The sequence below is a fragment of the Schistocerca nitens genome, chromosome 8 (genome assembly GCF_023898315.1).
Source record: "Schistocerca nitens isolate TAMUIC-IGC-003100 chromosome 8, iqSchNite1.1, whole genome shotgun sequence".
Classification (NCBI taxonomy): domain Eukaryota; kingdom Metazoa; phylum Arthropoda; class Insecta; order Orthoptera; family Acrididae; genus Schistocerca; species Schistocerca nitens.
In genome coordinates this window covers 110543234-110615322 of record NC_064621.1, presented here as the reverse complement: position 1 = coordinate 110615322, position 72089 = coordinate 110543234, and the positions used below count along the sequence as shown (strand labels likewise).

Sequence of the window (72089 nt, the reverse complement as noted above, 5' to 3'; positions counted from 1 at the left end):
GGCGCGCCACCCGCGCACTGTTCCGTGAGTCCGGCCCTCTGCTGTACTGCCGACGCCACTGCTGTGGTCATCAAGGCTGCCCGACGATGGAAGTCAGCCGCGCTCTCCTGGTCACAGCCCACTGAGACGTAGCGGCGGGGGCCACTCTACTGCGCGATTCCAGAGACTGGTACAGTCCCTGGTCTCCGTCGCCCTCCGCCCCATTTGCCCTTCTCTGTCCGACCATGGGACGAAAGTGGTTGTACTGGTCACACGTGGCCATTGGCCACTGCTGCTCCCAGGACAGGACCCGGCTCGAACACACACCTTCCTGGACGCCATGTCACAACTTGCCGCTAGTGGTGCTTGCCAGATGGCAACACCCGCCACCATCCCTGACGCTGCTGCAGCGCTGCCATGCCTCCCGCAGTGTACGCCATGCTTGGACCCCGGTACACTAGGTGGAAAGTGACGTGGCCCATCGTGAACCCGCTGCAGACCACTGTCGCTGCCCTCCTTCAGGCAGACCGTGCAATCTTCAAGTACCCGGCTGCCGTTCCGTCCCGCCTTGGTGTTGTGTCCCCGGAGGTGGAATGCAGCCCGAACAGGTACATAGAGACAAGTACAGGTTCACACAGAATATCTACAACATCGCTGCTAGACTGGCCCCTATAAGTACAGACCAGCACAGGTCCGACCCAACTGTCAACTGACCTGGCACACCCCCTCAAGCTAAAAGTGCCTGTTTATACTGCCTTTTCTTCTCGCGTCTGACGTAGAGTTAGAGATAGAAACTGTGGCAGGGGTAAATTCCTATACGTCAGCCACTTACACATCGCCACACCCGGCTCTGGTCTACTGCCTCGCCTCGTACATCGCAACAGCTTAAAGCAATGCTGCAGTTCCCTGCATCACTGTTGCCTCACTCCAAACAAATCGTACGTGCAATGCGCCGCTGCAGCTCAGCGCCATGTTTACCATGCCTCGCCTACTGGCTGCCGACTATTACCACACACTGCCAGCACCTCAGACTTCATCGTCCAATCGCGCCATTACTAAATTTTTCACAAAATTCCCCTTTCCTACAACTAAGACTAATACTAACGCAGCAGCTATCTCTTCTGCAGCTCACTCTCGTCATCGCTTCCTCAATCACCATTTTTCCTGCCCTTGTCTACAGAGATTTCTCTTGAAATTTTCTTTGTTCCTAGCAGCCATTGTCAGTTTCATTTCAGTTATCTATTCTTTTAACATCTCTTCTGCTTCTAATTCCAGGCTTCAGAAGAGATAAACTAGTCGATATCTTTCTTAATGCCCCCATTATATTATTATTTTTATTGTTACCATTATTATTATTATTATTATTATTATTACTGCCAATTATTATTTTTATTAACAGTGCTATTATTATTATTGAGTTTCTTGTGCAATAACTAATGACAAATCTTCTTAATTTCTCCATTAGTTTGCACCATTTTTAGTGTTACTACTACCACTATTATTTCTTTATTTAAATTGCTTATACCCATAGAGGATTACACAAAGCGAACTACAATCTACTACTAGTAATATTATTTTTATTATTATTCTGATTGTCATGTAATATTTCTTGAACATATCAGAATATGAGAGGTGGCTTTAAGGCACTAATGTTGTCAAGCTGAATAAGCAATAAATAAATAATAAATAAGTACTAATATTGATATAACCATTGTGTGTTTCCTTATAAATTATTGGTAAACAGTATTTGTTTTTGTACCACCTGTAACACACTTTCATGTAGGCCTCGTGTGTATTTCACATTGAAATATTATAATTCAATATTTTTCAATATTTTTGATGAATAACGCAAATCATTTTTAATATTGCTCCATCTTGGTTTATAGTGTTAGATGGCTTTCAAAGCATAGCTAGGATGCTTTTAATACCTCATGTTTTCTAAAAATAATTTCCCGTCATTTTGAACGTGGTATAACGGGGGTACTTTCATCACCATGAGTTTTTTTAACTTTCAGGCCATCGCTATCATTGATTTTTAAATTTCCTGCCACTCCTATCTTGTCTTTTTTTTTTTTGTTTCACGCCATCTCCATCTTGTATTTTTATATGTTTCCCACCACCGCCATCCTGTATTTCCTTCATGATCTCGTCAGCGAAATCTTTTATTTCTGGACTGCAGTGCGGACTAGAGACAGCTGCTTGAACTGTGCTCTGGAGGACCCATAGCCATAAACTCTCCTCCGCTAGACTCATAACTCTAATGGGGAGTTGTACACTTACTGGAGAAGGTGGATTTGCCCTGTTTTACTTAGGTGTTGATGATATGGAAGAGACTCACCCATTGTTTAAGGTAAAAAACTCAGCCTCTCACAGCGTAATTTCACACCTGTAAATTCGTTTTCAGGGTACTCGAGGCATTCGATACTGATTTTATCTGGGAGTGCCACGGATACAAATGACTGACAGCATCCCACCTCAATGGCGGAAGAGTCTGACTTACTGTCGTGAGTCTAATAGGTGGTAACGGCCAGCAGGACACCAACGTATGCCTTCGCTTTTGTCAGTTATGGCAATGGAGTGCCATTCTGTTAACATGTCAGTACGGACAACCAACTCATCCGAAATGTTTGTTTGACAGATGGAAGATACAGGCACGATATTTTCGAATTCTTTGGTAATGACATTCTTTTAGCTGAAGGCATGACTCGCTCTCCTTGAGCAGAGATGGAGACTATTCTTAAAAAGATGTACAATAACGAATATCAATCGCTCAGCAATGGTTCCACTATTCTTCATTCCACCCAAGACGAGTCGGTGGTGAACTGTGACTATACAGTTCACTGAGGGACGTAACTATGATTGCTTCGTTTGTTTCTGAGTTATTCCAGTGGGGAAAAAGGTGACCATTCGTACACTATAATATTCCCAGTATACGAGCGAATGTCGAAAATAGGTTTCACATTATTATGGCTGGCCAAAAGACTTTCATCGAACGTCGCGCTACACTGCATAGTGACATAGAAACACAACACTATCTTTCAACGCAGTCACCAAGTCTCTGTAAATTATGGTTGGAAAGTTCAATCGCTCAAATCCTCGAGGACAGAAAACCGCCCCTTGGTCACGGAGATATTCGAGAAACGCTGTTTGAAGATTCTCATCACTGCTAAGTATCTGCCCACCCTTCCGCCGCCCACCACCTACTAATGTTCTGTCAGCTATTTTCAGTTTATTTTGACGGTTTGCACACAAGAATCCTACTGTCCCGCGTCCTCAACATAGGTTCAAATGGCTCTGAGCACTATGGGACTTAACATCTGTGATCATCAGTCCCCTAGAACTTAGAACTAATTAAACCTAACTAACCTAAGGACATCACACACACCCATGCCCGAGGCAGGATTCGAACCTGCGACCGTTGCGGTCACACGGTTCCAGACTGAAGCGCCTAGAACCGCACGGCCACACCGGCCGGCCCTCAACATTGGAGCATGTTTGAAGAGTCTGCGCCATTTCAGTCGCACACTGTGCTGGTCCGGGTATCCGTCCTGCAGCGTAACTGTATCTGTGGAAAACCTCTAACATATGAGTAGCCTAGTTACAAAACAAGGCCAACTCCATTTTCTTTTAAATCTGGGTTATGGTTGACTCTTATAGCTGAGAATACGTGGAATCTTACAACGGTGTTAGTTTGTTTCAAAATCGGCCCGAACAGTGTTAATTCAGCAGTAGAAAATCAATCTACGTTACAAAAACGTCCAACTCCTTACTACATTGATAACAAAATCGAACATCTCCGCACCCACCAATCATAAGATTCGATTTGGTCACGTGACGGGTGCGGGGTTCACGGGAACTGGGAGTTAATAGTGGCTGTTGTCATCGCTCTGTAACATGGAGAAAAGTATAGAAGAAACGCCACCTGGTGAAAGCAGGAAGAAAGTCATCAGGCGAGAGGAATGGAAACGCGAAAAAGAGAAGAAAGTGAGGTTAGTAAATAAAAACTTATTTCCTTCAGAAGCAACTGTTATAACGGCCTCGTTACAATATGAGCTTTTATTAGTGTCTAATGTCATTGTTGTGCTATAGGTATGGACCAAAGAAATTACCAGTATCTCCAAGCTCTGGTCATAGAGGAAAGAACTGCAGTCTCCCGAAAATGGTGGACATCAAGCAATTTCACGGAGCATTTTATCCTGTATCAACAAAACAGTCAGTACGCTTTCATAATGAAATGTTGGTCATCAAATTCTCCACTTAGACATCGACAAAGTGGTGGAGATCGGGCTGAGAAGGGCTACACAATTGAATATTCCATTGAGAACGTGGCAGGAAATGGAATACACGTTTGCAGAAATACATTTTTAGGAGTGCTTGGCATTACAAAACATAGAGTTGAAGGCGTTTTCAAACGTTTCAAGAAAGAAGGATGCCTTATACTCGCCAACGCCAAGCGATAAGAGTGTTTACATAACAAAACTGTTCCATCCTTGAGCCTCCGGTTCTAGATGTACCCTTGTCCGGTTAGTGGCTGACGCAACAGATCTTTATTTATGGAAATATAGAGTACAATCAGCTACAAATTTTACATATTCACATACACCTTTACCTTTAACCCCTATAAATACAGACTCATTTTGATTAGTTTTTCTTTTGCTACGAGTATGCAAGACAAGAGGAGATGTTGAGTCATAAGCCGATTTACCAAAATCTTTATTACCAATTTCAAACACATGATAAGTACGATAGGCAATTACATCTCTATCATTAAAACTTTCAAGACCAGGTACACTAGACACTCCGCTACCACCTCTTACTGTGGCAACGGTAAACCATCCATTTCCATGGAGGTTATAGAAAGACTGCTGTTCACAGCACCAGAATTACTTCTGTAAATCCTTTTATTAAACAGTTTAAAGGAAATGAATCACATTACTGTAGGCCAAGAAGTGCTCTTTTTATTTGGACACTAATCTAAGTATAGCTAAAATGTGGGAAATGTAGCAGAAATCGGTTTCTGATTATCTAAACGTTACACAATCGCTGTTCCGGAAAGTTTTTGTCCCCAATTTTAATATCAGTTTCATGTTTATTCTGCTTGCCTGCAACTAACTGAGAAAATAAAGCATGAGAATGATGAGCAAGTATTAAAGAAACTACGGACAGATTTGACGTTGCACAAACCACAAGCTAAAGGATTTAACAAAGTTCTAAAAGAGGAAACACCTGAAACGTACATTGTATCGTTCGATATGCAGAAGAATCTACCCATACCAAAGCTGCCTGATCAAATTGCATACAATGCCAAAAAGTTGTATTGCTACATTTCGACTGTTGTTGCTGGAAATTCTACTGGGAAATTAGCGTTAAGTAAAGAGAATGTTGCGAAATACTCCTGGGAAGAACACAAAATGGAGAAGTCGCCTAATGAAGTGGCTTCTGCGGCGTTTCATGAACTACATAGGAAAGCAGTTTCGGGTACTTTCAGTGGTGAACTGAAGTGGCTAATGAAGTGGCTTCTGCGGCGTTTCATGAACTACATACGAAAGCAGTTTCGGGTACTTTCAGTGGTGTACACACTGTACGTCTTGTCGCGGATGGCTGCCCGGGACTACAATTCTGACAATGTGCCTTTCCTGGTTATCATGCACTCTACTGAACATTCAGAAGATGGAAGTTGTTTTCCTGGTCACTGGTCATTTATTCATGCCGAGTGGTAGAGTGTTTGGAACAATTTAAAGAAAAAGGAGAAAGTTCATCAACTGGAAGAGTACCATGAATTTTTTAGGAAACGTGGAACCGTAAAGCTTTTTACTACTCACTGGAATGATGTTGATTGGAAAGCTGAAGCTAAAACATGTGTGAAAGATCCAGGAGCACATCAGTTTAAAATTTCACAAATTAAAAGACTTGTGCTGACTATGAAGTCAAACTCGGTCGCTGTTAGTGAAGAACTCAACTATAATTTCGAGATTGCGCAGCCTTTGTCACTTATGAAGAGAGGTAAACGGCCGAAAGACAAAAATCCTACACATCTATTTCCTGGCATCAGAGTAAATCCCTTGAAGGTACAAGATGTGAGTCAGATGCTTCTGAAACATTACGGGGACCAATGCAACGGACGTGAGGAAATGAAATGGTTTCAGAAGATCATTGATGAAAATGACAACCGGCGGGTGTGCCCGAGCGGTTCTAGGCGCTTCAGTCTGGAACCCCGCGACCGCTACGGTCGCAGGTCCGAATCCTGCCTCGAGCATGGATGTGTGCGATGTCCTTAGGTTAGTTAGATTAAAGTAGTTCTAAGTTCTATGGGACTGATGATCTCAGAAGTTAAGTCCCATAGTGCTCAGATTCATTTGAACCATTTTTTTAAGTAAAACAGTTTTTTGTCTCTCCTGAATATTGTAAGAAATGGAGTTGGCCACGTTTGTAACTAGGCTACTCATACATTCTCTTCTGAAAACGTGCCACTCGTGTTACGCAATACTCTTAGCGTGGGAATGCCTGCGTGACTTACAATTCTGAATTCCCTACTGCAACGTCTTATCTGCGTGCGATATAAAATGAATTCTAATCTTGTCTTCTGGTCTGACTTCTAATTGCCCTCCACGGTGTCGATAAAAAACCCAGTATTAATCAGAAGTAATATAGCTTGAAAGTGGACTGTTAAACGGCACTTTCAGTTTTTCAATAAATCTGCGTTGAAAAATTCGGTTACCGGTCATTGGAAATAATTTTCAAAGACATTATGCAACCAGTGTCGGTATATTCAGTGTAGATTCTATAAGTTCTTTCTCCCTGAGGTGCTGTGGCGAAACAATGATCACATTCGTTCACTTCCACTTACTTTGAGCCATTTACTAACGTGGCAGTCAGGAAGGGATGCAGCCAATAACTGCAAATGCTCACCCAGGAAGCTTGCCATGTTTGATCGGAAGTCCGACTACGTGCGGTCTGTTTGTAGTTATTGGTGAGAATATTTCATTAATCCGAAGTGGTTGTTGATAGCCAAAGTATTGCATTCAGTTCACTTGTTCGGTGTTCGTCTTCTGCAGCTCATTTTCATAAATTTTGCTTCATAAGAATGCGATAAATTTTGAAGGAGACCTGAGATTCAGACGTGGTACTTATTGCCTTCGATGACTTGTAGCTGATAACAGGATAGTGCTCTAGTGATTCAATCCGAAACATTATGCAGTCAATTTTGTCATCGGCCACCACACTTATGACATTCCACTTTTACCTTAGTGTCGTGCACGAATATTTAAATCATTGTGATTGGTGGAACCGTCAACTTATTTTGCATGTATATCCTGAGTGTCTAGAGCCTTGTGTCCTCTCTTTGCTTGATCTGACGTGAATATGTCGCTTAATTCCACCTGCTGTTTCTCATTCCCAATTTCCCAAGACATTTATTGAATATTATGAGTATTTCTTTTCTGTGCATTTCCTTTTTCCTTATTCATTTACTGAATATACTGAATAGTATCGATATTTGTGGTATATGTTTTGTCTCACTCGTTTTCGTACTTAAGCACTTCAATGTGGCCCCTATTTATCTACTTAATAGTTGCACTTGCTAAAGGTGCGAAGTAATTGAGTTCTCAGAAAGTTTTCTCTTATTTGTAGCAACAAATACCCCGTTCGTTGTACGCAGATATTCAGCTGTGAAGAAACGTTTGTTGTAAATTGCTGACGAAGAACTGTTGTGGCAGATTTTCTACATTGTGTATATTTATGTTCCTCGAGATAACTTACACAAAGGCTTATATTTTACGTGTTCAGCAATATGTATAACATTTCATGGATATTCAGTTTTTTCAAATCCCATCATCATACAAATAACTTGAAGAAGCATTATTAGGAGTTGATATTTGAATTTTGTGATTACATAAAGAGGCCAAGATCACCACTGCACAGTGTTCGACATTAAGTGGAGCACTATTACACTTTTTTAACATTGATGACAGTCTCGTGCTAATGAATTTCACTTTCTTTCGTATTCAGTTATCCATGCTAAGACTGCCATTCATTGGTTGTGTCATTTATTGTAAGTGGAAGTTACATGTTTAATTCCTTGTTTACATTTTCGAGTCAGATAGCTTATGAAACTGATTATTGGGCCATGAGTTTGTTTATAAGAAAGTATAGGTTCATTAAATCGGGGTTCAGTGTTACCGTTTGCATTAATAGCCCAATCACAAAAACAGTAGCCTACTTGCGTTTTGTCTACCTACCTGCCTGGATCTTCTCTTTTGAAACTTCCAGTAAACTGCTGTTGCAAGACCTTTCATTTCATAAATTATCCTGTTAGTGTAAACGAAACGTAAATTTGGCCCACTATGGCATGATCTTGAATTATGATCATTTGACTACTTTACTAGCTACTGTTACAATTTGTTTCACTTAATGCTTAATTTTGTTAGTGTTCAACTTATTTGCATAGCACTTCCATCTTTTGTGGCTTAAAATTTTTGCTAGTAACTGACAAGGCTTCCAGTGCTTTCTCTTATGAGTGTTGGGACGTCATAAACTATGAGAGAAGACCATTTCCATTTATTTGATTTTTTCAGGTGTGGGTAACTAAAGATTTTCTTTTGTGACAACTAAAGTAATGAATGGATAGAAATCTAATACATGTGTGAACATTTTAGCAACCTTTGAAGCTACAGTACAGCAATGTTACCTGATATTATAATTTCTGAAAGCACATTATTTTTTGGAACTGTGTACTAGTGGAAAATTTGATACTGGGTGTATTCATTTTACTGTTGCATTTGTATGCTGCATTTACATTCACGTTGTAGGGGAGCCGAGTGTAGACACTTCTATTTTGTCAGGATGGTGTTGTGGCATGGGTAGAGCGTCTTTTGGCGCTAATAAATCATAGTTAGCAACGTGAGATTTATTCGTTCAGAGGTATAGTTAAATGTTTTCCCGTCAACCTCAGCAGACGTTTGGTTCCAATGAAATTGTGAAATTTCGCTGACTTCTGTACGACCGCTTTCGACCCTAATGACCAATGAATTCAGAAATGGAGAACTATGGTATTTATACATATGGGCAGGACGTAACGACATGCGGATCTGTTGATTATGACCGAATGCGTCTTTACTAGCAATCAGCGGTCCTCTTTCTGTGTTTTCTTTACAATTGGTTACTGGCTCTCACCTGTACCGTGAAGTCTCTGAAAAGTGTTGTGTGCGAGGCAAAGCTTGTTGTGTCATGTAACAAGGGATAACGATTTACCTGTGTTTCTCTCTCTCTCTCTCTCTCTCTCTCTCTCTCTCTCCGTCTCTCTCGGTTGACAAGTTGCTGAATGTGTAACTTGTACTTGGTGATTTGTGCCGATGTAGCAACTTGTGTTCATGTAAGCTACCAACTTCCAGTGTTCATTGTTTCTGCACATTGAACAGCTACGTCACCGCCTCGGTCTAGTGTTGCCTGCGGCTGTGCTGGAGTTAACTTAGGAAAAATTATAGTTTCTTCCCCCTCTCTCCTCTGTGGTGTAACAAAACTTGTCCTAAATTCTACAGCTATTACAAAAGTACACATATTTCTTAAACGAGGCTATTATTTTAAGATTCTGTGGACGATACGGTTCTGCTGATATGTTTTAATGTTTGCTGAGATTGAGCTGGTGACTGATTTATTGCAGTGATTGTATCCTGATTAAAACATTTTTGTGTTGTGATTTTTAAAGTGAATGTGTTTTTCGTATTGAGTTATTCTTGATGCTTACATTCCTTAAAGAGACATTTGTTTTGCCTTTGATGATGTTGGAATTGAAAATGAGGCAAGTTGTTTTTGTATGGTAGGCCGAAAAGGATTGTCTTAGATGTTATCTGTAAGTAACAGTAAACCCCAATTCCTTAAATAATCGAAATCCCATGTCTAAAACAGCTTCTGATTACAAATTAATTAATGTGTTAAGTGTTTGCCTTTCACCATGTAAGTTTGCTGATAGTCGGTAAGTGCACCCACACCCATAAAAAAAGCTTTGCATCACCCTGATTCCCAGAACTCCTGAAGACAGACGTCGACAGTGGATATTGTATCACAGACAAAGTGCCTTTGACTATTCAGAGCTGTGGAATTTAGGACAAGTTTTGTTACACCACAGAGTAGAGAGGGGGAAGAAACTATAATTTTTCCTAAGTTAACTCCAGCACAGCCGCAGGCAACACTAGACCGAGGCGGTGACGTAGCTGTTCAATGTGCAGAAACAATCAACTACACCCGCCTAAAGATCTAAACAACCATGCATGAGCAGCGTCTATGAGACGGATGGAGTCCGACAGCCGATCAGTTCCAGTCATTCCACCAGGAAGGAGGTACACAGCTCGTGTTGTCTGTAGTCATTGCCGCGGTTCGATCGCGTCCACATTGTTACTTTGTGCCAGGAAGGACTCTCAACAGGGGAAGTGCCCAGGCGTCTCGGAATGAACCAAAGCGATGTTGTTCGGAAATGGAGGAGATACAGAGAGACAGGAACGGTCTATGACATACCTCGCTCAGGCCGCCCAAGGGCTACTATTGCAATGGATGACAGCTACCTAAGGATTATGACTAGGAGCAACGCCAACCATGTTGAATAATGCTTTTCCTGCAGCCACAGGACGTCGTGTCACGACTCAAACTGTGCGCAATAGCCTGCATGATGCGCAACTTCACTCCCGACGTCCTTGGCGAGGTCCATCTTTGGAACCACGACACCATGCAGCGCGGTACAGATGAGGCCAACAAGACGCCGAAAGGACCGCTCAGGATTGGTATCACGTTCTCTTCACCTATGGGTGTCGCATATGCCTTCAATCAGACAATCGTCGGAGACGTGTTTGGAGGCAACCCGGTCAGGCTGAACGCCTTAGACACACCGTTCAGCGATTGCAGCAAGGTGGAGGTCCCCTGCTGTTTTGGGGTGGCATTATGTGCGGCAGACGTACAAATGGTGGTCATGGAAGAGGCCGTAACCGCTGTACGATACGTGAACACCATCCTCCGACCGATAGTGCAACCATATCGGCAGCATATTGGCGAGGCATTCGTCTTCACGGACGACAATTCGCGCCCACATCGTGCACATCTTGTGAATGACTTCCTTCGGGATAAAGACATCGCTCTACTAGAGTGGCCAGCATGTTCTCTAGACCTGAACCCTATCGAACATGCCTGGGATAGTTTGAAAAGGGCTGTTTATGGATGATGTGACCCACCAACCACTCTGAGGCATCTACGCTTAAACGCCGTTGAGGAGTGGGACAATCAGGACCAACAGTGCCTGGATGAACTAGTCGATAGTGTACCACGACGAATACAGGCATGCATCAATGCAGGAGGACGTGCAACTGGGTATTAGTGGTAACGGTGTGTACAGCAATCTGGACCACAACCTCTGAAGGTCTCGCTGTATGGTGGTACAACTTGCAATGTGTGGTTTTCATGATCAATAAAAAAGGCGAAAGTGATGTTAATGTTTCCAATTCTCTGTACAGGTTCCAGAACTCTCGGAACCGAGGTGACGCAAAACTTTTTTTGATGTGTTTATTATGAAACAACGAATGAAAGAACCCAATTTTGATGGAAGTGGAGGAATGAGTATTAACTGTCGAGGCTGAATTGAACGAAGCTTCGTTATATCTTGAAACTGTTCCAAAACAATTAAAAGCGCTCCATGATGGCCAGCACGCACTGGATGATGAGAAGATGGAGAGTTGGTACAATTCTGAACCTCTGTCGAATCTCAGGGAGGCAACCCACAGGAGCAGCTGGTGAGACTTCAAACTGGCCGAACTTCAATACGCTGCTGCAAGTCTCGAAAAGATGTAGGACACTGCTGCTGTAGATATTGGATGTGCCCTTGAACAAAGAAGAATAAGTAGCATTATATGTGATAATAGTAATAGAAACTGCAGATATAGATGTAATATTACTAAGCCAGGGTGCTTACTCTTCTGCTTCTTCCTATTTTGCTGGGAGGCTCTGGAAGGTCTGAGCTGCTCCTGGAATGTCATGGTCCTTCTACTGACTAAAGCAGGGAGCAGTTCGCCTTATACCTCCAGTGTTACCAGATCACATGGTGGGATCTTGCACAGGCATTGATCGGTCTGCTGGTTTGAAGGAGGATGGTTTCCTGAAACCCGATCTGTTTGGCTGTTATTAGATCAGTACATTTATGCTACTTGTGTAATGTCCCTCACACAATGCAGCACTTAAGAATAACATTATTTACCTGCTGGATTGGTAGCAATCACATCTTACACAGTGGATGGGGAAGATTTACTAGCCATTGCAAATAAGGTCGACAATACAAGTACCAGCAACTGTCTGTATCTGTTGCAAAATATGTCTTCAAACCATCCTGCTGTGTCACCATTACGTGCCGAAAAGTAATGTTTTATGCTCCTCCATTATCATTTCTTTCCAGTCTTTATGTGAGAAGCGATGGACACAGTCCTCAGATAATATAGTTATTAAAGATTATTAAAATTCTCTCTGTCTGACACCAGCAGTTCATCAGCTGAATATATTGACACACACACACACACACACACACACACACACACACACACACAACTGCTTCCACACCAGCAGGTCAGCCCAAACTGAGCTTTTCCCACCAATTTCCAGAGGGGAGATGTGGAGAGGGTGGAGGATTTTCACCAGATGGGAGAGGGATGGCTGCCCTCTGGTGGCTGTATTGGAAACCATTTTCCCATCAATTTCTAAGTGGGGAAAATCCCATGATATCACAATTTTGAGCTCCTTTGGGTTGCAGTATTGTGAACTAGTGTCCCGTAAATTTACTTTGGGGGGGGGGGGGGGGGTACCCTGGTCAACAAGTCCAGACACATTGCAGATGAAACAGCAACCACCTGTTCTTCTTCCAGGAATATCTTTGCCAATGTTCATCAGTTCTCACTAGAAAACCTGTTGTCTGCTACATCAAGTGCTCTGCGCAATCCTCCACATGGCCCACATTTGAGGAATGTCGTTAGCAGCATTCACCTGTCCTCCCTGAAAAACCTGTTGTCAGCTACATCAAAGCTGGAGCTTAATCCTCTGAGGATGGATACTTTTCACTTAGCCCATATTCCAAGAATGCCTTACAACTTTTATGAGTTCCAGGGGAGCCTTTGGAACAACCGCTTGTGTGTAGATACAGGAAACACGCCGTTCCTTGTCAGCAACATCAGGTGTTCACCAGTCTTCCAAGGAAGGAGGAGATGTCTTTGAAGCAGCTACTGACTGAGCAAAGGTTTCGTTCTGGGAAATACACATAACGAGTTGCAGGTGGTCAGCTACCAGCAAAGAAAGCCTCCAGTGCATGTCTCTAGAGGATTACAACTGTCTGCAGACCTGATGGAAAATCTGGACCACAAGAAGCAAAAGGTAAGGTAGCTCCAATGAGCATATAGTCTCGGGCACCAAAGCTAAGCAGGACAAAAATCAAAACACCTTATCCTGCCTGCCCTGCTGGCTGCCGTGCTGCCGTCCCTTGCCTCTGGCAGCAGCACATGGAACTATGTACTTGGTCCGCTTTCCTCTGCAGTGCACAGAGTTTCAGCAGCAGCCAGCAATTGTGCCCGTGCCACGGATCACGTGTTTGCTGAGCTGTTAGTGCTCCCAGCGTTGTCTAGTTATGTGTTTCTAACTATGTGTTAGACGATGTTTTTCACGATCTTTGTGGGATGTTTTGAGCCCTATTAGCGACGTTTTTGGATGCTTATAGACACAGTTTTTGGTAGTGGGTTTGGATCTTTATAGGTGCGGTTTTCTGCGTATGTTATTCTATCATATAATGATCAGCAATTACTTAATTAGGGCGCAGGTGAGCTTTTTCGTAGAAAGCTTAGCAGTGTAATTTGAGCAGGTCATCTTCCAGAGAACAGACTGTACGTTACTCACCAATCTGAAGCAGTCTAACTACGTGCAGTGAGTAGTTTATGCTGATGTTGATGCCAATTGCATGGCGGTAATGCTCGTGTGATCAGAAAAAAGCAATCTATTTGCATAGTTAATTACTTTTTGACAGGCCAAAACTTTTTTTTGGAGTGCTTTACAACACTTCTACTTCCCAAATTTAAATAAACAGCAGAGAATGATGAGCATTTCTGGCCAAATAAAGATATCCACTGTACTGCCTCCAGCCAACTGAGGAATATGCTAATTGAATTTTATAAATGAATAATATATTATTATATTCTCTGCAATGTAATTGACATGGACTTGAATTTCGTTCATGACTCTTTCCACTTCAACAGCTCAGCACAGACGGAGTGTGTTATCCCGCCAACTTTTTTTTCTAGTAGCTGTGGTGGGGAGGGGAAGGATGGGGAGGGCTGGGGATTTTCCAAGGGGGGTATGGGTGAGGGACCTCCTATGGGCTGTGTATGGGCTGTGGGTTTCCCAGAGGGGAAGGGGAACTAAGAAAAGTAATTTGATTTTGAAGAGGTGCAGAATCGGCACGGATGTAGAATCCCCCATGGCCCACTACTATAGTAACGTCGTCTCTTATCATCACAATGTCGACTGACATGTAGGTGGTCACCTCAACACATACTTGATCAATTATTTTATTGTTGATATTTACCACCAATTCATTCTTGGGAGCCAATATTCCTGTTTCTCATCACCACTCCTGTTACTCAAGATTTGCTGTAAGCTCGGAGAAACCTCATTAATAAGCTTATCTACTGAGCTTACCACGTTGGAGAAGTGGCTTTCAGAATTTATTAAGCCCTCTGCATCCACTGCTAAGCGACTCTCGCAGTTTTCGAGAAGGTATTGCGCAAGGAGAAGAGACTCTCGGTCGTTGTAGAGCTGGTGTCTCATATTACTTGCGAAGTGCAATCTTTCGAGGTTTCCCCGTACTAGTGAAGATTTAGGCACGCTACACATCCCACAAGAACAGTAGTCAGGAAGATTTTTTTTTCGGAATAAAAACTAACGCAGGTGTTAATGCAGGGCATAGGCTATCTTGATTCGAAAGTTCATCAAAATCCATCCAGCAGGTTCAGTGTGAAGGAGAACAAACATACTATCTCGACCAAAATAGGAATTCGACGGAATAGGAAACTGAAGTAATGCGTTTCTTACTCATTAATCAGCAGATTGCTGAATCAGCTTCTTATAATGTCCAATCGCTTGAAGGAATTTTTGTAATCTTCGACAAGTTGATCCTTCATGTGTTCTCCCAACCAATTAAGTTTGTAAGTGGTCTACTAATGCAAACAGTGACACTAAATTATGACTTAGTGAAGCAATGCTATGTTATAAAAAAACTCATAGCCCAATAAATAATAAACAATGTAAAATCTTTAATTGCATGCGATAGATAGTTTTGCCAAGAGGTATATGTGAAACAGCTGGTATTACACATCAAATAGATAGTATAACATAGAACAAGACACATCTGAAACAATATCAAAAGATTAAAACTGAGACTGATATTGAGTTAATTTTATTTATTAGAAATGAAAGTCGTAAGTAGTACTCATAAACTACAAAAAGTTATCTCAGAGTAAAATTATTTAAGTTTTCATAAAACCAATAGGATCTGTAAGTTTCGTTTATTCCGTTTTTCATATTATTCATCAAATATTGTCTCCATCAATTTAACAGTTTGCTGAGCGTCACAGCACGACACAGTGTTAATTACTAGATGCTCTTGAACCCAACACAGTTTAAAATATGAGTTAACAAAATTAATACAGTATTTTGTAGGTTACTACCATATTTTACATGTAACTCTAAGTGTCTTGTTCCTGGAAACTGTCCTACAATGAAGACACTACAGATTTTGTTGTTCCGAAAACTGAGGAGTATAATAAGAAAAAAACTAAAGTAATCATTATTTCTATCTTAACACCGTCACATTCACATAGGAGGTACTCTAATTTATTTTTGGGAACTGTTACTGGAGACGGTACTCTATTAGCGGAACAGACTGAAATCTGAAGCCATCGTTGGGTTTCTGTGTCATGGTTAATATGGCAGTCTCCTTGAGAAGCCGCAAACGATGGAAGTCTGCTGCAGCATGTGAATGGACCCAAGGAAGTCATCGTCTTTGTATCTGTGTCAAAAAGCAGCTAGCAACCCACCTAGCCTGCTGGAGGGTGAGCATCATTCTGCTCAGCAACGATATCGAGATCAACGTGCCATTATGTAGAAGCTCATCACCTAATGAGACTCAGCAATGAGCTGACAAGTTAGCCCGTGTCTCGTGCATCAGTATATTAACTTCCATCACCTCCTTTGCTACACGGAAGGTACGTGAAATATGACAGAAGAAAGATTAATTCTCTGCCTAGTGAAACATGTTTTATGAGCAAAAAGAACTGATAAGATATAATATTATAGAGTAACAAATTCCTCCTTTGACAACGAATTTTAGTCATTTTACAATCTAGTACAATGGACAGCTCGACAATTTCGGAAAACTTACGAAAAAAACACACACTGTAAATTGTCATAATTATACTGTACAAATACGCAAACCTCATTCACCATTATATTAAATAAACAAAAATGTGTCCGCTGCTTCAAAACTACATTTCAACTGCTAGAAATATCATACACTGCTACATTTTACTCGTGCACTACTACGATTTACAGCTAACGATACTAAAGGCGAAATAAATTCAAGTTTGTGTGTTACGGGCCAAGTTGGTGGAAAAGCAAAGCTAAATTGTTGTATCCAATCCAAGGGGTAAATCTGTGTTCTGTCATTCTTAACTACCTTAAATTTTCTCACGGATAGAAAGTGCTTGTAATCAAAATTATCGTCTTTGAATGTCTCAACAGGTTCAGGATTGTATGAGAATCTATTAGTCTGTGTCTGTTCGGATTCGAAGTCACGTACTCTCTGTAAATTACCTAAATTATACTGGCTGTGAGAGTGTGAGAAATATTCGGAAAGTGGCGTATGCTCTATCGTGTTAGAGGCTGAGACATTTTTCATCTCTGTCACTTCTTGCTGTAAAGATGACAATTTTCTACGTAATATATTATTGGACGAACCTATCTCACTGATTGTGTGCTGTAAATTTTGGAATTCGGGTGTTTGATTGAACGAAACTGGTGACGTATCGTCTGATTTGGTGTCATTGTTATTTTCGGTAACGTCAATACGACTGGCCATTTCATCACATTTTTCAGTCAGTGCTTTTACCTGATCGTAATTTTAGTGTCACAAGCATTAATTTTTTTCTGCATTTTACGTGTGGTTTTGTTTAATTTCTTAACGTCTGCTTTAATGGCATCGGGATCCTGTATTATCCAATTGTTCAAGTCTGTTGGTCATTGTCTGAAAGTCTACTGTGTATTTATTTTCCAAAGTCGGAATATTAGTATCTGTTTTTGTTTTTAGATGGGATATTTCACCATGCAGTTCAGTGTTCAACTGTTTGATAGTATTGATTTCGTCTGATACTGTAGCAATGTTGTTGTCTACGTATGTTTCTGCTCTCGTAAATAACTTATCTTCCTGTCTCTGTACAGTAATTGTTTCCGTGACTTGTTTCTTTACTTTATTCTGTTCCTGTGTAAATTTACGGTAACGTGTTTCACTGTTCTGTAGGTGGTGATTAAAACGTTCGTCAATTTGGCTGTTCTGTTGTTCGAATTTCTTGTCTACTTTCGCATTCAGTGCGCGTGAAAGTTCTGCTGACATTAATTTAAACTCGTCGCGTAACTGTGTTGCGTTTTCTGAACATTGTTTAATAACTGCACTAATTTCATCTCTAAGTAATTTTTCGGTGGCTGCATGTGTATTACATGTTTCTTGTGCAACGGATCTAATTTCTTCACTACTTTTCCTAGCACTAGCCTTAATTTCCTCACGTAAGTGTTTTTTAGTTTCGTTACATTGCTCGGCAACGGCTGTAATCTGTTCAGTAAGCTGTTCAGTAGAGCTGTCAAGTTTTTCGTTAATCTGTTTGAGAATTTCATTAAATTGTTTGTAATTGTTGTCTTGTTTTTCATCCGACTGTTTGAGGTTTTCATTAAGTTGTTGTTTGAGATTTTCATTATTTTCATTAATTTGTTGTTTGAGATTTTCATTAAGTTGTTTGTTCGATTCACTAAGTGGTAGCAATAATGCATAACTTGATCCATGCCAACATTACCTACTCTATTCTCTGTGCTGTGTGATGGTGTATCTGCATTTGTCACGTTTTGTGTAACCATTTGGTCATTCTCTGATTCTTGAAAAGGTTTGCCAATTGGATGTGCATTGTTGGTCACTACACCGGAATCAAATAAATCTGACATATTTTGAGTACATTGTCACCTTCGTTAGACACATTTGTCTGTTCACTGTGTAAATTTTGCCAATCATGTGTGTCAAACTGGACAACGTTCATTGTAACGGAACGTTCCGCGTCATCAATTGACGTTAAATTAAGTGTGGACATGATTGAATTTGTTTGCTCAAAATTAGGATTAAAATCATTACTACTGGTCAGCACGCACTGATTATCTGTAATTAGAGGATTATCACTATGACACTGAGTGTCGCTAGTATTATCGGTCAAATTATTCGAGTCGGCCTTTTCACTCATTGCACATCGCGATGTACTGTTAGCAGTTTTTCGCGGCATTTTCACAAATCAAAGCTAAGCACAAAATCAAACAAAGACAAAGCAAAAATAGAACAAATACAATTACAACAAAGAGCAATAAATTGCCGATGATCTGTGAAAGAAAGAGTGACAAGTTAGTAAATTCGTTGCGCCAGATGCAAACTCCATTTAACATTAAGTAAATAAGAGCAGATATATAACTGACTACTTCTCAGAAATTCACAAAAATACGATCCTGGCCGGTTGTCGACAAGTGTAACCTCCCAACAGAAAAAGTTCGAAACCTCCCGACAGAAATAATTATATAATTCACATTCAGTGTAACCTCCCAACAGATAAAATATATAATAACCTCCCAACAGTAAGAAATATAGTTATAACATTGACATTTAGCGTAACCTACCAACAGATAAATTGCGTAACCTATCAATAATAAAATGTGACTGATCTCTCAATAAAAAATTGCGACTCACTTATAACGTTTCAATAATTGACTTTGATATAACAAACACCAGTTTACTTTGACATTTTGCCTTATGATATCCCAATATCTTGACTATTCTACATTTTCTTGCTACTACATTATGATACTGTGTGTACATTTTCGCACTTGAAAACTGTCTATGGTTTTGACCTAATACGTTTTCTGTCATGCTATGCTGTATGCTTAGTTATATCACTAGAAAAAAGTTTTTATTTAATGAGTATATGATTTAAATGCAAGATATTAATCCATATTCATCGTTTTCAGAAGGCAATAACGTGTAGAAGAGATAATTTAAACTAACCACAGTGGTTTACTATGAAATGGGAATTTCACCTTCGGAGTGAACGAAACAACGTGCAATAACTTCTCATGAAGGGTAAATGGATCAGAATTAACAAGCATTAACAAGAATATACTATGCACATCGTATGACAGCAGTCTTGACTAATTATTTTTCTTTCAGAATACGAGGCGATTGATGCAAGCTGTCAGACAGAACTACACATGTTAATTTTAGTGATGAAATATGCTAGAAGTAAGAAACTCTATACTATGAATAGCTGTATGAAGTAAATGTTAATACGAATAATGAATAATGAAGTGTCTATTTTTTGCAGATGATAATAAATGATGATGAATAGTTATATGAAGAATATGGTAATATGAATAATGAAGTTTTTCTTTGTAGGTGATGATAATGATGAAGTTATAGACATATGAATAAGGAAGCTTTTCTTTGCAGATGATGATAATGATGAAGTTTATGTATTTCCTATTAGTTAACTAATCCTATGTAGTTATTTAAGTATTTGTTGCAGTTCCTTTTGACAGTATGTCTTATGTCGCATAGTATAATGAGTGAATGTCTTGGGGAAGACAGCTAGAGTACATACATATTGAATATACGTTTCATTACCTGTTAATTCGAAGTTTACTATTTTCAGCATTATATACATTTTTTCTTTCAGCTCAATAATCCATTCTGTATTTTTTCCAGGAGGAGCTTTTCATGAAATTAGTATGCTATAAGCACTTAATTGTGAAACCTGTTCTAGTACTTGCATTTTTTCCCAGGTGTGTCTATCGTTTATGAATGTGATCACATATACTGTACTTGTTCCTTAACCTTGCTACAGCTGACTCATGATGAATGCCGTTATTAATCCTTATTTCCAGCAATAAGTCAAAAGCAAATATTTTCATGCCCCAGCAATTAATTATCGATCCCAACGCAATGCAATGCTAGTACAAAAAAATTTTTTTTATTACCAGTCCCAACTATTACCAACATACAACTAAATAATGCTACCAGTTTAAGATATATTTCCAGTCCTAAACATAATGCAAATTTTTCTGATGTATTGATTCCATTATGTCTATGTATTAGTGGACTACAGACCTTGAGTAATAGTTACAATGTGTTACATTTTAAATATGTCTTATGTCACTTGAATGATGACTTCTGACTAATACTGAATGATGTTTTGTAATAATGCATAAATGCTATGTCAATGATTACTGTAATGAGATGAATTATGAATGATGTTTTGTAACACTGCATAAATGCTATACCAATGATAACTGTTATAAGATGAGTTATGCATAAATACAATGTCAATTATTACTGTAATGAGATGACATGATGCCAATAATTACTGTAACGAGATGACTTATGATGCCAATGGTATCTGTAATATGATGACTTATGCATAAATGCTATGCCAATATTAAATATTGTTTTGAATGATGACTTCTGAAGATTGCATAAAAATGCTTCGTAACTGGACAATGAATGCCAATGATTACTGCAATGAAATGACTTATGCATAAATGCTATGCCAATAATTAACTCTTGTTTTCAATCATGACTTCTGAATAATGCATAAAAAATGCTTTGTAACTGGACAATGAATGCCAATGATTACTGTAATGAGATGACTTATGCATAAATGCTATGCCATGTCTAGTAAATAGCCAATGAATGCCAATAATTATTCAGATCAGTTGATACACTAGTGTAATTCTGAATGATGACTAGCATAAGACTTAATGTATCCTTCACCTTCTGACCTAATTACCAGCAATTACTGCAATATCCGTATGTCCTGTCCATCCTCATGATCATGGAGCAGTACATTTGGTTTGTGCACTAATTCTACATTGATGCAAGAGTATGGATTCTACAATAATGTGGTGTTGACATATCAAGCTGTCCACCACCTTGAACGATGGAGACGTCATTATGGTCCTACTGTTTGGTGCACCTAATGTACTACCAAAATGATAACATACAATGTTAATGCAACATTTCAGTGTCTTGGCTACACTGATGAATACTTCAGGGAAGAGAACTTCAGATTTCTCACTTGGTGTTGTGCTTCTGTAGAAAGATATGGACTTTCAGCACAGCTGCGTGCAACCAACTGTGCTACGACCATGATGCTATCCTTCTCATTCCTTTCCTAGTTCTAGTAAAAATGATAAAGACTTTTACAGTGTGTATGCACTTTATTTCAATTCTTAATGTATTCAGTTCTTGTATAAAATGATAAAAACTTTTACAGTGCGTGTGCACTTTATTTCATTTGTTAATGTATTCATTTCTTGTAAAAAAAATGCTAAAGACTTATACAGTGCATGTGCACTTCATTTCATTTGTTAATATGATCAGTTGTCCCAAATATGCTAAAGACTTATACAGTGCGTGTGCACTTTATTTCATTTCTCAATAAGTTTAAATTCTTGTAAAATGGTAAAGACTTATTCAGTGCATGTGCGCTTTATTTCATTTCTCAATATATTTAAATTTTTGTAAAATGGTAAAGACTTATTCAGTGCATGTGCACTTTATTTCATTTCTCAATTTGTTTAAATTCTTGTAAAATGGTAAAGACTTACACAGTGCATGTGCACTTTATGTCATTTGTTAATATATTTCGTACTCATTGCGTATACAATTTGTCATTTCTTAATATGTTCTGTACTCAGTGCGTGTGCACTCTATTTCATTTCTTAAAATATTCGGTACCTATTTTATTTATCAATAATGTTATGTATATGTATATACTCTGTAGACTTAGTAAACTAAATAGATTATAGTAAAATTTGTTGCTCATGGCAAGTCCGATTGACTCACCATCGCTGCCAAATTTTTGAGGTCCATGATTAAGGAATTTGTTGCTAGCGCACTCCACAAGATGTAATTTCGATGGATTGCTCACGCGCTGCCTGCAATATGTAAGCTGTAAGAGAATCCCAGACCAGAGAGCAGTGTTGCATGCAGTAGGAACTGAGTAGCAGTTGTAGTAGTAGTAGCTTTCAGTTGTGTGTGTGGAGTTGGCTGGGCCAGTCGTGGGGAGCGATGGCAGAGCCTGAGCGTTGTAGTATAAGGTAAAAGCAGCCTCGCGTATATGTAGTCTTGTTATATTAAGTCCCATGTAAATGTTTTAAAAAATCTCTTAATGATAATCTTTCTCATAAAAAGTAAGTTTTGACAATCATTCATGTTAATTTAAAGAATTTACTAATTTCTCCAATCCTTTGTCATCCCGATTACCCGGCGACCTAATTGAGGTAAGATTTTTCAATTCATTCAGAATGAATTTTCAGGGCTATGACGCAACACTGGTGACGTCCAAAATTTATCAGTTTAAATTCACAGTCAATTATTGAAAGGTTATAAGTGAGTCGCAATTTTTTATTGAGAGATTAGTCACATTTTATTATTGATAGGTTACGCAATTTATCTGTTGGTAGGTTACGCTAAATGTCAATGTTATAATTATATTTTTTACTGTTGGGAGGTTATTATATATTTTATCTGTTGGGAGGTTACACTGAATGTGAATTATATAATTATATTTTTTTCTGTTGGGAGGTTTCGGAATTTTTCTGTTGGGAGGTTACAACTTTTTCTTGTTTATTTGGAGTTCGAGGTCTCGTGGGATGGTGTTCGCGTTTTGCCAGACCATATCTCCGCTGTTACGCCTATGCCTCGCCCCTCGTCCACCAAGTAGATTTAGGCCTTCCTGGGGAAGGCAGTCAACTACCATAAATTCCTGCCACAGGCGGCCACATTGGCCCACCCCTTACATGCTTTGTTACGCAAGAATCTATCTTTTCGCTAGAGCTCGAATTGCAAACGTGTTTTTAAATATTGAAATCCAAACCACTTTCGGCCCCTTGTTTAGCTACGTTCTTTTCTGAGCCAGCACATAGTTTTGGCAACCAACGCCTCACAGCGCGCTCCTAGCAGACAGATATACCGACAGCTCTGAAGGACCTGTTTCTTTCGCCTTCTAATCTCTCTCTCCAGCCCAGCAGCATTACTCTCAGATGGAAAAATGGAAAAAGAGGCTCTTGCCATAGTCTGTATTCTCCAGAACTTTGTTTTTTTTTTTTCGTATGGGTCCACGTTTCTTCTTATTACCCACCATTAACCATTTGTTTTCTTATTAACCCTCGAACTTCCTTTTCTGATAAGGCAGCACACAGCCTACAACGCTAGCTGCTACTCTTGCTTCGCTACAATTACAAAATTCATTTTCTACTGGCATCTAAACACTGCAATGCGGACGCCTTATCCCGCCTTTATGTGGGTCCTGATCCCGACTTTGATCGTGAAGTATTGCTTTGCTTTCATCTTGATACTGAAACTCGGGCTGTGCCTGAGAGTTTCTTCCAATTATGAGCTCACGCATAGTAGCTGCCGTTGTCGCCGATACTGTTCTCTGCCAGATGTTTCGGTTTGTTCAACAGCGTTGGCCAGATAAACCGCCGGCGCATTTCAGACCCTGCAAAACTATTTTCCCTCACGGTATCGCCTCCCTGGTTTTAACGGTGTTCTGATGTTGTCCATGGCAGACCTCTCTCTCAGAGTTATGCAGCGAGATTCTACGTCTTCTCCATCAGGGCCATTTGGGAGTTTTGCGCAATAAACTGTTATGTTGACCAGGGATTGACGACGAAATTATCAGCTTTGTTGCTTTTGAGCAGTGTGTTCGACAACAGGCAGCTCCCATGGAATCTCTGTCCCCCTGGCCCACTCCAAGGCAGCCACGGGAAAACATTCATGCAGACTTTAAGCCTCAATTCTTGAACTGCTATTGTCTCTTGTCTGTGAGTGCGTTTTTCCAGTTTCCTTACTTTCTCCAGTGTGTGTCGACATCGCCTGAGATCACAATTCATACGCTTTTGAGGGTTTTTTTCTTCTATTGAGGGGTTACCTTGTACCTTAGTTTCTGATAATGGGCCACCGTTCATTTGTCACACCTCTCAGTTATTTTGTTCCCATCGTGGCATTCATCATGTTACGGCTCCGCCATTCCACACTCAATCAAATGGCGCTGCAAAATGACTAGTGCGTAGATTCAAATCCCAAATGAAAAAGTTTGTAATGCATTCTTCGCCGGACGACGCACTTCTCCGTTTCCTGAGCACCTATCGCTTCACGCCTATGAGAGAGCGGAGACCAGCTGAGTTGCTTCGTGGCTGACAGCTCCTCCCCTTCAGCGCCTGTACCGCACATGCCACAATCAGATTCGTCCGACCACTTCCCACCAGGATCACCGATGTTGGCACTAGAGTTTGGTAGCTGGTCTAAGTGGATACCGGCAACTTTTGTCCGCCGCCAGAGATGCTGTCTTTGTGACGTCCTCAACGCAGACATGTTGGTGGTGCGCCACTTAGATCAGTGCCACCCCCCTCTCCGCCAGAAGCTACCTGTTTGCGGTTGTGGCGCCCGTCGCCTCAGCCCGCCCTGCAGCCCTCCGCCTCGACCCTGTCATCACCTGCTGTGGAGGCGGCCCCGTCTATTGGCTGCCTCCTCCGTGGGAAGCGCCCTGGGGTTCCAGCTTAAAGGCACTGGACGCCGATCCGTCTCCAACCTTCGTTCGATTGTCGCAAACTGCTGTTCCAGTAGGGCCACTTCCACCGGCCTCGTCATCATCGCCTCAGCCATCGTTGCCAGTGTGTCCGGTCCCATCTGCTCCGAACTGGGACCCGCCTGCCGATGAGGACGCAGAGACGACGATGGCTTCCTTCTCCCCTGCGCTGTCGTTGGACATCACGCGGGCTCACCGCCGTCGTGCGTGGCCGCATCTCCGTGTGTTCCGGCCTTTTTATTCCATCACTCTTTTACTTTTGGTTAGCGTCAGGATTTTTTTTTAATGATTGCGCTGCGTTATCTATCTGTTCATACTTAATCTTAGGTATCGGTTTATTTCGAAAGAGATGTTATTCTCTCGTTGGCACAGCACTGTTCTGGAACTTACAAGTTAAATCTAGCAATTGCTTTGTGCTAATGGGTGGTGCCTTATTAATTTCGTGTTTTAAATTAGGGAATAACCTCATGGAATCGAATCTTTTCACACTGCTTTCCTTCTTGGTCTGGACGTTAAGTATTTTCTTTCAAAACAGGCCATTGATTTGTCCTCGATTAAATTTCACTTACTAATACTAAGAGCATATAATTTTCATTTTACTCTTTCCTCGTTTTAGTATCTCGGGGCTAATACCTCTCGAGTACACCATTTTCCTTACGTACTAACTTCTAACTAAAATTGGAAATAGCCTCTGGGTCACGTTTTCCTGCTTGCATAAAGTTTACTAATTAAATACTTGTCTATAGCCTATTCTGTATTTTATTTTCCAGACACATTGTTTTAATACATAAGGTTTCCTTTTAGCACCGGTTAACGTCTGTAGTCTGCTCAGTTCAGTTCTTGTCACTCATTGGTTAATCCTGATATCCAATACCATAGAAATTTCTTACAGCTTAAATTAATTACTGGCGTTATAAAATTTTTTAACAATCCTTTGAGTTTGTTCGTGGCAGGGTCAGATAACAAATAGCTACCTATGTGTGGTTTCCTCATTATCACAAAAGGACCTTCATAAAAGTGTTACCACTTACGATTCATCTTTAACAACAGGGATGGTTTAAAGTGAGTCCTGACTAGTACCTTTTCTCCTTCTTTGAAATCGGTAACTCTGTTTACTTTCTTATCAAATGCTTTTTGTTCAGAGGTTAGCATACGTTGTCAATGATATTGAAGCTTGCCTGATTTTTGTGTCTAGGTCCAATTCGCTGTCCTGTAACTTTGGAAGAGGGTCTATCCACTCAGTCCTTTCTTTTGATCTTGACATTAACTCATGAGGCGTGAATCCGGTCGATAGATGGGGAAGATGGTTTACGATCTGTTCGAATGGTGTTACGAAGTCTATACACTTAGATTGCTTATTCGGAATGTACGTCCTTATAAATCTGTTAAATTCTTTGAATACTCCCTATGTCGGATTCGATTGGGGCCGGAATCGGGATATCAAAATTTGTTTGATCCCATGGCGAACAAGGAATTGACGCCATTGGTGTGATGTGAAATTTGAAGGATTATCGGACAGGACTGACTCAGGAATACCGAATCGTAGGAATAATCATTTTCAATGCAACAAATTATTGGATTTGCACAGGAAGATTTCACTGCGTACAGTCTTACGTGCTTAGAAAAATTGTACAGAATTGCTACTAAGTATTTAGCGCCTCCCCTACCAGTTTGTAGAGGACCTGTCAAATCGATACTTAAAAGCTGGCTTGACCTTTCAGCAATTATTGGATTTAATGGGATTGAAGTAGAAATGTTTAAAGATTTTGCCTTTTGACAGATGACACAGTTCCTCAATAATTGATGGAATCTCTGATGTAGATTCGGAACATAACAGTAAGTCGAGATTTTTCTATCCATGTCTCTTGGTCCGTAGTGGCCCCATGTACCACAGAAAATGTTCTATGAAATTTCGAAGGATTCACACACCATCATCCAAATGACTCCAACCTTATGACTTATGAAATACTACTTGGTTATGAACTTTATAATACTTTGACAACTTGTGGGCTGGATTCTTGTGAATGATTTGTTAAACCTTCTTCCATTTTGGACCTGTATTTTGAAGAATCTTTATCTGCCTACATAACTGAAGAAAATACTTTCTGTGAACTGCACCTTTCATTAACAAAATTTTATAATTAGGCATTTGTTCCACCAGTTCACTGGTTTCTGGTAAGCCCTCAGGATTGCGAGAAAATGCGTCTGCTATAATATTATATTTACCTTTTATATATACTATGTCAAAGTCGTATTCCTGTAGGAATTAGCACCGTCGAGTAAGATGGGGATGTTGTAACTTGCATGTGAGGAGAAATGATAAGGCTTGATTGTCTGAATATACTTTAATTTTTCTTCCATAGATATAATAGTCGAATCATCTAAAAGCCCACACAACGGCGAGTGCCCCCAACTCCGTACCTCAATAAGACTTTTCACATTCAGATAATACTCGACTCGCAAAACTGACCACTTGGATTTGCTCGTGTCCATCTACTAATTGAATCTGAAAGAGAAAAGCGCTGAAACCCACAAAGGAAGCGTCAGACGTAATAAACTCCTTATCCATCTGAGGATGATGGAGAATGTTAATGTTAGAGTCTTTAATTTTCTGGGATCCGTCCTGGCATTCCGGGTCCAGTTCAAATGTGAGTTCTTTTTCAAAAGTTGTGAAGAGCGGGATTGTGCAATACTTGGAAACAAAACGTCTGACCGATAAAATGTGAGACCGATAAATCCTTTCAGTTGCCTTTTTGTAACAGGGGTTGGAAAGTTCTTTATTGTAGACAGTTTTCCGGGTCAGGTTTAATTCCTTCAGGGGTGATGATGTGTCCTAAAAATTTAATTTCACTTTTCCCGAACTTGGATTTCTTAAGATTTGCTGTAACACCCTACTCTATGAATCTTTGAAATACCTTTTGCAAAATGGCCACATGATCTTCCCAATTTTTCGATGCTACAAGAGCGTCATCTACATAGACTGTTACCTCATCTAAAAGTTCAGGACCAAGTACATAGTCAAGAGCTGAAATAAAAATTCCGAAGCTCACATTTAGTCCAAAGGGCATGATTTTGGAATGGTAAGATCTACCTGCAAATATAAACGCACTTCATTTATTAATCTTGCATCCAAGACTAGCCTTACGCTACCATCTGATTTTACTACAGACAATAAAGGACTCGAATAAGGTGAATGAGATAATTCTATCACATTCCAGCATAACATTTTCCTAGTCTCGCACCTGACAGCTTCGCGTCTTGCATATGGAAGTGAATAGCTTGTTTTCAGTAGGTTAAATGGGGCAACACTTCCATTCGATATTCAAAGCCTTTTATTAGTCCAGGTTTCTTAGAAAATATTTGAATGTAATCTATTAACAAGTTGTAAAGTTCATTCTTCTGTTGTTTGGACAGTTCAGTGGATTCACTAGCTTTGACGTTTAATTCATTCTGATCGGGAATTAGGTCTTTATAGTCATCGTCACTAACACTTTCAAACTCTGTCATGTCTCTTGTCTGACAGTACCGTTGTCTTTTAGTCCATTCTCGTACTGTTATTTGATGCGCGCTAAACTTTGCCTTCACTTTACTTCTTAACAAATTTACTGTTACCTGTTGCTGACTTACTGCTAGAGTACAGGTTCCACACTCGATATCAGTTTTAGTTTTCGTCTGTCTCAAGAATTTCATGGCCAGGAGACATGGCACTGATAGGTTTTTGAAAATGACAAAAATGCATGTTACTGAAATAGACTCTATCTGGAGTTGAAGCTGAGTTTGAAGATTTACGCGTTGTTTTAGTGGACCTCGAATTGGAAGGGATAAAACTTTGCATACAGAAGATATTTGCTTAAAGAAACATGAAAATAAGACATTCATATTAGCTCCTGTATCTACGACGATCTGTTACCGGTATGTTGGCAATTGATATTGTTATGGAAGCTTGAACTTGTTCCTCCGAAGCGTCATCATTGTCTTCCGTGTCAGTGTCTGCTACTAGATCATCCCGTACGTTTGTCTCTTTGTCATACCTGACTGCATTAATTTTGTGTGGACTAATGGAGATGGTGCCCCCATTCAAACCTGCAGCATCCTCTAGGAGGCTCAAAGGTGCTGCTTTTAATTTTCCGCTCGGCGTTTACTTTCCTGCTGGTTCATGTTTCTCGAAGTTCCTTCGGTCTCAAACTGGTGTTGGTTTTGTGGCACGAACTCAGGGGGAAATGGGTCTTGTTCCCCTCGTGTATTCACTAGCGCATAATAAATTTGCGTATTATGCTAGCGTTTAGTCTTCAGACTTCCGCCGGCCGTGGTGGTCGAGCGGTTCTAGGCGCTTCAGTCCGGAACCGCGCGACTGCTACTGTCGCAGGTTCGAATCCTGCCTCGGGCATGGATGTGTGTGATGTCCTTAGTTAGGTTTAAGTAGTTCTAAGTTCTAGGGGACTGATGACCTCAGATGTTAAGTCCCATAGTGCTCAGAGCCATTTTAACCATTTTTCAGACTTCCCGGAGGTCCATTCGCTTGTTGCGTGAACTGTACATTCTGTGGCTGACAATTGTTTTGTTGTGGCTTGTGTGGAGTGTAACCGTTGTTGAAAGATATATGTCGGTCTCCACCTTGATTTTGCCGTTTATTTCCTTTCCACCGGCGATTTGAATTGTAAGACTGATTGTTTGGATAATTTCCGTTGGTCGGTTGCGTGTTGCCATATTGCTGGGACTGTGTGTTATAATGTGCGTTTGCATACTGTTGTGGTGACGAATTATATGTTGGATTGTATCTCTGCCCGTTATTGTACTCAGTTTTGTATTTACAACTGGAGTATGTGCTATGTTTATTTTTGAAACCGTTGTGGGGTTGGTGGTACCGGCCGTCGCTGTGGCGCGCTTTCGCTCGGCTACCATTGTTGCCTGCGTACTCTATATTGTGCTGGCTGCCTGTACTGAAGTGGGCGTTGCCAACAGTAACTCAAGCGTCCTCGTAAATCAGATCGAAGCAGTCTAACACTGATAGGAAGGTGTCAGTATCTTCCTCAGAGGCGTTTACTAACTTTTCTCTGATCACAATCTGTAGCTTTGTTTTTAGGATCATAATAACGTCTTTGGTGGTGATCGGCGTATCCCAGAACTTAATTTTCGCTATATATTTCTCGAAATATCTTCTCAGGTTATCGCGCTGGTTGTTAAACACTTCGGCGTTGTAAACCTCTTTTTCTCAGGCGCTGCTGCACACCATAAATCCAGAATTTAGCTAAAAACATCTGTTCGAACTCCTTGTAACTTTTACAAGAGTCGACCATTTCGGTTCCCCATAAGGCAGCGTCTCCTACGAATATACCCAGTTACGAAGTGAATTCGCTGGCTGTCACTCCGGCTAGTCGGAAAGATTCATGAAAAATTTCGGGGGAATACTATAGGATGAATTTCTCTTTTCTGTGGGTGAAAAGTCGGAAAAACACGATGCTTGATCACTCTTTCCCCCTGCATCAAACTGACAAAAGTTGGTGGGCTGGTACTCTGATTAAAATGTGTCTCTATAGAACTGTGGGTTTGAGCGTTATCAAGTGGTGAGCGGTAATGCTGTTGTTCACCACGTGGTGGTGAATTATTCCACTCTCCTGACGCCTGATGTGGGGAATTTTCAACTTGACATTTGAGTGTACGAACTTCATCAGTTATCTGTTGACACCATTCAAGTAAATCCTGAGCTAACGTTCGTCTTATCTGGCCTAATTCTGACGTGCCGTGTCTCCTGTTTTTCCAAGGGCTGCCAGGTTACATTTTTGGCAGTTTCCTTGAGTTCTTTCTTCACCTCCTTTTCTATGAATCCGTCTTTGTTTTTGATCCACTCGTGGTAGTGGTCGGACAATACTTCGGCATGTGCCTTGACAGTATTCTTTACTTGATCCTCTATATTGAGAGTGTTGTGGCGTAACAAGCTAGCTACGCCACACTGAGAAGTAGCCGAAAGGGTACGCGTCAACTCACGCCGTCTTGCGTTAAGTCTGAAACAGGATACTTTATGAATGCTACAAAGAAAAGAACGGATCTTCTCGTATACTTAACTTTAATTAATTATTGTACATTTCTCTTGATAATACAAGTGAGACTCTCTCCAGATATGGTTAATGGCGCCTTGCTAGGTCGTAGCCATGGACTTAGCTGAAGGCTATTCTAACTGTCTCTCGGCAAATGAGAGAAAGGCTTCGTACGTGTATTCGCTAGCAATGTCGTCCGTACAACTGGGGCGAGTGCTAGTCAGTCTCTCGAGACCTGCCTTGTGGTGGCGCTCGGTCTGCGATCCTGACAGTGGCGACACGCGGGTCCGACGTGTACTAATGGACCGCGGCCGATTTAAGCTACCACCTAGCAAGTGTGGTGTCTGGCGGTGACACCACAGAGAGTATCAATCTGTTTGGGAAGATCATCAACAACATTCTCGATCGTGTCTACTGCAAGGACCTGGTATTTACTACGCCTTCTTTCGGCCTTCTCATTTTCCTAGTGGGCCTTTTTATCCATTTTTTTACTGCTTTTCACGTTCCTTTCTTTATGTTTCTTTCTGTCTTTGGAACTTTTTTTCCATTATTGATTCGATCATTGCAGCTAGGTCACCTTTTTCAAAAACGGGGATAGTTTGAGCACCAAGACCGGCTTCTAAAACTTCGGTCGCGGCTGCTTCTGCCTCCGCATGCGCACCTATCGCGCGTGATCGTGATGGATAATGAGGTCCATTCGGATCACCGCAGTCATGTGCTTTTGTCTGTTTACCGTCAGCCATGTTCGTGAATTACTTGTCAAACGTCAAGATGCTACAGATATTATTTGTCACTGCCATCAGTCGTTTGTCTGTGACGTAGTGCTATGGCTTGCTGGGACCAAAGATGAAATTTTAACTGCGGGTAACAACTGACGTTCGCATACGTCAAGAAGACAAGATGGTTCCTATTTATTAAAAACAAATGAAATGACACTCGTTTTGCCACTTTTGAGTGTAACTATGCGCCATATTGTAAAATTTTGCGCTGCGCTGACAACAATAGTACACTTTCACTGACTGGAAGACTGGACTATGGTAAAAAATGAAATAAAGCAGTTTCAAGGTGGTAAAAGACAGGGTTAGTTTTGATCAACTCGAAAGATGCTACGTCACTACCAAAGCTTGGCTTTGCATATGAAAATTTCACTTACTTTTTGCTGTCTTGATAGCTGTACAGCTGGATACTCGCGGTTTTTTTTTTTTTTTTGTCTTTCCTGCATTCGTTCTTCCGGATAGATTAAATGGTTTTTTCTCACTTCTATTTGTCGGATGAATTGTATCCACTTGAAAAAATGAAACACTTATTAGAACAAGCACTCAATTTTTTTAAAAACATTAATGAAATGATTTTTTAAAGCCAAGTGTAGTGTTATATATAGTGTTGAAGATATAATGATGTTTTGTGTGTATCTTGGCGACAGAATAAGAGATTGATTGAATTATCTTATAGTAACAATCACTAAATACCTGGCATTCTTTGGACATGAAGCGGCAAATTAATTTATTTGAGGTTGGTAGGACGCAACATTATCATTTCCGCGCGTTTTCATGAGCGCGATGCACTCATACCCGGATCGACACTAAGGGAAAAAAGATTTACTGACTTTAAATCAACAGTACACTATTGATAAGGATTGTTTCAGAAATGATCGGAAAATGATAATGTTCCTCCTGCCTCAATGCTCCTCCATCAGCGTGATCGTAATTTCTGGAGATAAACTGATAAAAAATGATTAAGATTCAAGTAATGAGGAGTTGGAGATATTTAAGGATAATTTGTCTAAATAAGCTAAGTACCTTTTTATACTACAGTTACAATAGCTGGTGCGTATTAACAAAAGCTTTGCACATCACAGGCAGTACTTGAGATTAATGTCCTCTTGATGGTGCCTGCTCGTAATTAATTACGTAAAACTGTATGTTTTCTGACTGAGAAGACAATTAGCACATTTATAGACTATTTTGCACAAATTATAAAATAGAGATTGTGGAACGGAGCAAGTCCGCGTCCGCCTTTCATGGAATAGAAACAGTAAAAGGTGAAGCTCTCAAGGCCTAATTTGTCTTGAAACAACAGAATTCATTTTATATCATTAATCGATACGTGTGCATAGAGATTTACAGCCGCCACGCAGGAGCGGCAAAGATAAAGAATAATAGATTCTGTTGCTGCTATGCGACGGTTCATTTCTCTTACATTACAATTGATAACTTCATGCCATCAGGCGTTTACTGTTGAGCGTATACTAATGTTTGTGAGGCGAAAATTAGCAATATTACAGTCTCTCTCTGAGGTATAGTGGCAGAGGAATGATCGCCTTTTCCACGCTTCACTTCTGTGCGCTTTCAGCTGACCACAGGGTTAACGGCTGAGGGGAATGCTTGCCGATAACTTGCGAAGCACACTGATTTCTGGAGGCTTGCTATATACCATCAGAGGTCAGAGGCATAGCGGTGTGTTTGCAGAAAACTGTGAGAGCATATCATTTATTAAACTGGTTGTTCATAGGCGAGATTTTTCAGTCAGTTCATTCACTTGTGCGCCCGGCTTATAAAAACAAGAATTTAGAACGGGTCCATGAGGCGCTAGTGTTCCCATGCAAACAATAATTCGGAACTCAGTTTATGTATATAGATAGACATGCGAAATGCACAGAATTTTTACTTAGCCGAACTTGTGGCACATTTTGCACTATCGTGCCAAAATAAACTCTCTTCTCTTTCCATAAGATTGTCATGAAATTCGTTTCAAAATTAACTTCGAGTGGATGTAGAAATATCCTCAGGAGCAAAACGAGGATACGAACCCGTGTCCGGTAACGTCATCTAACGACGCTTCAGACCGTCGAAGTTATAAGAGCCGGCGCCTGTATAACAGTGTACATACAGGATGATTTCTTGACGATATTACAGACTTTCAGGAATCATGGAGAATGATAAATGTATTAATTTTATGTGAGGGATCCTGGTCAGGAAACGAAAGAGCCGAAAGTTGTACGTGAAAAACGTTCTGGTTAGCTCTGAAATGGCTGGTTCAAATGGCTCTGAGCACTATGGGACTCAACTGCTGAGGTCATTAGTCCCCTAGAACTTAGAACTAGTTAAACCTAACTAACCTAAGGACATCACAAACATCCATGCCCGAGGCAGGATTCGAACCTGCGACCGGAGCGGTGTTAGCTCTGAACTGGAATACACGTACCAGTACTGTTGTTAAGATTTTAGGGTAGGCAACTTTCATAAATAGTCGTATGTACTATAACAAGAAAAAAGGTCCAGGGTCCAGTAAACATGGGCTGTAAAACGCATAACGAGGAATTATGAACACTTTTTCATCTTGGCTAGTGTGAAACATTGTAAGTAGGCTGTTTAGGTTTTTTTATTGGTAACGCCACGTAGCGCTCTGTATCAAAATCACTGGCTGTGCTGTGTGCAGTCTGTGGCTGGTTTGCATTGTTGTTTGCTATTGTAGTGTTGGGCAGTTGGCTGTTAACAGCGCGTAGCGTTGTGCAGTTGGAGGTGAGCAGCCAGCAGTGGTGGATGTGGGGAGAGAGATGGCGGAGTTTTGAGAGCGGACGATCTGGACGTGGGTCCATCAGAAAGAGTAAATTTGTAATATTGGATATCATGGACTGATATATATATATATTATGACTTTTGAACGCTATTAAGGTAAATACATTGCTTGTTCTCTATCAAAATCTTTCATTTGCTAACAATGCCTATCAGTAGTTAGTGCCTTCAGTAGTTTGAATCTTTTATTCAGCTGGCAGTAGCTGTATTGCTGTAGTTCGAGTAACGAAGACTTTTGTGAGGTAAGTGATTCATGAAAGGTATAGGTTATTGTTAGTCACGGCCATTCTTTTGTAGGGATTATTAAAAGTCAGATTGCGTTGCGCTAAAAATATTGTGTGTCAGTTTAGTGTTGATCAGAATAAGTAAAGAGAGTAATGTCTGAGTACGTTCAGTTTTGCTCAGCTGTTTGAAAGGCAAATAACGCAAGAGGTGTATCAGCACTGTAATTCACTAATTTTTCTGAGGGGAGGTTTCATAACATAACTCTTTTACTGGATGACATTTCTGGACACAGGTTCCTATCCTCGTTTTGTTCCTCCAGATATCTCCTAGAGCCCCTCGAATTTTGTCAGGGTAACTTTGAAACTCCTTGTATAATTTCCTTACCGCTTTTAGCTTTTTCCCCCTTTGATTACTATTGGAGGTCCATCTGAGCTCTTAAAAATCATATAGGTTCTATTATTTACCCCAAATGTCCCTCTAACTGACCTGTAGACCACATTGATCTTTCCCATAGTCGTGCATGCTTCTACAGCTCTAGTTCTCTCCTCTAGCTACTCCAGCTTGCATTTTCGGTCTTCTCATTTCGTCAACGCGTGTATTCCCTTTTGCCATTTCCTTCTGCTACATATTTTTCATTCTCATACTGTCAGTTAAATTGCAGCCTATAACTCGTCCGTTATCGCAGGGTTTCCTACGGGCCTTGTCTTTATGTCTATTTAAACCCCCGCTGCCCCACCGTTTGATCTAGAAAAGTTACTCGTTCATCTTCTACTATACTGAGTTCCCTTGCGTCTGACAGTTGTTGCCTAGAACTTTCTCTGAACCTCTCAACAGTCTCTGCTTCTTTTAACTTATCCAGGTCTCATTTTTTCCCTGGTGGCATTTTGCAGTCTAAAGTGTATGTTCTCTCTTTCTTACCTTTACGCACAGTCCAGTCCATTGGGGGCCACATGTCACAAGCCTTTTGCAGTGAAGACCCCTGCGAGAGGCGCAGGAAGAGTCGGTGAGGTTCTGGAATATACCGAAAAGGAATGGATCCATGCTGACTTTTATGCCGCGGTCAGCTAACCTAGCTGTCTCCGGTGAGGATCCTTGGCGCATACTACCCAATCGAGGTGGACTTACAGTGTCTCGATTGGGTTTTAATCCGGTGATTTGGTGGTCAGAGAAATACGATAAACCCATTATGGCGCTCTTCGGACCAAACACGTACCGTACGAACTGTGTAACACGTTGCGTTGTCCTGCCAGTAGATGCCATGGTGTCGAGGGAAAGCAAACAGCATGTAAGGGTGGACATGGTCCCCAGGGATAGATGGCTACTTGATCCATTGGGCATTCTAGAATGGCGAGATCACCCACAGAATGCCACAAAAACATTAACCAGACCATAACACTCCTTCCGGCGGCCTGGACCTTTTGCTTTCAAGCTTTCACACCATACACGCCAATGGCAATCTGCCTGATGGACCATAAAACGTGATTCATCTGGAAAGGTTACCTCTTGCCACTCAGTGGACGTCCAGTTGCGATACTGGCGTGCAAATTCCAGCCTCCGTGGCCGGCCGCGGTGGCCGAGCGGTTCTAGGCGCTACAGTCCGGAACCGCACGACTGCTACAGTCGCAGTTTCGAATCCTGTCTCGAGCATGGATGTGTGTCATGTTCTTAGGTTTAAGTAGTTCTAGGTTCTAGGGGACTGATGACCTCATATGTTAAGTCCCATAGTGCTCAGAGCCATTTGAACCATCCGACCTCCGTCGCCAATGAACAGCAATGGGCATGTGTGCCTGAACCAGGCACCTGCTGAAGAGGCCCGCACGCAGCAGCGCTCGCTAAATGGTCGTGAACGAGACATTGATGGTAGCCCCTTGGTTCATCCTGGCAGTCATTTGCTAAACTGTTGCACATCTATTCGCCCGTACACATATCCTGTTCCGTCGTTCACCACTATCATCTACGATCCGTGGGGCATCACAGGTATCTTCGGCGCCGGTTCTGGATAACGCTGTTTTGCCATTCACAGTATGCATCAGCACGCGAATAGTTACAGCAGCACTCGGACCGTGTACAAACTTACGCATTTCGGAAATGTTTTCAACCTTGCCCCGAAAACCAGCGATCATCAATGGCATCGCACTTTATTCCACGTCCTCCGACTACTAGTGCTGCCACTGCCCCCTGAGACTGCACCTCGACTTCGAACATAGGTAGTGGTCAAATTAATGCGATAGGACCAACTATAATCTGTATGAACCCTTCGGGTGTCTCCAGCTCTCTTCCAAATATACAACCTTCCTTCACGATCCAGAATCCAACTGCTGACAATGATTAAACTGCAAACTTCTACCAAGGGGCTTCCCCTCTATGTGTTATAGAGACAGGGTGTTACAACAAGGTACGGCCAAACTTTCAGGAAACATTCCTCACACACAAATAAAGAAAAGATGTTACGTGGACATGTGTCCGGAAATGCTTAATTTCCATTTTAGAGCTCATTTTGGTTTGTTCTTCCACCTACGCTCAATGGAGCACGTTGTCATGATTTCATACGGGATACTCTACCTGTTCTGCTAGAACATGTGCCTTTACAAGTACGACACAACGTGTGGTTCATGCACGATGGAGCTCCTGCACATTTCAGTCGAAGTGTTCGTAAGCTTCTCAACAACAGATTATGTGACCGATGGATTGGTAGACGCGGACCAATTCCATGGCCTCCACTCTCTCCTGACCTCAACCCTCTTGACTTTCATTTATGGCGGCATTTTAAAGCTCTTGTCTACGCAACCCCGGTATCAAATGTAGAGACTCTTCGTGCTCGCATTGTGGGCGGCTGTGATACAATACGCCATTCTCCAGGGCTGCATCAGGGATTCCATGCGACGGAGGGTGGATGCATGTATCCTCGCTAACCGAGGACATTTTGAACATTTCCTGTAACAAAGTGTTTGAAGTCACGCTGGTACGTTCTGTTGCTATGTGTTTCCATTCCATGATTAATGTGATTTGAAGAGAAATAATAAAATGAGCTCTAACATGGAAAGTGTTTCCGGACACATGTCCACATAACATATTTTCTTTCTTTGTGTGTGAGGAATGTTTCCTGAAAGTTTGGCCGTACCTTTTTGTAACACCCTGTACAACCTTCCTTCACGATCCAGAATCCAAGTGCTGACAATGATTAAACTGCAAAATTCTACCAGGAGGCTTCCTCTCTATATGTTTTATAGAGACAGATCGAGTTTTAACAACATCTATAACGTAGTTTCTTGTATTTATCCTAATCGAAGATATTGTTTTACCAAGAATACCGCGGTTACGTGGGAACAAAGGCAGGTGAAACCTTACATGCTTGACTTTGAAGCTCTTCGTTAATAATTGATGATGATAATTTTCGCTAGGTTATTGAAAAGGCAGATAAGTTATCGAAAGGCAAAAAAAAAGGAATGACGGAATTCGATTAATCCGATGTCTTGATGTAAACTTTCGTGTGATTGCCTGATAGTAATTGTGATTACTGCGAGCTAACTAGCTGTTACAGTAATCATTATAGATGTGCAAAGATAAGAGCTGCCTATATATTCAGACTCGAGCAAGGGGAATGCACATTAGTTGTACAGCACTGCTCAGCAACTATGGGAATGCATAAAGGTAAGTTGGTTCTCTCTTGAGAATTTGTCGCTTGGTCTTTATTGAAATTATGTTAGTTTATGGTGTTCTTTGTCGCTTAGAAGATTGTGTTGTCACACGTAACGTTCTTGTTCTTTACTTAGTTGAGTGGACCACCTGCGTGGTATTTGACTGCCCTCGATTGCTACGACGATTGGTGTACTGTAGTATGAACTGGCAGCTTATGCAGTTGTAGATGTCAACTAACGGTGCCGCGTTTTTTTTTTTTTTTTTTTTTCAGCTTCGTGTGTGACGTCACTGCTGCTGCTGGGGGCGCTGGTGGCCTACGCCGCTGCCTCGGCCAGCCTCAGCACCCGCTACGACCAGAACAGCGGCCGCCTCGTCATCCTGCTGACAGAAGGTGAGCCGGCAGGCGGCTGGTCACCCCCCCCCCCCCCTCCCGCCCCCATCTCGCCCAGCTGGTGCTCTCAGTTGACGCCGCCTTTCTGTCATTGTTGCATGCATTTGTCAACGACAGTAGGTAGAACTAAATCGCAGAGGGTTTGAAGCAAGGTATGAAAATGAGAATTTCTTGTCCCATCAGCAGTGAGTTCATACGAAGGAGGGAAGGAAGAAAGGAAGATTAGTGTTTAACGAACCACCAGCTATGAGGTTATTAGAGACATGGAGTAAGCATACACTACTGACCACTAAAATTGCCACACCAAGAAGAAATGCAGATGATAAACGGGTATTCATTGGACAAATATATTATACTAGAACTGACATGTGATTACATTTTCACGCAGTTTGGGTGCACAGATCCTGAGAAATCAGTACCAAGAACAACGACCTCTGATATGCCTGGGCATTGAGTCAAACTGAGTTTGGATGGCGTGTACAGGTACAGCTGCCCAAGCAGATTCAACACGATACCACAGTTCATCAAGAGTAGTGACTGGTGTACTGTGACGAGCCAGTTCCTCGGCCACCATGGACCAGACGTTTTCAATTGGCGAGAGATCAGGAGAATGTGCTGGCCAGGGCAGCAGTCGAACATTTTCTGTATCCAGAAAGGCCCGTAAAGGACCCACAACATGCGGTCGTGCATTGTCCTGCTGAAATGTAGGGTTTCGCAGGGATCGAATGAAGGATAGAGCCACGGGTCGTAACACATCTGAAATGTAACGTCCACTGTTCAAAGTGCAGTCAATGCGAACAAGAGGTGACCGAGACGTATGGCACCGCATACCATCACGCCGGGTGATACGCCAGTATGGTGATGACGAATGCACGCTTTCAATGTGCGTTCACCGCGATGTCGCCAAACACGGATGCGGCCATCATGATGCTGTAAACAGAACCTGGAGTCATCCGAAAAAATGACGTTTTGCCATTCGTGCACCCAGGTTCGTCGTTGAGTACACCATCACAGACGCTCCTGTCTGTGATGCAGCGTCAAGGGTAACCCCAACCATGGCCTCCGAGCTGATAGACCATGCTGCTGCAAACGTCGTCGAACTGTTCGTGCAGATGGTTGTTGTCTTAAAACGTCCCCACCTGTTGACTCAGGGATCGAGTCGTGGCTTCACGATCCGTTACAGCCATGCGGATAAGTGCCTGTCATCTCGACTGCTAGTGATACGAGGCCGTTGGGATCCAGCACGGCGTTCCGTATTACCCTCCTGAACCCACCGATTCCATACTCTGCTAACAGTCATTGGATCTCGACAAACGCGAGCAGCAATGTGGCGATACGATAAACCGCAATCGCGATAGGCTACAATCCGACCTTTATCAAAGTCCGAAAGGTGATGGTACGCATATCTCCTCCTTACACGAGGCATCACAACAACGTTTCACCAGGCAACGCCCGTCAACTGCTGTTTGTGTATGAGAAAGCGCTTGGAAACTTTCCTTATGTCAGCACGTTGTAGGTGTCGCCACCGGCGCCAACCTTGTGTGAATGCTCTGAAAAGCTAATCATTTGCATATCACTGCGTCTTCTTCCTATCGGTTAAATTTCGCGTCTGTAGCACGTCATCTTCGTGGTGTAGCAATTTTAATGGCCAGTAGTGTACTTAGATTGAAGAAGCATAGAAAACTACGTCCGAACAGGCCATGAAGGCTCGACGGTACCAACCGTCCACCGTTTCGTCCTGAGCTCACAGACGTCACTGGATGTGTATATGGAAGAGTATATGATCAGTACACTGCTTTCCCGTTGTCTGTTTTCGCGACCAGAGCCGCTACGTCCTCAACAAAGTAGCTCCCTAATTGGCCTCACAAGGCACCTGCCAACAGTACTCTGCAGACCTTGCAGTCACCCGTCTAAGCGCCAGCTAAGCCGGAAAGCGTTAACTGCGGCGATATGGTGGGAACCGTTGTTACCACTGCGGAAAGGCCGTTGGCACATTGAGGAAGGATAGGGAAAGAACTTAATTGTGCTATTTTCGTAGGAATCATCCTGACATTTGCACTGATGTCTGGGGAAACGTCAGAAAATATTAATCTGCATGGCTAGATGTGGATTCTAATAGCCGGCTACAACCACCTGCTCAGTTTCACTCAAGTCTGAGAGTTTTAGCCGTACTTCAAGTAGCAGTGTACATTTAACTCTGTACATCCATTACCTATGTGGTGTTGAGAATCGTCTTCTGACACTGGCAACTTGCAGTATTTAATCCTTTACTGTAGGGAACAGTTGTTGTACTAAAGACTAGTCTGGTCGTCTAATATTTTGAGGCAACTGACCTTACGTGACAGAAAGTTGCGCCGGCTGGTGTGGCCGAGCAATTCTGCGCGCTTCAGTCTGGAACCGCGCGACCGCTACGGTCGCAGGTTCGAATCCTGCCTCGGGCATGGATGTGTGTGTTGTCCCTAGGTTAGTTAGGTTTAAGTAGTTCTAAGTTCTAGGGGATTGATGACCTCAGATGTTAAGTCCCATAGTGCTCAGAGCCATTTGAACCATTTTGAACAGAAAGTTGCAAAAATTATCTCATGCGAACTACCAGATAACTAACAGGGTACAACAAGGATTTTACCTCCCGCCCTGCATTTCAACGACGTGTCTGCGTGAAAGATATTCGAAAAGGGCATTAACTAGTCGTCTGCGAAAGTGGGACAAGTATTAATTGTACTTCATAATAGCCAAAGTTCGAGAGCAATCTGTTTTCCATTTATGGTAACTTCCACGCAGATAGGTTACCACTTCGAAAAACTTTCATAAAATGACTTGGGAATGCTACTAAACACTCATAAATTTCACTCTACTGCGGGTTTTACCTTCCCCACAACTGGGGAGAGCGATTTTTATGTGACGACACAATCAAAAAAATAAACATTCACTCTTCGTAAAACCCCTCTTTGGAGGCTTTCCACAATAGCATAAATAAAAATTGCTAAATCACAGTGAAATGTAGAACGATGTTCACTTGGTGACAGACGTTAATAGCGAATTTAATGAATTCGTAGAAAATTTCAATCAATTTTAATACCCAGTTTCAAAAATATTACCCTACTAAATCCCTCTCTGGTTTAAACTTTCCATGCTGAAACGATTTAAAAGAATTATATGCTACCACTACATCCGCTCCTTATAAAGCAGTAAGCAGCCCATGACATAGGGTGCTTTTCGTAGTACCATATGTTAGGAACCAGCTGTGGCAGTCACGGCTTCTGTCAAATGTAATGATATTGGATAAGATTAAATATTCCACAACATTTTCACAATTACGTCACAAAAGTAAATTAATCAATTTGTTTCAGGTGATGATGGTTTTCTCTATTAAACTGTTCTTTTCAAACAATTAATTAGGTAATAAAACGCCTAAATGACAACATTCTTACCGCGTCGTACTTTCCATAACTCATCTAAAGTTTTTGACCGTACTAATCACAAATTCTTAATGAAAGCAAAATGTTATGTTATGATGTATTGAGTGGATAACTGGCTTTATCTCACATAAGAAACAGAAAGCAGAAAAGCGCATTAAGACAGATAGAGCGGAAAGTAACAGCTATTTTAGAATTTATCGTGTGAAGATGAGGCGAGCTTCAACCATGGAGGGTGCACACAGCAACACACAGATTTTCGGTTTTCAGTTTTATCCCAGGATGACGGAGAGAGCACGAAATAAGCGCCACGGTAGTTTCTATTCCTATGTTGATGACGGTTATGAAATTCCTTTCCACCATCAAAATTTGGCCTGACTAACTTTATGTGGATCACAACACTATGTGAGCGATTTGGTAACCTCAGCCAACCAAAGGGGAATGGTTGAGGCGTTGTGGCATATGATGTTGCAGGCGGTAGCTAGTTACGAATGAGAGGATTTCAAGTGGCGAAAACGAAACTTTAATATCATAAACATTATTTTTTCATTTCTTATCAGTAAATATGACATCATTGCAGAGTAGCCGACTTACATAAAGAGAGGAAACAATGTCACTAACAATGAAGAAGTGATTATTACCTCGCAGCTGTGATCTCAAGGTGTTTGTAGTGAACAAAACCAAGAGGATCGAATGTAAGGTATTGAAGGTTAGCTTAACTGTCAGGATCTAGCGTCAGTTCCACGCAGAGCAGCAAGTACATCTATTCGGAAAATTAATACGTAGTTTAATATGTGCAACATAATAACTGTAGTTTTATGATATTCGAACTTATTTGGAGGTGCAGTACTCCGATTGCTATTTCTCGCATTTAAGGTTAAGTGATAATGTAAAAAAATTTTCACTTGTTACTCTTTGTATTTAGGCTACCGCTAGTTCGCTGTAAACTAGTATTTTTAAAGACGACTGCACATCGGTGGCGACGTGCCTGTTCCAGACGGCGAGGAGGAGGAGGTGGGCTACGTCACGGCGCCGAGCGACGGGTCCGCCCCCACGGCGTGTGAGGATGGCCGCTCCGACGAGGACTGCCTGCAGTTCACCGACTCCAGCATGGCCGTCCGCCACAGGACTCTGGACGACCGCTGCCTCAACATCAAGGTATCTGCCAAGTCTTCCACGAGGTCCATCAGAGGCTGCCTCAACCACCGCGGCGCCCACATCTACGGTGGAATCCAGAAGGCCCAGCAGACCTGGCCCGCAGAGTCCGATGTGTTCGACCACTTCTCCTACGTCCCCAAGAAGGACGGGAAAGTCGGCATCGCCGTCCGCTACTGGCTGTTCTCAGACGGCAGGTTCGTCCACGTCCCGCCGTACGTACCGCTTTTCGTAGAACAAAATACGAACGACTCGAAGGATGCGCTGTGTTTCATTGCGGAGAACACCGAACCCTACCCCACACGACGACAAGGCAACGTTTTGGAATTCAACCTGTGCACGTACGATAACGTGAAGCAGGCGCACGAGTACGCAATCGAGAACTTCCTCGGCAAGCCGGAAGCAATCCCGGACGAGCGCATGGCCACGCACCCCGTCTGGTCGACGTGGGCGCGCCACAAGAAGGACATCGACGACGCGACGGTGAGGCAGATCGCCGCAGACATCATCGCCCACGGCTTCAACGAGAGCCAGCTGCAGGTGGACGACTACTGGGAGAACTGCTACGGCAGTCTCACCTTCGACACCGACAAGTTCCCCGACGTGAAGACGATGGTCGACGACCTCCACAAGCTGGGCTACCGCGTCACCCTGTGGGTGCACCCGTTTGTGAACCAGGACTGCGAGCCCTACTACTCGCAGGCACTGGCCAGCGGATACTTCGTCACCAGCTCCAACGGCACGGTCGACACCCAGTGGTGGAGAGGTGTGGGCGGCGTCATCGACTTCACCAACTCCGAGGCAGCAGCCTGGTGGGCGTGCAGAGTCTGGGTGAGTACTTGGAATTTCTCTTCTCTAGGAAGTCTGCTCTAAAGCATTGCACTGCTGCGTTACCTGCATTCGAAATAGTGGCGAAAAATCGCAACAGCCCACATAGACTGGTCATAGTATAACTAGGGTAACACGCGGAACAGCTCTTCTAGTTTGTGAGAAAGCTGCAAACTTCCAGCTAGATGGCCGGATGCAGAAATACCACTGTGAGGCTATGCATGATAGGTCTCACATTCATCGGATCTTGAGGTTGAAGCAGAAGCCCCTTCGCCATACAAACTCGATGACTGCTCTGAAGGGTTCTATGTTGATGAAACGGAAAGAAATAAGCCCACTACACCGTGTACTATATCGCTCAATTCGTTCTTCGTTACCGAAACGTAATACGGATTCTTGATTGTAGAGACTCCTATTTAGAATGAAAGAGCAACAGAAAAAGATCTTGATTGACATTTACTACTTCAATATATTAATCAGCACATCAAGCTTGCACTAAATTCTCAGTCTATTGTAAAATATCTTGTTGCTTATCCAAGATCATTATTCCGTTATTTTCAGATTGAGACAAATTACGTTAAATCGGTAAATTATACGGCTTGAGTTACGTTATTGTGACTTGCAATAAATCTTAAATAATTCCGAAAGGAGGATCATATCATGACAGTTCGTGTTAACTTTACAGAATTAGACTTACTGTTTGCAGGTTAAAACTGTGTGACCTGGCAGAATTCGATGGAAACCTCTGTCCTCCACAGAGGAGCACTGACCTTAACAAATGAGCTTTCCAGGCATGCCCCTCAGTCCCAGTCTGTATTGATCGTTTGTTGTTGCCAGGACTGGGTCTGGAGATGGCGAAAACGGTCATTTTAAAAGATAAACGTAATTATCACAGAAAAAAGGACATTTAAACTTTGATTAACTTCTCATGGTTGGCATTCATAGTCATCTAATACTTCTTAAAAGACATCATAGTCGCCGTTGACCGTATGAAATATTTATTATTACGACTGCAATTTCGGCCTTGGGGCCATTTTCAAGTAACACTGCAAAAGTTACATTCTGTCAGAATATAAGACTATCTGACACGAGTACATGTCGTCGTCAGAATGCAGCCTTTTGAATGCGAGAGTCCCACAAGATCTGATGAGTACGACTCTTATTACATCGTAAAATGTTGTTAAATATGTGCTGAATTGTCAGTATTACCATCATTCTAATAATCTATCACAAATAAAGTTTAGGGCCACTGACAACATGTGGAGCTAAGTCTGTTGGCGCGAAAACACATTTAAACTGATTTAGTAATCTCAGTATCCTCCAGGCGATATGAAAATGTCAGAACGTGTGTAAACGAAACCATTTAAAGCTACTAGTGCTTAAAAGACAGCGTAGGAACACAGCAACTATGTACTTAAGCGAGCACTGACCTTGAGCTACAACGTCACCTTGAAGATGAGTTGAATGCCGCTCCGTTGCGCTTTCCTGTTCCACAGTCAGTGCTGCTATGCACTTCCTTTAACGTAGCAAATTGAAAATGACAGTACATTACCCGATGAGAAACGTCCAGAGACGCCTATGCAATGAGGAATTGCCCCCTAGATGTCTCGAGACGGAGATCCCCGGTGTGGAAGGACGGGAGGATTGCTGTGTATTTGGTAGAAGAGCAAGGATAGGTCGATCTGGAGAGCTCTGTGACTTCGAACGTGGACTGGTCATTGGATGTTCTCTACATCTACATCCATACTCTGCAAGCCACCTGACGGTGTGTGGCGGAGGGTACCCTGAGTATCTCTATCGGTTCTCCCTTCTATTCCAGTCTCGTATTGTTCGTGGAAAGAAGGATTGTCGGTATGCTTCTGTGTGGGCTCTAATCTCTCTGATTTTATCCTCATGGTCTCTTCGCGAGATATACGTAGGAGGGAGCAATATACTGCTTGACTCTTCGGTGAAGGTATGTTCTCGAAACATTAACAAAAGCCCGTACCGAGCTACTGAGCGTCTCTCCTGCAGAGTCTTCCACTGGAGTTTATCTATCATCTCCGTAGCGCCTTCACGATTACTAAATGATCCTGTAACGAAGCGCGTTGCTCTCCGTTGGATCTTCTGTATCTCTTCTACCAACCTTATCTGGTACGGATCCCACACTGCTGAGCAGTATTCAAGCAGTGGGCGAACAAGCGTACTGTAACCTACTTCCTTTGTTTTCGGATTGCATTTCCTTAGGATTCTTCCAATGAATCTCAGTCTGGCATCTGCTTTACCGACGATTAACTTTATATGATCATTCCATTTTAAATCACTCCTAATGCGTACTCCCAGATAATTTATGGAATTTACTGCTTCCAGTTGCTGACCTGCTATTTTGTAGCTAAATGATAAGGGATCTATCTTTCTATGTATTCGCAGCACATTACACTTGTCTACATTGAGATTCAATTGCCATTCCCTGCACCATGCGTCAATTCGCTGCAGATCCTCCTGCATTTCAGTACAATCCTCCATCGCCACAACCCCTCGACACACGACAGCATTATCCGCAAAAAGCCTCAGTGAACTTCCGATGTCATCCACCAGTTGATTTATGTATATTGTGAATAGCAACGGTCCTATGACACTCCCCTGCGCACACCTGAAATCACTCTTACTTCGGAAGACTTCTCTCCATTGAGAATGACATGCTGCGTTCTGTTATCTAGGAACTCCTCAATCCAATCACACAATTGGTCTGATAGTCCATATGCTCTTACTTTGTTCATTAAACGACTGTGGGAAACTGTTTCGAACGCCTTGCGGTAGTCAAGAAACACGGCATCTACCTGGGAACCTGTGTCTATGGCCCTCTGAGTCTCGTGGACGAATAGCGCGAGCTGGGTTTCACACGACCGTCTTTTTCGAAACCCATGCTGATTCCTACAGAGTAGATTTCTAGTCTCCAGAAAAGTCATTATACTCGAACATAATACGTGTTCCAAAATTCTACAACTGATCGACGTTAGAGATATAGGACTATAGTTCTGCACATCTGTTCGACGTCCCTTCTTGAAAACGGGGATGACCTGTGCCCTTTTCCAATCTTTTGGAACGCTACGCTCTTCTAAAGACCTACGGTACACCGCTGCAAAAAGGGGGGCAAGTTCATTTGCGTACTCTGTGTAAAATCGAACTGGTATCCCATCAGGTCCAGTGGCCTTTCCTCTTTGAGCGATTTTAATTGTTTCTCTATCCCTCTGTCGTCTATTTCGATATCTACCATTTTGTCATATGTGCGACAATCTAGAGAAGGAACTACAGCGCAGTCTTCCTCTGTGAAACAGCTTTGGAAAAATACATTTAGTATTTCGGCCTTTAGTCTGTCATCCTCTGTTTCAGTACCATTTTGGTCACAGAGTGTCTGGACATTTTGTTTTGATCCACGTACTGCTTTGACGTAAGACCAAAATTTCTTAGGATTTTCTGCCATGTCAGTACATAGAACTTTACTTTCGGATTCATTGAACGCCTCTCGCATAGCCCTCCTCCTTCGCGTAATTTTTGTTTGTCTGCAAGGCTTTGGCTATGTTTATGTTTTCTGTGAAGTTCGCTTTGCTTCCGCAGCAGTTTTCTAACTCGGTTGTTGTACCACGGTGGCTCTTTTCCATCTCTTACGATCTTGCTTGGCACATACTCATCTAACGCATATTGTTCGATGGTTTTGAACTTTGTCCACTGACCCTCAACACTATCTGTACTTGAGACAAAACTTTTGTGTTGAGCCGTCAGGTACTCTGTAATCTGCTTTTTGTCACTTTTGCTAAACAGAAAAATCTTCCTACCTTTTTTAATATTTCTATTTGCGGCTGAAATCATCGATGCCGTAACCGCTTTGTGATCACTGATTTCCTGTTCTGCGTTAACTGTTTCAAATAGTTCGGGTCTGTTTGTCACCAGAAGGTCTAATATGTTATAGCCTCGAGTCGCTTCTCTGTTTAACTGCTCAAGGTAGTTTTCAGATAAAGCACTTAAAAAAATTTCACTGGATTCTTTGTCCCTGCCACCCGTTATGAACGTTTGAGTCTGCCAGTCTATATCCGGCAAATTAAAATCTCCACCAAGAACTATAACATGGTGGGGAAATCTACTCGAAATATTTTCCAAATTATCCTTCAGGTGCTCAGCCACAACAGCTGCTGAGCCCGGGGGCCTATAGAGACATCCAATTACCATGTCTGAGCCTGCTTTAACCGTTGCTATTCATCACTGAGATTTCAGTCTTTCTAGCTGCCAAAGTGGTTCTTGGTGATGTGATCGTGAATTGGAAATGCGAAGGAAGAATCACAGCTAAAATAAGACCAGTCATACCTCATGATCTGACGGGCACTGCGAAGGGTGCTTCAAATCAGCGGAAGCGATGACTGCTGAGTTCTAAAGTGCTAACAGCGATCCTTCTAGCAGAATGATTGTGCATAGGGAGTTGAAAAGAACGTGGTACAATGGTCGAGCACCTCCTCATAAGTGACACATTTCTGTAGCCCGTGCTGAGTGATGCTTGAGGTGCGCCGCTGGACAGTGGATGGCTCGAAACGAGTATTCTTAGTGATTCACCACACTACATCCTTTGGCAATCTCATCGATCGAGTCGCGAATACCTGGATAATGTTACATGCCATTATGTGTAGTGCCAAAAGTGAACTACGTAGCAAGTGATGTTCCTGTATCCAGGATTCTTCCACGGATATGATGTAGTGTCCTTACGACGCTTAACAAAAAGATAAATTTGGAAGGGTATGAAAACAATTTGCACCATTGTGCACAGTGTACGGCAGAGGAACGACGACTGGATCACTGTGACAATGTACCCTGCTATTGGACAATAATATTTCTGAAACTGACTGTCCCACCCAGAGTTCTGACCTGAACCCAGTGAAACAGGTTTGGATTGAGTTAGAACGTCGACATCCCTGCATCCAGCATCATTACCTTCTTCACTTCCGGCTCCTCAGGAAGAATGGGCTTCAATTTCCCCACAGATAATCAGACATCTCATTGAAAGTATCACCAGCAGAACTCAAGCCCTCATAAACGCGACTGTGGACACACTCCAGATTAATGTCCATTAGTAGGTGTCTGATACATTTCATCAGATAGCGTACGTAGCAGGAAGGGATGCTTTTGTTTTCCCATAGCCATAAAACTGCTTTGACGCTATTTGAAAGCACATTCTTACATTTACTCACTGCTCATGTATTAATGACTTTACTGCAAATTATGCCTGACATCAGAGAAAAGGAATTATTGCAGTCAGCAATGGCACCAAAGTGTATTCTCCTTCTGATGTCCTACTAGTAAACTCTATTGCAACCACAAATCACAAGAGAGTGGCGTTCGAGTCATCGGGTTCAATGACTTGATAAAATACATCAGAATTTGTGCTCTTGCTGGTGCCACATGGCATGTAGACAGATGCAGCACTAAACTGTTGGGTTACTTCAGCACTTTCTCAGTCACAGAACAATCAACATTAGAAATATTTGAGAGCATTTCTCGTGCAGAAACAGCGATCTCGTTAAAAGTACTTTACAAATCGACACAAACACGGTCGACCCTAAAACATTTATTTCGATGGTAACCAGTTTCAGTCAGTTTTTGAGCATACTCAGACCCCCATACCATGATAGTGATGGTAGGCAATGGCGGTGAATGGAGCGGGTGCTGTAATTCCATGAAAGTCAACGTTCGTAGTGACCTAATCCGCTTACCATAGAAATAAATGTTTTTAGGGTCGACACTGTTTGTGTCAATTCTTAAAACGAACATAAGTTCGCTGTGATCTTCGGCAGTTCGCTTCCGTTGCTACAGCCAGACACAGTGTATCTGCAGCTTGTCAGATTATTCGGAGGTTGTGTGGAAACCACGATCGTATGGATGGTGATACAGAGATTCTGACAGAGGGCACCTGCATGGGTATCTGTCTAGTTCCACAGCGGCACTTTATTATACACTATTGTACATTATACGAACGCTGCACTGGCCCACAGGTTACAAAATCCGCCATTATCTTGACGATCTTACATATAGCCTGGCAACTAGATTTAATACAAGTTAAATTTATGAAAGTTGGAAGAATAGATCCGACGGATATTATCATTCATTAGTTGGTGGCACTCAAGATGAAACTGAAACATAATTGGATTGGTGATTACAGAGATCATTATTTACAGAGGATCGTTTTGCGGTGATGAGTATCACTTGCGTAGCCACATTACAGGCTAAAGGCAATTCCTTCTCCACCAATTCATTTCTGGAATGAGCGTCAGTTTAACATTATAATGTTTTTCACTTGTTAGCTGAAATATTCTGCAGGGAAATCTAATTGAAATTTACCTGTCCTTTAAAATGCACAACTTTATCTGATAACATCAAAATAACTGGATCCTTCCACATTGGAATCATCTGTGCGATGCACATGTGAGTGCAGTCTGTATATACATGGTATGCTATAGCAATTCAGGTTACAGGGTAAATTTAAAAAATATTCAGGTTACTGTAAATTATAAGCATGGCATTCGGCATTGTAGAGAGGCTATGTTATTCCGAATTAAGAAAAGGCACTGCATGCACTCACTGGATATGCTGCTTGTCGACTTAATTCATGGGACTGAAAATTACAAGTATTCAGATTACCCAGATTCTAGCGAGAGACTTTTGGGTAGAAAGTTCATTTGAACACATTATAATATGCATAGCACCACATGTTGTAAACTTAAAAATATAATGCAAATAGTAAGCGAAGAAAAGGGAAATGACGGAAATAACAAACCCTGGAAAATAATGTAGAGTTGAATGAGATGTGTTTTGGTTTCACTATGTTTCCTGAAACAGTGTAAGAGGCACAGAAACAATTGGGTGTGTTATTCATACACGTGGGCTTCAGTTCCATAATGAAGGACATCTAAAACATTCTTCTTAACGGTTGACGATAATCCTCAGCAAAACGTTAGTGTCACATATAAATGACCTGCTCCTATCTCAGAGAGCATACGTCAGCATTATACAGGAAAGGATGATGAAAGATTGAGTGAAATCTTCTTCAACATGGGTACAAAGCTCAAACACTTTCGCAAACCGAGTTGCCAATGAAATGAATGAATACAGCACATATAAAAGATACGTTGGAAGTAGAGTGAAATTAATTGAAAAATTACAATGCCAATGCGTTTTCTGTGAGGAAGAGCATCCTGTGATCTCACCAGTTCAAGTGTCTTGTGACACCATTTGAATCTGCGTCCACACAACAGCGACTGTTAACCACCAGTGTTAAAGCAAAAATTCCGCTTTCCAGCTTCTGTCGGAAAAGACGTGATTGACCACAACTTCCAAGAAATTCGCGAGATGGTACAACAGCCCTACCATGTGCCACACCAAAGACAATCATGCAAGACATACTCTCGACTGACAAATTTGCAAATTTTTGGAAGCTGTTGCCTGTAGCAACTTACGTTAAGCAATGAAATGGGTCGAAATAGCTGCCACCTTTCAAAGGTCAGGAGAATCAGCGGAATTTGTGAATCAAGAGATGCGTATGAATTTGATGCAAATTTGTGTCGGGCTATGAGTCATTCCTCGATTTCTCTACTGCTAAAAGCATTGTCTGCGAAGGGCAAGTAACCACATTTCCGACTGAGTATGTAGTTTCGGTATTCGCCTTCTGTTTCTGCTCACGTTACATTAAACGTCTTCTCTTCGGCCAGGGACTTCTTGTTTACTGATACTGCCTTTTGTTTCCAGGCACTGCACAAGGCGACCGGCATCGACTCGTTCAAGTTCGACGCCGGAGAGACCAGCTGGCTGCCGTACGAGTCGACCATCGAGCCCCTCGAGCTGAACCCGGTGCGCTTCACCGACGACTACGTGAAGACGGTGTCCCAGTTCGGCCCCCTGATCGAGGTGCGCTCCAGCGTGCGCAGCCAGCAGCAGCCCGTCTTCTTCCGCATGTTCGACAAGCACAGCAGCTGGAGCGCCAAGAACGGCCTGCGCACGCTCATCCCCTCGCTGCTGCACATGAACGTGGTCGGCCACCCATTCGTGCTGCCCGACATGATAGGCGGCAACGTCAACAGCGGCAACGGGCCCGACAAGGAGCTCTACATCCGCTGGCTGGAGGCCACCGTCTTCATGCCGGCGCTGCAGATGTCCATCGCGCCGTGGGACTTCGACGACGAGGTGCGTCCAGTCCCAGCGTCGAGTGTATTCTGTTGTCTCACTCAGTTATCAGTCTCTCTATGAATTCAACGTTCTTTGCCCTGTAATGACTAGAGACACAGTGGCCATGTTTCTCTTTTTCTATCAGTGAAATCTTTCCATTGTCTTCATTAAAATCCAAATCCGACGACACATGATTATGAACCAAGCATGGACTTGATTTATAACAATCAGCATTTAAAATAAGTCATTTTAGACCACTTGCAGTGATGAAATCATGTTGCACCATCACCTAGTTCACGATCTAACCTGCAAGTCAAGGGATAGTGTAAGCCTGTCTACTGGAATGTACGAGTAACACTGGATGTTTTTACTTAACTATTATTTCTAAATACCCTCCACTGTGTGGCTACAGGGTAGACAACACTGTCCTTTCACACATTTTCGATGTTTTTATTTGAATTCACTCTGTCGATATTGAAGATGTGCTGCTGACATGTCCCAGTGTGTCCAGAATTTGTACAATAACTCTCTTACTGATTGCTTAACGACTTTAGAATTAATTTTTATTCCGTTTTCCTTCTCACAATGCTTTCGATATATCTCTACTGTCTAATATTCTAAAAATGATAACAGCCATATGTTACCCGTCCTTTCGTTTCAAATGAAAGCTACTACCTAAATCACCCAACACACGAACTATTCAATGAATTCCTCCCGTTTCATCCGTCTTCATATGCACAATATATCAAATGTTTACGATTTGAAAGCACTAGCAAACCTTTATATGTTTCTGTTACGATTAGGTACAAGAAAAGCAATAACTGTAGCATTAGGCGTGCCAATTTAGACACTGAAAGCTTACATCATCCTTGTAGTTGGAATACAGAGGACTTAGACAGTACACAAATTTCATAAATATCTTTAGGTGTATCATGCCTTTCTTCCGGTATTTTTACAGATTTTGGTGCTCGTTACTAGGGGAAACAGGAGCCAATATGTAAGACTTGGAAAAAGGAAATGTATTTGTGACGATCCACAGCCTCCAGATGTTTAATAAACATAAACATGGTCCATAGTAGGCTGCAATTTGATTTTTATTTAATTGTACGATTAACTAATTTGATAATGACAATTAGTCGAAATTGGCCAATCACACAATTATATAAAATTTCATTACAGCCCACTACAGAGTATGTTTACGTTTATTAGACTGCTACTTGCTCGGCGTTACTCACGACTACCATTAGTCTGTTGTCGCTAGCTGTCTGCAGCGCCTGAGGTTTCATGATTTGTCCACTAAAATCACCAAGACACAGCCACGGCCGGCAGGAGTGGCCGAGCGATTCTAGGCGCTTCAGTCTGGTACCGCGCGACCGCTGCGGTCGCAGGTTCGAATCCTGCCTCGGGCATGGATGTGTGTGATGTGCTTAGGTTAGTTAGGTTTAAGTAGATCTAAGTTCTAGGGGACTGATGACCTCAGATGTTAAGTACCATAGTGCTCAGAGCCATTTTGAAAATATAATTCAAACAACTGGCTGCCTGCAACACTGGCGCTACCGTTAACTTGATTTTCCTGTAACTTCTGACTTATATAATACAAAACAAAAAACCAGTAACAACAATTTTTGAGTTTTGAGTCCCCAATGTCTCGTTCTTTATTTTAGCACCATGCTGCAGATGTCTATTTAGACAAAGCTATAACTTTTGCGACTGTCGGTATGGTGTTAACGCTGCACATTCTCTGTAGGTATCGCCACGAGCGTGTCCGCAGCACAGGTAGCGTACACATGGAAACACGTGACTGTGCTGCACCTACACCTGCAACTGCCCCTTCTTCCATATTTGCATTTCCCTCACCGTTACCCCATAACTCGCATAGCTCGTAGGCAACAAACCGTAACTCACTTTAGAATGGGCTGAATCCTGCTCAGCACATTTTCTCGGAAAACACTCCTTTCATTTTCTCTATTATTCGTCCACTCACAAGACTCTGTATGAACAGCTGCTACACTGCAGATTATCAGCTTCCTGTATATAATATGTTGTACCCATAGTTACGAATCTGCATTAACTGTAATATAGGACACCACGAGTGTAGGAATAGCTACTAAGGAATCTATTTTTCTGTGAGTAACTAGGAAGGCGCAGAGTTCTCATACGTACAGGACATGTCTTCGCATCTGGATACTGACTCGCCTACTCTACTGATATACGTTTTGTCAAAACGCTTGTGGAGTGGGGTAGGGGGGCTGCTTTCGATATAGCTACAAGTTGATCGTAAAGGAGGCACACACATTCTGCAAGTTTAATAATAAAGGTCATTTTCCTTTTGGATACAGTGATTTTTCGGATACCACCATAACCTCACTGGGATTGGAAAAATTTACACATGAAAATGAAGAACTGTGAATGTTGTTATGCATCGGAAACTCCACAGTTTCGAGGGCCATCTTTCCTTGTCCTATGAAAAATCTATGAGTGTATGGCAACATCCCTACCGCATTACTGTCCGTGAATAAACTGAGGAGTTTTCTTTCACGACGACAGCCCACTTGTCGCTCCTGTAACTGATGTGTGCGTCTGTGTGTGTGTTACAGACGGTTGAGATCGCCCGCAACATGACGTCGCTGCACGTGCAGTACGCGCCGCGCATCGTGGAGCTGATGCAGCAGACGGTGCAGGACGGCAGCCCCGTCAACCTGCCCATCTGGTGGCTCGACCCCACCGACGACACGGCGCTCACCGTCGACTCAGGTACGGCCTACGCCTCTCTCCTTCTCATCCACTGGCTGAGGTTTCCGGCTCTCTTCTCCTTTCTGTCTTAACTCCATTGTTTCTCTATCTTAATACGGCTTATTTTGCTTTACCTGTCCGCGTAATTTGCCTTCTCAGTCTAATGATGCTGTTGACCTGTGGCAGTCTCTGACTTTGGGATTTCTGTGTGATAAAAATTGAATGGAAACAAGATGTAAACATTACTCATTGTAAAACGCCACATAAATAATTTATTAAATTATTGGTAACAAAAATGATTCCAAACGAAGTACAGAACACAATTAATGTACAAAATGCAAACATAAAGCTAAGTAATGTCCTCCACACTAAACAAACCTGTTCCACTTCACACGACCTGCCTATTTTACTGTGTTTCATATTTCATTACTCCAATCAATGTGCCCCTCTTAATCACTTTGTAACTAAGAGTTATGGCTCTCTGAACAGGAAGTGAACAGTGACTCACAGTTCACAAAATCTGGTTCTCCTATCTAAGAACAGTTGTTTAATAACTATTGCCGACACCATACAGATTCAAACCTATCACTTTATTCAATCCTGAGCAAATCGTAATCTGTCAGAAACTTCTGGAAGAGCTACACGTCCTAGTTTCACCGTTACACACGACTGGTCTGCCTTGATGCTTGTCTCAGCAACAAGTAGCTTCTACCCCTTCACTGTGCTATCTTTCCCATATTCTGACCAACATGCCCCTGCAAATGCAAATTGCACTCTCCCGCTCATAGTCTGCTGTTCGATGCTGAATTAATTTCAGTTCAAGGTATTTCCAAATCTTCTGCTTACGCAAGACTCTGTGAAGGACAGTGGGCCTACTACTGCGAAAAATAAATTCTAACCAATGATGAACAATCTGATGACCTTCAATGTCGCAACACCTCTGTAGCTCCAGTTACACGAAACTTATAGGCCACGAAAACCTGAAACAGACAATCCGTGCACTGATGTTACACACGACTATCTCTCATTCTCGCCTAGTGGGAGAATACCTACGATTACCAAAATGGTTTAAACAAGGTTGATTTTGACGGTTCAAAGAAGCCATGGAAATTTCTATGCTGTGTGGTACAAGACCAAGAGTGTCTGATGTGTGGACACAGTTCATAACAACACAGAGAGAAATAAATAGTACAGCATGGAGGAAACGTGATCTAAAGTAATCCTCGTTTTTACTTTATGTACGAGATGTAATCAATAAGTTCCGCGAATAATTTTGCTAGAAACAAAATGATTAACTTACATGGAATTCAGTTTAATCCAGTTTAAAGTACAGTAGTTGGCTAGCAACACATTTATCCCATGTTGAATCCATGACTGGAAGCATTCCTGGGATGCTTCTTCTGGAAGACCTTTCAGTTGCCCTGCCATAGCATACTTGTATTATGCTGTGTACCTTGTTCAGGCTTTTATTGTTATCTGATATTAATAAATATATATATATATATATATATATATATATATATATATATATATATATATATATATATATATATATAGGAGTAAGAGGCTGTCCACCTCAACTACATAATCAAACAACTTTGTTCTCTAGAACTGTACGAGTTCTGGTGCACTTTGTATTTACGTTTCTGTTGTAATTTCTGCATTTACTTAACCTTGTTATCTACTCTGTCCTTTTCTCCTTCTAAGAACCTCTTTTCCAACGTAAGTCATCTAATTTCCTTCTCTTTCAATAGAATACATGTCTCATATTCACTCAGTGCCATAAGCATGCCCATAATTTTCGCAGAAGTTAGTTGCAGTTTCTCTTCGTATATTACTTTAAAAAATTCGTGTAATTTATAGGAGTTATCTAATTTATTCTTCAAATTGCATTCGTAATGGTTTCTTTTTAATGAAAGTACAATTTCGGTCTTACGGAAATGAATGAATTTGCCACTTTCTTAGTCTATTTCAATTCTTATATGTTTGTTTGAGAAGTGGCATGTCTCTATAATTCTCATAATTGTCATACTATGGGCTTCACAAGTCCTCATTTACTATTTCATCCTGAATTTCTTACCGTAATAGAATAACACACTTTAGCCTTTGTCCTACATTTTTATAATATTTTCTCTCTTTATTGTGGTGTTTCACCATTTTCTACAGAAAATCTTTCCGCTAATAAATATGAAATTGCACTCTTGTTCTAAATCCGTCTTAGCTTCCTTGATTTGAGTATGTACATTTCTAATTTGGCTATATTATTCATTATTATTTTGCTCAATTTATTTTGTCATTTCTTCTCTGCAATTGAGTCTTCTGTTTCTTCATTCACAACTATTAATCTTTTGATTGGTTCCTTATGTCTGTGACATGTCTAAAAAGAAAGAGTTGGTTTCACTGCAACACTTTTCATTTGGTCTGCTCTTCATTTACGTTTTCTGCCATTTTCATTACTCTCTCAAATGTACGTTTTCTTTTCTTTGGTCATTATTTTTTTACTGAGTTCTCTACATTGCTTGAATTTCTAAAAGACATTTTTAGTGATTGTGCTTCACTGTCTATTTATTACAGTAACAAGAAGCAGTTTCAGTTTACATAGCCATGTTCATAGACTCCTTGATCCTTAAAAGATCTTGCATAATTCTTTAATTAGTTATAGACTGATGGGTGTTTTTTGGTAGAGCATCCGATCTTCTGGACTTGTTTCATTAACTGCATTTTTTTTAGTTCCAATGGTACTTTTTGTCGCTATATTTTAAGTTTCCACAATCGTATCAGCTCCAATTATATAATTATCATATTTTGATTGTTTGGTGATAAACCATTCATAATGTATATGTCATCATCACATCATTATTCTTCTCATGCATAAAAATCTATCAGCTTTTATTTGTCTCATTCTGTTTCGAATCACACTTAACAAAATTCCAAGATATTTTATTTCAATCATTAGGAGATAACAAGTAATTGTATAAAATGTATTATTATAATGTCGTCCTATATCTAGGCGAAAATACAAAGGGAATTGGTGTCTCAGGTTCTCAGGAAACAATTAAAATAGTTTTCAAGAGCAAATACCGATGTCAAAAAGCTTCATGTGCCATCATGTCCTCTCAGGAGAGAAATGGGAATACTCATTATCTCCACAGAACTTAGAAACTTAAGCGTCTCGAAAAGAGTTGTAATTACTAGGTGAAGATAATAAATTGAAGAATGCAGTAATCATTGAATGCTTCGCTAATCAGCTATTCTCCGATTAAGGCGTTATTAGGACTCATGAAACTCCATCTTCACACATTTTACTTTTGGACCACTAATCAGCTGTTATGAGATGCTGACAGATGATCCGTCCCCCTCACGTCATCAGATCACTTGCTGAGGAGACAGCGTGGTAGGTTGCCTGGTTGTACCTGACTGTGCCGGGGGGAGTGCCCGAGCGGTTCTAGGCGCTACAGTTCGGAACTGCGCGACCGCTACGGTCACAGGTTCGAGTCCTGCCTCGGGCATGGATGTGTGTGATGTCCTTAGGTTAGTTAGGTTTAAGTAGTTCTAAGTTCTAGGGGACTGATGACCTCAACAGTTAAGTCCCATAGTGATCAGAGCCATTTGAACCATTTTTTTGTACCTGACTGTGTGCTCTCTGTGTGCAGAGTTCCTTCTGGGAGAGGATATCCTTGTGGCGCCGGTGGTGACCCACAGCACAACTGCACGTGACATCTACCTGCCCAAGGGCAACTGGAGGGACGAGGTGGACCCAGCTCACCCCGTCATAGAAGGCCCCACCTGGCTCCGCAAATACCCTGCGCCGCTCAACACTCTGCCCTACTTCACCAGAGTCAGCTCTTCATAACGTCGCCGATTGAAGATGCATACTGTGCAGTCGTTGTACAAATTAAATGAAGTGCATTATAAAATGTAAAAAAATACATTTCAGAATATAAATAAAGCAATATAGACACTCTTATATCAATCATGTTACTTACCTAGTCACATCATCTGTTAGCGCAAAGTAGGTGCAGTTGAACCATACTGTATGACAAACTGTTATCACAGTAACTGTCTTTATTTCACATTCAGTGTTTTAGATGTGCCACAGATGTTAACTGGGCTTTTCTGCGCTAAAGCTTTCTCGCCATCCATGATTTGTTATTGTCAAGGAATGTGTTTCGTGCAGTGGTATCTACCTAAATTATAAGTCTCCTACTCTATTTTTTTAATTCAGATTATGTGGAAGTATGTGTGTAGAAACTTGCCTTGAATTAAATGGCATCTTCTGTATAAACTGAAGACCCATGAAATGATATGACAGCTTTATCTGAATATAATTCCTTGAAGCAGCAGAACAAGAGAAGGAAAAAAGTAGCTTGCTTTGTGCAACGTAATAGGAGTGGACACACATGAACAGTTGAATGAATTCCACAGACTTACTAATTAGTGATAAGCTTATGGTCTGACATCAATGACATGTAAGTAACAAAGCGTATATAGCCAAGTTATGTGCAGTGACCGTGCTGGTTTCAATCTGTTAACCTAGCTTTTCTGTTTAGAAATCTGAAATTTAAAGATGCGAAGCAATCACATCGTATATAAAGAACAAGGTGTACAACTTTGCTTCCGCCGTTTGCCGATAGGTGCCGACAACGGTAAGCAGCGTGGAAAGAAACAGATCGCAGACGTCAGGCAGTTAACTTGGACCTCGGTCAACATAATCTCATTCAAACATTAGTAGATTTGTGTCTGCATCATAAAGTTGTTCTTGATTGAAAATGTCAGTTTACGAGCCTAATTCTCGTCATTTGCGGGGTTACTGTTTTGTTTCAATATGAAAAAATGGTTCAACTGGCTCTGAGCACTATGGGACTTAACTTCTGAGGTCATCAGTCCCATAGAACTTAGAACTACTTAAACCGAACTAACATAAAGGACATCACACACATCCATGGCCAAGGCAGGATTCGAACATGCGACCGTAGCGGTCGCGCGGTTCCAGACTGTAGCGCCTAGAACCGCTCGGCACCCCGGTCGGCGTGTCAATATGAAGAAAACAGCGCCTGAGTCTCATCTAATGCTCTCAGGTACGTATGGTAAGGACACTATTATCGAAAAAACATGTTGTGAGTGGTTTCAACGGTTCAAGAACGCTGAATTTAACGTCGTAGAACGGCGTAGTGGTGGAACAGAGAATGTTTTCGAAGATGCAGAATCGGCGACATTGCTGAGTGAAGACTTGCGTCAAACACAAGAAGAATAGGCACGATTAGTGGGAGTGACACAGTAAGCCATTTCAAAACGGTTCAAGGTTACGAGCATGATTCAGAAAGAGGGAACTTTGGGCCCATGTGAGCAGAAACCAAGAGACGTTGAACGGCGTTTATGTGTCGTGAACAGTTGCTCCAGAGGCAAAAGCGGAAGGGATTTTTGTGTCGCATTGTGACCGGGGACGAAAAATGGGTTCATTACGATAACCCTAAACGCAAAAAATCATGGGGATATCCCGGCCATGCTTCCACGTCGACGGCCAATGGTGGGACCAGCTCGGCGTCGTGTACTATGAGGTGTTAAAACAAAGTGAAACAATCACAGATGCTCGTTATCAAACGCGATTAATGCGTTTAAGCAGAGCATTAAAAGACAAACAGCCGCAATACAGCGAGAGGCATGATAAAGCGATTTTGCAGCACGACAACGCTCGACCCCACGTTGCAAAAGACGTCAAAACGTATTTGCAAACTTTAAAATGGGAAGTTCTACCCCACCCGCCGTATTCTCCAGACACTGCTCCCTCTGAGTATCACCTGTTCAGATCAATGGCCGACGGCCTGGCTGACCAACATTTCCGATCTCATGAAAAAATCACAAATTGGATCGATTCGTGGATCGCTTCAAAAGATGAGCAATTTTTGCGAAGCGGGATTCGTACACTGCCCGAAAGATGGAAGAAAGTAGTAGCCAGCAATGGAAAATACTTTGAATGATACATATGTAACTAATTTGTTTCATTAAAGCCTCAAATGTTGGGAAAAAACGGCGGAAGTTAAGTTGTACACCTTGTATAAAGCGATGAATAGCCAGCTATTGCTTCACCTTTGACTGCATACTTACTTCTGGCCTATAAAATAGCCAAAGAAGCAGACGAGGTGTACAGTCGACTGCTGTTCTCCGAAATATATGTACTGATTGCACCGATGGCTCAGTGAAATAGTACCTCTGCTGAAGGCGGAAAAACAGTAACATAACATGAGATTACCCTATTCGAACTGCAAAGAGCATTCTCAATTGTAAAGCTACTGGATACCTAAATAAGTAACTAGGCATCATGAATATACCTCAGAATTTTTTATTCGAAAAAATATATTTGCGTTTAAAGCAATTATGGCCATAATGAAGCATTCATGTATCGAACTCCTAATAAAATAAATCATAGCAAACTAAAGATTTAAAACAAAAATAATACCATATCTGTGAAAATGTACTGAAAGAGTCTCACTAAACGAGAGTGTGATGATTTTATCTGTCCTACTATTCGGATGGATTAATCTGAACACTCAAATCTTAAAAACTGAGCATCTTTCCAAACAACAAATGTACCGTTTTAACACAGACAAGCGCTCATTAAAGCTCTAAATACGACTACACCAAGCATTACAAAACAAAATCGAATCTCGGCAAACATACATAACATGAGATCTGAGAATGAATATCAGAAAACTGACTTCAATTCTATTTAAAGTATTACTTAACGACGGCAGCGTCTCTCCACACGAACACACGCTGAGTGAAACCCAAAAACAGCGTCGAACAACAGCTCTCTTTGTGCGTTGAAACCAAATGTTCACAACGGACCATATGGTCCACCAGACCCTGTTTCACCACCACAAGTAATAGACAGGGTGTCCTTATACCCCCTTACTGAATTTTTCAGAGACACTTATCCTATCAGAGATTGATTGCTCACTACAGAAACGTCTTTCAAGTGTGTCAGCGATTTAAGTACAGAAAAGGAAAACCAGTTTTAAAAGTTGCAATTGTGAGACACAACTTTCATTACACTCCCCTTAACCCTTTACTTACCGTAATTCTAAGAAATATGATATCAGGTATGAAAATTTGCAGTTTTATACTTGATGGACTGTTATAGAATTAACAGCAAATTATTTTGTTTAAAAATTATACACAGTCATTAAAATGCATACAATGTTCAGAGGACTTGTATGACCCGGCAGTATTATACAGGCGAAGTACATTAGGGACTGAGAAGTCCGAAAAGAACCATACAGCTAGGAGTATTGTTTCTTGTGGTACTTATAAAAACAGGTCCTTTTGCCATTAACACAAAAAAATATTGCACTCTGAACACTTTGAATGGGATCAATTTTCAACCTTTGTAGATAAGTTCGCATTTGCCTCTTGAATTGACAAATGTTGGCCAGTGAGATCCTGTATTCTGATACCAAATGCTGTTTTTCTTCGCTTCGGAGCTGAATGAGGAGGATTTTCAGACTTTTTGGGCCTTCACCGTTTTTTGGGCGGCTTTCCAAGTGTGGTTAGACAAAGTGTAGATATTGTTGTTGTTGTGGTCTTCAGTCCTGAGACTGGTTTGATTCAGCTCTCCATGCTACTCTATCCTGTGCAAGCTTCTTCATCTCCCAGTACGTACTGCAACCTACATCCTTCTGAATCTGCTTAGTGTATTCATCTCTTGGTCTCCCTCTACGATTTTTACCCTCCACGCTGCCCTCCAATACCAAATTGGTGATCCCTTGATGCCTCAGAACATGTCCTACCAACCGATCCCTTCTTCTGGTCAAGTTGTGCCACAAACTCCTCTTCTCCCAAATCCTATTCAGTACCTCCTCATTAGTTATGTGATCTACCCATCTAATCTTCAGCATTCTTCTGTAGCACCACATTTCGAAAGCTTCTATTCTCTTCTTGTCCAAACTATTTACCGTCCATGTTTCACTTCCATACATGGCTACACTCCATACAAATACTTTCAGAAATGACTTCCTGACACTTAAATCTATACTCGATGTTAACAAATTTCTCTTCTTCAGAAACGCTTTCCTTGCCATTGCCAGTCTACATTTTATATCCTCTCTACTTCGACCATCATCAGTTATTTTGCTCCCCAAATAGCAAAACTCCTTTACTACTTTAAGTGTCTCATTTCCTAGTCTAATACCCTCAGCATCACCCGACTTAATTCGATTACATTCCATTATCCTCGTTTTGCTTTTGTTGATGTTCATCCTATATCCTCCCTTCAAGACACCATCCATTCCGTTCAACTGCTCTTCCAAGTCCTTTGTTGTCTCTGACAGAATTACAATGTCATCGGCGAACCTCAAAGTTTTTATTTCTTCTCCATGAATTTTAATACCTACTCCGAATTTTTCTTTTGATTCCTTTACTGCTTGCTCAATATAGAGATTGAATAACATCGGGGAGAGTCTACAACCCTGTCTTACTCCCTTCCCAACCACTGCTTCCCTTTCATGTCCCTCGACTCTTATAACTGCCATCTGGTTTCTGTACAAATTGTAAATAGCCTTTCGCTCCCTGTATTTTACCCCTGCCACCTTTAGAATTTGAAAGAGAGTATTCCAGTCAACATTGTCAAAAGCTTTCTCAAAGTCTACAAATGCTAGAAACGTAGGTTTGCCTTTCCTTAATCTTTCTTCTAAGATAAGTCGTAAGGTCAGTATTGCCTCACGTGTTCCAGTATTTCTACTGAATCCAAACTGATCTTCCCCGAGGTCGGCTTCTACTAGTTTTTCCATTCGTCTGTAAAGAATTCGTGTTAGTATTTTGCAGCTGTGGCTTATTAAACTGATCATTCGGTAATTCTCACATCTGTCAACACCTGCTTTCTTTGGGATTGGAATTATTATATTCTTCTTGAAGTCTCAGGGTATTTCGCCTGTTTCATACATCTTGCTCACCAGATGGTAGAGTTTTGTCAGGACTGGCTCTCCCAAGGCCGTCAGTAGTCCCAATGGAATGTTGTCTACTCCGGGGGGCCTTGTTTCGACTCAGGTCTTTCAGTGCTCTGTCAAACTCTTCACGCAGTATCATATCTCCCATTTCATCTTCATCTACATCCTTTTCCATTTCCATAATATTGTCCTCAAGTTCATCGCCCTTGTATAGACCCTCTATATACTCCTTCCACCTTTCTGCTTTCCCTTCTTTGCTTAGAATTGGGTTTCCATCTGAGCTCTTGATGTTCATACAAGTGGTTCTCTTTTCTCCAAAGGTCTCTTTAATTTTCCTGTAGGCAGTATCTATCTTACCCCTAGTGAGATAAGCCTCTACATCCTTACATTTGTCCTCTAGCCATCCCTGCTTAGCCATTTTGCACTTCCTGTCGATCTCATTTTTGAGACGTTTGTATTCCTTTTTGCCTGCTTCATTTACTGCATTTTTATATTTTCTTCTTTCATCAATTAAATTCAATATTCCTTTGGTTACCCAAGGATTTCTACTAGTCCTCGTCTTTTTACCAACTTGATCCTCTGCTGCCTTCACTACTTCATCCCTCAAAGCTACCCATTCTTCTTCTACTGTATTTCTTTCCTCCATTCCTGTCAATTGTTCCCTTATGCTCTCCCTGAAACTCTGTACAACCTCTGGTTCTTTCAGTTTATCCAGGTCCCATCTCCTTAAATTCCCACCTTTTTGCAGTTTCTTCAGTTTTAATCTACAGGTCATAACCAATAGATTGTGGTCAAAGTCCACATCTGCCCTTGGAAATGTCTTACAATTTAAAACCTGGTTCCTAAATCTCTGTCTTACCATTATATAATCTATCTGATACCTTTTAGTATCTCCAGGGTTCTTCCATGTATACAACCTTCTATCATGATTCTTAAACCAAGTGTTAGCTATAATTAAGTTGTGCTCTGTGCAAAATTCTACCAGGCGGCTTCCTCTTTCATTTCTTAGCCCCAATCCATATTCTCCTACTACGTTTCCTTCTCTCCCTTTTCCTACACTCGAATTCCAGTCACCGATGACTATTAAATTTTCGTCTCCCTTCACTATCTGAATAATTTCTTTTATTTCATCATACATTTCTTCAATTTCTTCGTCATCTGCAGAGCTAGTTGGCATATAAACTTGTACTACTGTAGTAGGTGTGGGCTTCGTATCTATCTTGGCCACAATAATGCGTTCACTAAGCTGTTTGTAGTAGCTTACCCGCGTTCCTATTTTCCTATTCATTATTAAACCTACTCCTGCATTACCCCTATTTGACTTTGTGTTTATAACCCTGTAGTCACCTGACCAGAAGTCTTGTTCCTCCTGCTACTGAACTTCACTAATTCCCACTATATCTAACTTTAACCTATCCATTTCCCTTTTCAAATTTTCTAACCTACCTGCCCGATTAAGGGACCTGATATTCCACGCTCCGATCCGTAGAACGCCAGTTTTCTTTCTCCTGATAACGACACCCTCTTGAGTAGTCCCCGCCCGGAGATCCGAACGGGGGACTATTTTACCTCCGGAATATTTTACCCAAGAGGACGCCATCATCATTTAATCATACAGTAAAGCTGCATGCCCTCGGGAAAAATTACGGCCGTAGTTTCCCCTTGCTTTCAGCCATTCGCAGTACCAGCACAGCAAGGCCGTTTTGGTTATTGTTACAAGGCCAGATCAGTCAATCATCCAGACTGTTGCCCTTGCAACTACTGAAAAGGCTGCTGCCCCTCTTCAGGAACCACACGTTTGTCTGGCCTCTCAACAGATACCCCTTCGTTGTGGTTGTACCTACGGTACGGCTATCTGTATCGCTGAGGCACGCAAGCCTCCCCACCAACGGCAAGGTCCATGGTTCAGGGGGGGGGGGGGGGGAAGTGTAGATCTACATTTGAAATCAATCAATGGAAGTGTCCTTTTTACGTCACAGCATGACATTCACAATGGTCATTTCCACCACTGCATAAAACAGTATGTGCTAATACTTTTTTGACTTTCTGTCTAATTCATGAAGAAGCCCAGATGTGTACCATCTTTCCGCGTCTTGGTTATACTACATACTTCATTTCCGTGCTAATGTGAAAGAAAGTTTAGTCATTGCCCTGGACCTGACAGTACTTCCAAGTCCCGCTCATTTTTACGTTATAATTGAATAGTACAAGCTTACTGTATTAATAGTTTATCTAAATTAACATTATTATGTACAAAGGTAACTACATAGAAATAATCACTCACCTTAGTTCAACTATAAACCTTACTTTTTTTACGTAACACTGCAGCGTTGTTTCACATTGCTGCTGTTTATATTCCGGGCTGATTATAGGCTTTAGAATGACGTTGCAGGCTGTTTCGTCTCTTCCCACAGGTCTAACCGGCTGTTGAGTTACATAACTGCACACAGAATCCGCCGAAACACACAGAATCCGCCGGGACTGGTAAGTCCCGCCAGTAAATATGGAGTTAAAGTTTAAAGCAGATTTTGAATGTCTTTTGCAGGAAGACCAGCAGAATACCTTCTAAATTGTTTCATTCAACTTTCCACAAATAAAAATAAATTAAACTTGAACCCATAGTCCATGACACAAATATATAAATACATAAAACGTAATAATAATAACTGATTATGAAATAATTATGACATAAATATATGACATGAAAATATTGAAGAAATGTTCATATAAATAATATTAGGGTATTCAGTAGCAGTAAGACCACAATTTTAGCGGAAAATATATAAAACACAACCTTCCAAATAGAATATAATAATTAAAATCACCAAGCCACAATTTTGGCACAAAATGTACTATAATAGAGATATTACATATAGAAGACGACGATTAAAACCAATAAGGCCACAATGTTGGCACAGTTTACACGAAACTGAAGCCATTTTATTCATTACAATACTCTGTTTACATGAGGTCACAATGTTGTCACAAAGTAGATAAAAATAATACTGTTGCATTTACTATAGAATACTGAAGTGAATAAATAATGAAGACATTATACACACAGAATATATTTAATATTAATAAGTCCACAATGTTGTCATAAAAATGGAGGTACTATAAATATAATATGAAAATTAAAAGAACTAAGTGAGATCACAATGTTGGTGTGAAGTGTACACTAATAAACATACGACATACAGAAAATGACAATTAGAAAAAGTAAAGCCACAATATTGCAACAAAACGCACTTGAATAAACAAGTCGAAGAAAAGACACAAATATAGCATCAACGGAAGACCCTGCTTCTGTGAGCTATATTATTTTTTACTTTACTTCAGTCAGAGGAAGTCCTCTATCTTAATTTACTGGCTTTGATATATCACTACCTGAGACACTCATGCAGTTTTCCACAAAGATAGAAAGGTTGACTAGCTTAACACATGATCTGCTTAACTGTTTCATGTATGCACTGACACACGAAAGGGCTGTAGAAGTATTCTTGGGATGACTTACATCTGAAAGTGAGATCACTTAAAGGTTCCACATGGCATAATGGAGGGCGCAATATGAAACCACTGTACCTGATTGCGGAAACTTAAGAATATCGATTGTAGGTGGTATCATCGCTGTAGCCTCAGTGCAACATGATGTCTCTCTTGGAGATGTAATACGGCTGCAGTAGACTGACATCTTCAAGTTACCCTTCACTTCAGCCCACTCAAGCTTTTGACAGCTATCACTTCATCCAGGCTGGTAGGTGCCCCTAGCACCAGTCCTACCTGAGTATCATTCTGACAGGTTGATGGATGTGACAAGTTTTCTTCCAGAAGCAGTGCTCTTCAACTGTCTTGGATCGGTTGTCAGATCAAAATATGGCCCTTTCTCATGTGCATTTTCATGCTAGCTCATGCTTCACAGACAACAACTCACGTCTCAGCATGTAAGATTCCCTGTAAGTACTCGGTATAAAATCGACATAAAGTCCAAAAAACAGTGAGTCACCGCATCAAAGATGGGTCATTTCCCCTTAACAATGGGGAGACTTATTCTTTACCATAACTCTAACAATACAAAAGTTACCTTAACACAGTGTTCCACAATGAAACAAGTCCACTTAAACATCTCAAAATAAAAAACTTTCCATTGTTACAATAATAAACATCTATACATAATTCTAAATTTTGAAAATTTTCGAAGATAGCTCTGTCTTGACATTTTATAATTTTAAAACATAGAACATATTCCAATGCTCATGCACATTTTTAGTTCACAGTTCTCTAGATACTTCTGCTTATGAGCTCTCCACTGCCCAAGCTTCACCTTGGAAAGCAAGCTCTTGTTCATACATCTATGACACAAGTACCCCTCATCAGACTACATGCTAGCTGCCAACATACACCAATTAGTACAGTTGGCGATTTGCAGCTCTACATTACAATTAGTCCAATTAATACATTCTTCTACACACTGTGCAGTGAACACAATCCCCTAATTTTGAATGAAGTGTCATGGGACACTGACTTTGAGTTGTCAAATTAAATCGCTTAATTTTTCCGTGAGTGAGCTTACATTTCTTGTTTTAGAAATCAGAAATTTCTTATTTGAGTTAAACAACGTTCGGCTAAGAGGAATATTTTAATTTTCTCTGGAATGCACTTAAGCGAACGTATTTGGGTTTCCTATTAACTTTTGGAATAAATATAACTGTACTGATTTACTTTACTGTTGATTACATTGAAATATCGTCAATAGCACGTTGATAAATTCGTGTGCACTCTTTTGACTGTTTTGAAAATGGCGTAACCGAAGACATGCAGTTAAATTTTTGCATTGTCATCCATGATTGTATCAATGGCGTTAACTGAAGACGACTGCTGACCGCAGCTCAGTAGATGTTTCGCTACTACTGAAAGCCGCTAAAATCGTAATAGTCATTTTGATTAGTGAACAAATTTAATTAAAAGCATTAATGACCAATACCATAACCGTATCAGGCCATTTTGCTATCAAAATTTCTTTAAACACTTCAGGAACATAGTGTTTGCTGGATTATTTCACGAACACACTCTGTTTCACAATCAAAACAATGGACCCCTCGTGTAATAATTTATTTGAAAAGGGCATCATAAATTTATTTCACCTTCTCTTTTAAAGTTACTCCATGATTAACCCTCACAATAAATGCTCCGATAATAATTACACTGTTCAAGATCTCCTTCCTTGGCATTAAGTTTGCATTATAGTCACTTCTGTTTACTCAGTCCACTATTCTGCTATAGTCCACCATCTCTCCACTTCTCTCAGTCAAAATAAAGAGCTGTTGTCTTCTCCATACAGCGATTGCCATCGTTCACCAAACTTAAGCTTCTTTGTGCGAAACCAGCCAATTATCGTTCTTTAGATGCAATGAATTATTCGTTCGTCTCCTGTCTTTTGCGTCATTCTTCTTGATAAACCTTCAGCCTCAAATTTCTTGGTCTTGAGCTCTTCCGTCTTTTGTCTACTGTGTTATCTCTTCCATGTTGTTTCTTCTGTCTTCCTGTTCTGTTGTCTCCTTCGTCAGACTTTCTTCTTTGATGAAAACTTCAAAACTCCTTTCTAACTGGGTGGTATTCTGTACAGCTGTGTTACCAAATTTGCCTAGTGAGTGGTAGACCTAGGTTCGAATCCTGCTCTTTGTACAAATTGGCTGCGCGGTTTGAGGTGCCATGTCACGGATTGCGCGGCCACTCCCGCTGGAGGTTCGAGTCCACCCTCGGGCAAGAGTGTGTGTTGTTCTTAGCATAAATTAGTTAAAGTAGTGTGTAAGTCAAGCGATCAATGACCTCAGCAGTTTGGTCCCTTAGGAATTCATACACATTTGAACATTATAAGAAGGGCTTCAGTCACAAGGGGTGCATGCTGAACACAGGAAGAACGTACATACAGGATAAGAGTTGTAAATTGTCGTAGCTATGTTGGGAAAGAACTTTAAGCGCTAATACAAAGCACTGATGCTCAAATCGTTATAGCCACTGAAAGCTGGCTAAAGCCGGAGATAAGCTCAGCCAAAATTTTTGCGAAGAACCTAACGGTGTTCCGAAAGGATAGCACAAACAAGGTTGACGGTGGCGTGTTTGTTGCTGCTAGAAGTAGTTTAACTTGCCGCGAAATTAAAGTAGATACTTCCTGTGAGTTAGTATGGGCAGAGGTGATTGTTGGCAACCGGAAAAAAATAATAATTGGATCCTTTTACCGATCTCCCAGTTCAGATGATACAGTTGCTGAAGGGTTCAAAGAAAACTTGAGTTTGATTTCAAACACGTACCCGACTCATACGATAATAGTTGCTGGTGACTTTAATTTACCCTCGATATGTTAGCGAAAATACATGTTTAATTAGGGAGGTACGCATAAAATATCATCCGAAATTGTGCTAAACGCATTCTCTGAAAATTATTTCGAGCACTTAGTCCATGAGCCCACGCGAATAATAAACGGTTGTGAAAACACGCTTGACCTCTTAGCAACAAATAATCCTGATTTAATAACGAGCATCAAAACCGATTCAGGGATTAGTGAACACAGAGTTGTCGTAGCGAGATTGAATATTGTAATCCCCAAATCCTCGAAAATAACGCGAAAAATATACCTATTCAGTAAAGCAGATAAAAATTCACTTGACGCCTTCCTAAGAGACAATCTCCATTCATTCCAAATTAATAATATAAGTGTAGACCAGATGTGGCTTAGATTCAAAGAAATAGCATCGGCAGCAATTGAGAGATTTGTACCAAATAAATTCACAAACGACGGAGCTGATCCTCCTTGGTACACAAAACGGGTCAGAACACTGTCGCAGAAACAACGAAACAAACATGCCAAATTTAAACAGATGCGATCCTTTACAGAAGGTCGAAATTTAGCGCGGACTTCAATGCAAGATCCTTATAACATTTTCCACAACGAAACTTTGTCTCGAAACCTAGCAAAAAATCCAAAGAGACTCTGGTCGTATGTGAAGTATGTTAGCGCCAAGAAACAATCAGTGCCTTCCCTGCGCGATAGCAATGGTGATACTATCGAAGACAGTGCTGCCAAAGCAGAGTTACTAAACACAGCCTCCCGAAATGCCTTCACAAAAGAAGACGAAGTAAATATTCCAGAATTCGAATCGAGAGCAGCTGCCAACATGAGTAAGGTAGAAGTAAATATCCTCGGAGTAGTTCAAATGCTGTGATCACTATGGGACAACATCTGAGGTCATCAGTCCCTCGGAGTAGTGAAGCAACTTAAATCACTTAATAAAAGCAAGTCATCTGGTCCAGACTGTATACCAATTAGGTTCCTTTCGGAGTATGCTGATGCTTTAGCTCCATACTTAACAATCATATACAACCGTTCGCTCGACTAAAGATCCGTACCCAAAGACTGGAAAGTAGTAAAGGTCACACCAATATTCAAGAAGGAGTAATCCACTAAATTACAGGCCCATATCGTTAACGTCGATATGCAGTAGGATTTTAGAACGTATATTGTGTTCGAACATTATGAATTACCTCGAAGAAAACGGTCTATTGACACAAAGTCAACATGGGTTTAGAAAACATCCTTCCTGTTAAACAGAACTGTCCCTTTATTCACATGAAGTGGTGAGTGCTATTGACAAGGAATTTCAGATCGATTCCGTATTTCTGGTTTTCCGGAAGGCTTTTGACACTGTACCACTCAAGCTGCTCGTACTAAAATTGCGTGCTTATGGAATATGGTCTCAGTTTTGTGACTGGATTTGTCATTTCCTGTCAGAGAGGTCACAGTTCGTAGTAACTGACGGAAAGTCAACGAGTAAAACAGAAGTGATTTCTGACGTTCCTCAAGGTAGTGTTGCTGTTCCTTATCTACATAAATGATTTGGGAGACAATCTGAGCAGCCATCTTCGGATGTTTGCAGATGGTGCTGTCGTTTATCGACTAATGAAGTCATCATAAGTTCAAAACAAACTGCAAAACGATTTTGAAAAGATATCTGAATGGTGCGAAAAGAGGCAGTTGACTCT

General features: G+C 41.3%; 1 protein-coding gene across 1 annotated transcript; it reads left to right on the top strand.

The window, feature by feature from the left end:
- The first annotated feature begins 38303 nt into the window (after window positions 1-38303).
- Window positions 38304-59077, top strand: LOC126198792 (myogenesis-regulating glycosidase-like). Its single transcript, XM_049935362.1, has 6 exons — window positions 38304-38418; window positions 38678-38797; window positions 43208-44196; window positions 51961-52395; window positions 54975-55131; window positions 58764-59077. The coding sequence occupies exons 1-6, from the start codon at window positions 38403-38405 to the stop codon at window positions 58961-58963; spliced, it is 1917 nt and encodes a 638-aa protein (XP_049791319.1). The 5' UTR covers window positions 38304-38402; the 3' UTR covers window positions 58964-59077.
- The last annotated feature ends 13012 nt before the right edge of the window (window positions 59078-72089 follow it).

Coding starts and splice junctions, on each gene's coding strand:
- LOC126198792 (XM_049935362.1), top strand. Junction 44,197..51,960: donor GGTGGGCGTGCAGAGTCTGG/GTGAGTACTTGG, acceptor TTTTGTTTCCAG/GCACTGCACAAGGCGACCGG. Junction 52,396..54,974: donor CGTGGGACTTCGACGACGAG/GTGCGTCCAGTC, acceptor TGTGTGTTACAG/ACGGTTGAGATCGCCCGCAA.